General features: G+C 37.4%; 2 pseudogenes; one reads left to right on the forward strand and one right to left on the reverse strand.

The window, feature by feature from the left end:
- Positions 1–24,771: 24,771 nt before the first annotated feature.
- Positions 24,772–25,388, reverse strand: LOC110291692 (NADH dehydrogenase [ubiquinone] 1 beta subcomplex subunit 8, mitochondrial pseudogene; annotated as a pseudogene).
- A 17,476-nt stretch (positions 25,389–42,864) lies between these two features.
- Positions 42,865–42,949, forward strand: LOC115030795 (small nucleolar RNA SNORA17; annotated as a pseudogene).
- Positions 42,950–72,089: the final 29,140 nt, after the last annotated feature.

Raw genomic sequence — 72,089 nt, forward strand, 5'->3', positions numbered from 1 at the left:
TTGTTCAGTTTTCATGAAGACATGGGTTTTCTGTTGTTTCTGCTGTTAGAGTCCAGGTTTAATCATTGTGATCTAATAAGATGCATGGTTTTTGGGGTTTTTTTGTTTGTTTGTTTGTTTGTTTTTGTTTTTTTTAAAGTTTTTTTATCTGCTGAGGCTTGCTCTGTGACCAACTTATATAGTCAGTTTAGGACAAGATTCCATGAGGTGCTGTGAAGAAGGTACATTATTTTGTGTTTGGGTTAAATATTCAATAGATATCTGTTAAGTCCATTTGAATCATAATTTGTTAGTTTCATTATTTTTTCCTTTATTTTCTGTCTCCATGATGTGTCCATTGAAGTGAGAGTGGGGTATTGAGGTCTCCCACTATTAATGTATGGGGTTTGATGTATGATTTCAGTTTTAATAATGTTTATTTTATGAATGTGGGTACTCTTGCATTTGAGGAATAATTGTTTAGAATTGAGATGTCCTCTTGGTTGAAATTTCCTTTGATGAGTATTAACTGCCCTGTCTCTTTTGATTACTTTCTTTGAAAGTCTATTTTGTTAGATATTAGAATGGCAACTGTAGCATATTCCTCGTGTCCATTTACTTGAAAAACTTTTTCCCAGCCCTGTATACTGAGATAATGACTATCTTTGTTGCTGAGATGTATTTCTTGTATACAGCATGATGTTGGGTTCTGTTTATGAAACCATTTTGTTAGCCTGTATCTTTTTACTGGGGAATTGAGTTTACTGATATTGAGAGATATTAATGACAGATGACTGTTACTTCCTGTTATATTGATGTTGGTGGTGGTTGAGTTTGTGTGTCCATTTCTCTTGTATTTGTTATAATGGTGTGAAATTATGTATTTTGTGTGTTTTCTTGAGTATAATTAGCCTTGCTGGTTTGAGATTTCCTTCTTTAGTTAGTGGAAAGGTATTATTTGAATTTAATTTTGTCACAGCATATATTGGTTTATCTCACTATGGTGATTGAAAGTTTTGCTAGGTATAGTGGTATGGGCTAACATCTGTGATCTCTTAGGGTCTTCAAGACTTCTGCCCAGGCCCTTCTTGCTTTTAGAGTCTCAGATGAGAAATTGGGTGTAATAAGTCTGTTTTATATGTTAATTGACATTTATCTCTTGATTTATTAAAAATTACCTTTAATTATTTTTTCAATCTTGTCATGACATTATCCCCCTGCTGGTCTGTGGTCTGTCCTTCCACAGTTCCTCATTCCATTTGTCCTCCCCCATCTCCACCCACCAGGCTTCCCCACTACATGGGGCCTCAAGTCTCTTAAGGGTTAGGTGCATTCTCTCTCACTGAGGCGATACCAGGAAGTCCTCTGTTGTATATGTGTCAGGGACCTCTTATCAAAAAGTGTATGCTGCCTGGTGGGTGGCTCAGTTTCTGAGAGATCATAGGATACAGGTTAGTTGAGACCTCTGGTCTTCCTATGGGGTCAGTCTCCTCCTCAGTTTCTTCCAGCCTTTTCCTAATTCAATCACAGGGGTGCCTGGTTTCTGTCCATTGGTTGGGTGTAAGTTTCTAACACAGACTCTTTTAGCTGCTTGTTAGGCCTCTAAGAGAGCAGCCATGCCAGTCTCCTGTCTATAAGCACACGATAGCATGAGTAATAGTCTCAGGCCTTGGAACCTTCCCTTGAGATGGATCTCAATATGGGATGGTCACTGGACCTCCTTTCCTTCAGTCTCTTCTCCATTTTTGTCCCTGCAGTTCTTTTAGATGGGAACAATTATGGCTCAGAGTTTATGACTGTGCAATGGCAACCCTAGCCCTCCACTTGATAACCTGTTTGTTTTTCTACTGGAGATTGACTCTATAAGTTCCCTCTCCCCAATGTTGGGCATTTCACCTAAGATTCCATGGTTGAGTCATAATTGTCTCTCACCTCCAAGGTCTCTGGCAGATCATAGAGGGTACCCCCATCTCCTACCTCTGGAGGTTGCCTGATTCTATTCTTTCTGCAGGCCCTCAGGGCTTCTCTACTGCCCTCCTCTCCATGGATGTCTTAGATTCTTCATTTTGACTGATATATTGATTTTTCTACCCAATCCTCTATACTTGACATGCTCCCTTCCATATTCTGTATTCTGTTAGTGATCCTTAGGTTTGTAGTTCCTATTTTCTTTTCTTGGTTTTCCATTTCCAGGATTTCTTCAGTTTGTGTTCTCTTTATTGCTTACATTTCCCTTTTCAAGTCTTGGACAGTTTTGTATACATTTTTCACCGGATTGATTGTGTTTTGATGTATTTCTGTATATTGGTTTGCTTCCTCTTTTAATGTCTTTACCTGTTTTAATGTATTTTCCTCTATTTCCTTAAGTTATTTACCCATGACCTCTTTAAAGGCTTCTATCACCTTTATAAATTAGGTTTAAAATCTTCTTGTGCTTCAATTTCTTTAGGAAGTCTAAGACCTGTTGTAGCAGGATAGCTGGACTCTAGGGTTCTATATTGGTCGGGTTTTATTGTGTTCTTATGTTGTATTTTAGGGACATAGTTTTCACTGATGTTGGCTGCATACTCCTGATAGCAGCAGGGCTTCTGAAAATGGTGGGTTGAGCTGTGAACCAGATGATGAAGATTAGGTTACCCTACTCTTTTGGCCATGCCTTAGACAGACCCTACTATGCAGGTTGTGTCCAGGGCAGACCCTTCTCTGAATGTTGGGTCTCAATCAGAACCAGCTGGGATGGTGGGCCAGTCCAACTAGAATAGGTGGTTTGAAGATTCCCAATCTGGCTAGATTTGTTTAGTTTTGGAGCCTCTGAAGGTTTCATGGGTAAGCAGGATATTCTTCATGTCCTGTGAGGTTCATCTAGACTCAGGAGTCAGGCCAGATGTAGACAATTGGGTTCCATGGATCTTGCATATGTTTCTCACCACCACAGGCTGTTCAAGGCAGGCCAGCTTGGGTGCCAGGCAGATCAAACTCTGCTGGCTGTTCCAAGCAGGCTTGAATTTATATTTTCTCATCACATACATTACTAATGTTGTTTGATACTCATTTCGTTAAAGTCCTTCAGATTTAAATGTGGTTCTATTTCCTTTCTACTAAGAATTTCATTCAGATTTCCACTCATACTTTGAATTTAAAATACATACAATTGAAACTCATAGCACTTGCAGCCTTTAAATATAATTGAGATTTGTTTGCTATGAGTTTCATCTAAGGTAAACTACTTGAATTCTTTCATTGAGAAACCTTACACCTCCTTATCTCTTTCATATTTCTCCTAATTTGTTTAGGCCCATGGAAAGATTTCCATTTATCTTTCTAGTAATAAATTAACTGGAAGGCTTCAATTTCACTGCAGACACTGAGAAAATATTTTCCTTTCATGGAGTCTATATCATCAAGAAGTATGCTTTACTGCTAATCACCCAGCTCCTTCTCACTGGCATGTTTTGCCGTGTTGGGATGACAAAAGCCTTGGAGAAGCTCTGGTGTTCTAGGTCTTTCTCACATAAATTTTCATACCATTCTTTAACATTGAGTACCATCATCTACCATTTAACAACTCTCTGAGCACCTTTATGTCCTGCAATCCAAATTAATTTTCTTTCAGGGTTTCTCATTGCTAGTTTAAGATATATAACTTAAAACCTTGCCATTGGCCTTTGCCTTAGTATGCATTGTTTAGTGGTATCATGTTTTAATTGTGATTGTTTGCTTGCTTGCTTTATTGCCGCATAATGCTGAGAGGAGACACAGAACAGAGCCATGTGCATGCAAGGTAAACATTCTCTTCTAAGCTGGGCCCCTGGTACTTCCCATCTATACCCAACTTGCAGAGTTTTCCCTGTTTTGAAAAAACAGATCTACAGTTATCTCTTTGGTGTTCAAGGAAACACAGGTACATGGATATTTCCAGTTTGCTATTGTTTACTAGACATGCATCTTTTATTAGCAATATTATGAAAAGTCAAACTGTACATGTCTTTAGTATTTTTAAACTTGGTTGTGCTCAGTGCCTTTATTTTATGAATTTTGTCTGCTTTAAAGTTAATGAATAGAAACTAGCAACAGTGAACATCTTTTACAGAAATGTTTTCTCATGGTATATACTATTTGAAGAAAAAGCAAAATGAGAGTTTAAGACATTTCTTCTGAGACATCATTCACTTACTTTCCACATTATAGTATCTAAGACTTACTACTAGCTGTTTTTCTAATACTAGAGAAATCTTAATGTTGCAGACTTATTCAGGTTAAATGAAGCAGCATTTTCTAAGATTAGGAGAAATGTTGGTATGAGAAGTCTGTGTAAAAGTGATGAATAGTAGATATTGACCAGTGGATAAACTATTATTTATTGTAAGATCAAGGAGTGTGTCAAAATTTAGTGATAAGAAACATCTGGAAAATGCTTTAAAAATCATTTGACACCATTCTAAGTAACAAAATTCAATTGATCCGGAAAGTTTATGAAGTAAGTACAAAAGATGATGATTCTACTGGATAAAATTATGTTGCTGTTTTTTTCTTTTATTTAGAATGCAGCAACATAAATTTAGTAATTGATGCCTGCATACATTAATTTTGGGATCTATAATCTCATTTGTATGTGTTCTGAGATTACAGAAAGAAATAAAGAAATTTCTCAGAAAGATAGCAAATTAGAATATCTTCGATGTGATTATGTGACAGAAAATAGTCAGAACAGCACACAATTATTTATATTCCTGTAGAAGATAACAAGTAGTAAATGAATTTATTCAGTCATATGAGATCTCCCATTGGAAGCAGACATGTATGGGTATGTATCAGAACCTAATTGTACCAAACAGCTTAGCTGAGATTAGTAGCAACTTAAGGGAATCACTTCCCTTACATAGTGTCCTGACATTTAACGGAGAATTTAGGACTAGATGTATGACTGTGAGTATATTTCCAGAACTGAAGAGGTTGAAGCAGATTTCAGGGCTGTCACTAGTAGGAACCACAAACAGCAGTCGATGTCCCAATATCTTGCACTTCTCACATTTCAGGACCACCAGCCATCAGCCTCATGGAAGACTTATCCAAAGCAGCATCTGGGCAGAAATAGGAAACAGAACATACATGGTAGTCCAAGAGCCACTGGGCTTAAATATAATACAATGAAGCTAGAGCAGGTTGCCTCTCAGGGCTGTTATGAAGGTCAACAAGAACAATCAGCAATGGTTCCTCACTTGCCCTGTATCACACATGTTCTCAACCATTTACTTTTAATTTTTAATTTAGTTTTACTTGTTAGTAATTTTGGTTGACATGTGATAATCATACATTCTCCTCATGATGTGATATATTGTAACTAAAGGACCACTTTTCTAACAGATGTTCTGATACAATGTTAATAAAATAGAATATGTCCATAAACATAATTGAATTATTATATTAAAACTAAGAGTACCCCAACTTCTAATAAAAGCAATTATTTAGTTTATTTTAATAATATTTTAATTTTTATTTATTTTTCAAATCTTTACTCTTGCATAAAAACATGCTTTGGTTTATACATGGCTGGACATATAGGTTGTAATTATTTTATCTGCTTCTCTGCCCATTCCACAATTGTGTAAATCTACTATTATTTCTACACAAGTATATGCTTTCCCTTAAAAATTCCACTACTTTTACTCTTTCTCTATCTCAATCCATTCCTTTTATTTCCTTCTTAAACTTCCAAATCTTTAATAATTCTTAAAGTCTAAGGAATATAATGATTGCTCCCTTGCTACATATATCCTTACCTCAAGTTTTGTTCAGTTTCCCCAGTTCTAAGCCCTGTTCTCATAGAGTTTTCAATCTGTTCTGCTTTTAATTTTAGTAATATCCTAGTATATTTCATGTTATATTTGTTTGTCCAAGAGACCACTATTTTTGATAGACTAATAAGACATTAGAATGTTGGGTTTATCCAGAAACTGTGGCTGTCCTTCAGCTAATGTTCTACATCGATGCTTATACAGGGATCATACAGAGTGACTTGAGTGCATAAATTGAAGGTACAATTCTTAGAAGTGAACTTTCACCTAGCAAAACTCCCACACACTCAATATTGCAAATAATCCCACTGACCAAGTTAATTAAAAACTAATAGTAAGACATAAGATAACTACAGATGGTGCACAATACTTAGGTATCTCTGAGCTATTTGCTGCAGAAGATAAATGTTGCGGGTGCTTGAGTTATTATTTTGTTGTAATTTACAAGTTTTATGTAAGTCTGAAATAATGAAAAAAAAGTCCCAAAATTAAGATATTTCATATGAATATTTTATCTTTTCAGGTAAGTTGAACTGATATGAGAAGAGTGATGGAATTTTCTTAATCATACATATAATCACACACACACACAATTCCCAGACATCATGAAAAACATGTTATTTGTCTGCATATTGAATTTCATGTCTGTTTGCTTTTGTTAGCTCAAAATTGTGGCATCAGGGAAGCAATTTTGTATATTGATTCTGATAACTGAACCAAAGACAAGCTAACTGCCAAATCTTGTATACATGTGAACAGACATAGTCTCACCACATAAGTCAATTGGGTAAGTGCCTTTTTCATGTCTACTCATTTCTTAAGAATTTTGCTGCATTCTATTCAGTGATGAACAAACTCTCATAAAAACTATTTAATGAGCTCAGAACTGCATATTGTAATAAGAAAATTCAACTCCATTGTTTTATCATAATTGACATCTATTTTAGACAATTATTTTCCCATCTTTAAATAAAATATAATTCGTTTGATTTTGCTGCTGATATTTTGACAGCAAATACTAATGTATTGATTCAAGCTACCCAGTTTGAGAAGAGGATTTTTTAAAAGAAACTCAAGATAAAGTTAATTTACAACCAAGGACACAATGGGAATGATCAATATCAAATTCTCACTAAGAATATTAGTTACCAAATCTCTTTCTTTAAGAAAAGAAATGAGGTGAGATCATTTTTACCTCTCTACTTTCCTTTCTTCTCAACCCAATTTAACATTTTCATTGACAGAGTAACAAAAACTAGAATAGAAGAGAATAATAATAAATAATAATAATAAATAATAATAAATAACAATAAAGACATGAATCAACATTTTCACTTTACAGAGGAGGAAACTGAGTTGACAGTCTTTTTTAAATTTTATTTTCTTTTTAATTCATTTTTTACACTCCATGTTCCATTCCCTGTCCCCCCATCCACCCTCTGACTGTTCCATATCCCATACCTCCTCCCCACCCCACCCTGACTTCACATGCATGCCACCACCCTCCATCCCACCTGACCTCTAAACTCCCTGGGGCCTCCATGCTTTCAGATCCTTTGCCAAGTCCAACTAGCTTCAAGAGTTTTGAACTACGTTGAAAGACTAGCAATTTCCCTACAAGAACACAGCTCCTGGGCTATTTTATTCAGCTATAAATTTTCATGAAAATAGGTCTCTATCCAGAAGTCATTTACTGAAGAAAACGGGAATCAACGCAAAACAAACAGAATAGTGTGTAAATATATATATTTCTCAAATTTTAAAGACAACATGTTTTTATTCTGATAAATTTTGTCAGATATTACTTATTTTTCTGATAAACATAAAATTGAGTGGCATATGAATCTTGTCTTCAAGATTCCATTATATAGAAGAAACAGGTATAAAATGTATAGGACAAGTAAAATAACATGAATGCCCATGCAAATGAATCCACTGGCTATAACTAGGGTCTTCTCATAGTCTGATAGTCTGATATGCTATGACTAGGGTCTTCCCGGAACTATAAAATTAGTTCCTTTTTTATTAGAAAATAAAAGGTGGTGATAAATTCTTGATGGTGTGACAATTGCAATTTTAAAAGCAGATACCAAATTACAGAGAATTGACAAGGAAGTGTTATAAATATGTAGACAGAGTATAATTTTACATGTTTGGAAATAAACACTTATTTTCAACCAAAAAAAAAAATGAATGAAAGAAAGAAAGAAAGAAAGAAAGAAAGAAAGAAAGAAAGAAAGAAAGAAAAGCAATACGGTGGCAGTCATAAGCTATTCTGCGATACTTAATTAAAAACAAAATCAAAAGAATTTTGTGCTAACCACTTTCTTCTATTATATAGATCAGTAGACATATGAAAGCTTTAGAAACAGTGGAGAAATTTTATTGTGCAAATATTAACATAAATAGTCTCAATTATTTCAGTAATATAGACTTCTAACATAAAAGAAATGTTCATTTCTTAGACTGTCAAATTTTTAGTTAATTCCATTAAATAGAAAGAGTCTGGATGTATTTATGTGCTTGTTTAGCATGCACTAGGTCCTATCTTCATTTCATATATTAGCAAACCATATTCTGGGCTTGAAGCCTCTGCTCTTGCAGAGAACTCAACACTCACATGGAATCCTACACTCTCTATAACTCTAGCTCCAGGGCATCTTTTGCCTTCTTCTGGTATCTGCAAGCACAATGCATGTACAAGCACACCTTCATACATTCAGGTAAATATGTATATATATATATATATATATATATATATATATATATATATATTTATATAATGAAAATAAACAAGTCTTTATTCAGAAAAGAAGTTGGGCCAGTGTACAGGTAAGCTAGTGTTTTGAGTCATAAAATATTAAATAGGATAAATAATGTAGTTAGTAAAGAAATATTTAAGTATGTTGATTGCTTTGTGCTCTAGAAAATTACTCCTTTCTATAATTAGTGTTAACTATTCAATAAAATTGTAAGATCCAGAATAGTTCACTGTGAGATTCTCTCCTAGTAATAGCAGAGAAACCAAGAAACCTTAACAAGGCTTCCTAGACCAGAACAAAACAAAAGCAATGAGCATGCTAAAAGGAAGGAGAAAGAATGAAGGTCCTTACTCCAGACAAAGAACTATGGACATCTATGAACTGATACAGGCATGATAAATCATCTTCTCAGGGGAAGAATCTCAGGCCATAGGATAACTAATAAAAATATAAATTGTTTCAGCAACAACAGTTGAGAAGAAAGTCTATTTATTACTGATTCTAGTCTTCAGAAATGTGAATTCAACTGATATAATGTTCTATGTTTATAATGTCCTAGATGGCTGACCATCTAGGAGGTTGAGGCAAGAGATTTATAAGTTATGAACCAGCCTGGACCATGAAATGATATCCTCTTTCAAAACAGACACTACCTTATAGGATTTCCAGTATGCTGGACTGTGCTTGCCTATCTTCCTATCCACCAAGATCTTTCTACCAGCCCTCAAAGAGAAATAACTCTGGACACTTATCTTGAAAGGGGGAGATGAGGAACAGCCTACATGGTGACTGTATGGATCTCTGCCATCCAAGCTTTGATCATTTACTTGCGGAGATGGGCGAGCACAATCATATTTTTGAGAGTCATCAGCAGTTGGAGGGTCACCTTATTTATTAAGCACTGCCTGGAAACATGCTACATGCTATACAAGGCACTTAAATAAAATAATTATTAGTATAATAATTCCTTCCATTCATGAGGGACCATACATTCTCTTAATATAGCCCCAGAACCCCGGGGGAGCACAAATATCCTCTTGTATTGAGGTTGGCTCTACTCTTCCTTTACAGCATGGAATAGTTGAGGAATTTGTCTGTGCAGTTACCTTCAAGATACTGAGCCAACTGTTCTCAGGCTTCAGTAGTGTTATGTGGATGGTAAGGAATTTAGCAAATTGAGTGAAACCTGGGGTCACAGATAAATAGAGACATGTCCCTAGCGAGGGCAGATTCTCTGCCAGTAGGTCAATATGTTGTTATAAAATGTGGATTGCTTGATAAAGATGTTGATTTAGTACCTCCTGTGACTGTAGTACCTCAGATGACTTAGACTATCTCACTGACAGTCTCGGCTGTTGTGTCTCTTTGGTGAAGGCAACAGCAGTTCTTGTTCTCCCAGCAATGCCTGCAGTGATGGCCAAAGTGATGACAGCCATAATACCCAAATCTTCTTTTCCCCAGGGAAAGGGTTATAAGTGATTCTCAACCATCACAGTGGTAATTACCACAGGTGCCCAAATGGTGGCTGGTTTCCTCATCACCTTTTAGGATAATAGTACAACTAGAGGAGCTGTATAGATTCCCAACTGCTCATAATGGGGTCATATAGGAATAGAAAAGAATCCTTACTAACATAGGAAATAATATAACTTTGGAAGCATCCTGTGAGGTAAACCTTCATATGCCAAATATGAGGCTAGATGATAATATCAGTCCCTGGCAAAATTTACACCTAGTGCAGGCTGGCAGTGCTCCCAGGGGATAGGAAGTCCCATGAAAATGGACATTTGAGGGACCCTTGGGCAATGAGGCTGGGTTGGGCACATGATGAGTTGAGGGAGCCTATGGGGATTTGTAATCAGTAAAGGGAATTTGAAGTCCCATGCCTAACATAGTGCCATAGGTTAAAGTACTGTGAAAGTTCCCCATGGTCATATTGTGTAGCTATATATAAGGGTTTTTGGAAGAGATATTGGTGGTAAAGCAAAGAATTTCATTTGAAGAGAAAAAATAAAAGTGTAGGCCAGGGAGGTAACTGCAACAGGCAAAAGAATGAGGGTTAGGGGCACCAAAGCAGAGAGTTCATCGGCCCTCTCACATAGTTCATTGGCCCTCTCAAGCCAAAGAAAAATTAATAATCACAATATGTGCTTTTGATATCCTGGTACTGGACGTCTTCTGATTCCTCCATTGTCTCCTAGTCCATGGCAAGGCAAACATCTCTCAAGGGCACCCTTATTGTTGCTGTTGCATACTGGAGTAAAGCACAAGCATAACTTTGCCCTCCTTGTCAGAAGCAGATCAAGTGGTTGCCATTGAGGAGCTATTGGATCCCTCTACCTAACCAATGGTAGGGGAGTGTCCCTGCTCAAAAAATGCCCAGTGTTTCTAAGGAGGGCTCAGCCTTTTCTCATCTAAGGAGAGAAATTTCACATGAAATGGGACCTCAATCAATGCTAGGTATGGATGTCTTTTGGGTTTCAGGAAGGTGACCAGAGCATGTGCTTCCCTCAAGAATCAATCTGCTCTTTGTACGATTGTTTGGCCTTGAAGATTATAGGATATTCCAAAGAAGTGACTGATATTACATGAGTATAATAAGGTGCTGAACTGCTGAGATTTGTAAGCAGTACCATTGTCAGTCTTGAGTGCCCAAGGTACTCCCTTTAGCAGCATTGCTTGTGGCCTTAATATCATGAGAGGTCTTTTCACCAGCCATGGCTACCTCATATACAAAGGCCAAACAAATATCTACCACAACATACATACCTAAGATTACCAAAGTCTGAGTAATGGGTGACACACATTTGCCAGATTGCATTGGGGACTAGACGTCTAGAATTAACTCCTAATCTACCAAGGGGCCCCAGTGATGAAAGAGATACCAGCATTGCTCAGGACTTTGCAAATTGTTTACATTGTGGCATAGGAATTCAGACAGAAGGTTATATAAATTCTGAGGGGTAAGGTGGAATTGCCAATATATCATTTTGGCTTGTTCTAGTGATTCCATGTTTGCAGCCATAATCAGGGCATCAGTTATCTCATTTTCTTCTACTACTATGCTAGGCAATTTAGAATGTGATGTTATGTGTGAGATGAACCAGGGAGATGAACCAGAGATGTTCCATATTTTAGAGAGCCTTCTGGATAGATCTCTTATAGACATGTATAGAGCTGTTTTGCTCTTTAATATAGAAGAACAGGGTACAGACAGTATGTACTCCATATTAGCTGTGTGACAAAATACTTACTCCTCCTGTTGTCAATATTTAAAATTTTTTTCAGGAGTGCAAATGATTCATCTAGTTGCACTCAGTCTGGATTAGGGAGAATGTGAGTTGTGTTCTTTCCCCAAGACCTCCCTGTCCTTTGGATAAGAACTCCATATCTTCCTTTATTTAATACATTTGTCAATTCTGCACAGGCCCCAGACATCTGGCCACTTTTCCGGCCAGAGCAAAGGGGTCTGCCCGGCCCATGAGCTCTTTGCCTGAGCATCTGCAGCAGGCATCTTGGTTGCGGGACCCGGCCTAGTGTATTCTGCACAGCTCCAGAGATTAACAGATGGCAAAAGGCAAACATAAGAATCCTAGTAACAGAAATCAAGAACACTCACCATCATCAGAACGCAGCACTCCCACCCCAACTAGTCCTGAGCACCCTAACACAACCGAAAAGCTAGACTCAGATTTAAAAGCGTATCTCATGATGATGGTAGAGGACATCAAGAAGGACTTTAATAACTCACTTAAAGAAATACAGGAGAACACTGCTAAAGAGTTACAAATCCTTAAAAAAAAAAAAAACAGGAAAACACAAACAAACAGGTAGAAGTCCTTAAAGAAAAACAGGAAAACAAATCCAAACAGGTGATGGAAATGAACAAAACCATACTAGACCTAAAAAGGGAAGTAGACAAAATAAAGAAAACCCAAAGTGAGGCAATGCTGGAGATAGAAACCCTAGGAAAGAAATCTGGAACCATAGATGCGAGCATCAGCAAAAGAATACAAGAGATGGAAGAGAGAATCTCAGGTGCAGAAGATTCCATAGAGAACATCAGCACCACAATCAAAGAAAATACAAAACGCAAAAGGATCAAAACTCAAAACATCCAGGAAATACAGGACACAATGAGAAGACCAAACCTACGGAAAATAGGAGTTGATGAGAATGAAGATTTTCAACTTAAAGGTCCAGCAAACATCTTCAACAAAATTATACAAGAAAACTTCCCAAACCTAAAAAAGAGATGCCCATGAACATACAAGAAGCCTACAGAACTCCAAATAGACTGGACCAGAAAAGAAATATCTCCTGACACATAATAATCAGAACAACAAATGCACTAAATAAAGATAGAATATTAAAATCAGTAACGGAGAAAGGTCAAGTAACATATAAAAGCAGGCCTATCAGAATTACACCAGACTATTCACCAGAGACTATGAAAGCCAGAAGAGCCTGGACAGATGTTATACAGACACTAAGAGAACACAAATGTCAGCCCAGGCTACCATACCCAGCCAAACTCTCAATTACCATAGATGGAGAAATCAAAGTATTCCACTACAAAACCAAATTCACACATTATCTTTCCACGAATCCAGCACTTCAAAGGATAATAACAGAAAAAAACCAATACAAGAATGGAAATCACACCCTAGAAAAAGCAAGAAAGTAATCCCTCAATGAACCAAAAAAAAAAAAAAAAAAAAAAAAAAAAACAGCCACAAGAACAGAATGCCAACTCTAACAACAAAAAAAAAAGGAAGCAACAATTACTTTTCCTTATTATCTCTTAATATCAATGGACTCAATTCCCCAATAAAAAGACATAGACTAATAGACTGGCTACACAAACAGGACCAAACATTCTGCTGCTTACAGGAAACCCATCTCAGGGAAAAAGACAGACACTACCTCAGAGTGAAAGACTGGAAAACAATTTTCCAAGCAAATGGTCTGAAGAAACAAGCTGGAGTAGCCATTATAATATCGAAAAAATCGACTTCCAACCCAAAGTTATCAAAAAAGACAAGGAGGGACACTTCATACTCATCAAAGGTAAAATTCTCCAAGAGGAACTCTCAATTCTGAATGTCTATGCTCCAAATGCAAGTGCAGCCACATTCATTAAAGACACTTTAGTAAAGTTCAAAGCACACATTGCACCTCACACAATAATAGTCTGAGACTTCAACACCCCACTTTCATCACTGGACAGATCATGGAAACAGAAACTAAACAGGGACACTGAAACTAACAGAAGTTATGAAACAAATGGGCATAACAGATATCTACTGAACATTTTATCCTAAAACAAAAGAATCAGCACCTCATGGGACCTTCTCCAAAATTGACCATATAATTGGTCACAAAACAGGCCTCAACAGATACAAAAATATTACAATTGTCCCATGCATCCTATCAGACCACCATGGACTAAGTCTGATCTTCAATAACAACATAAATAATGGAAAGCAAATATTCACGTGGAAACTGAACAACACTCTTCTCAATGATACCTTGGTCAAGGAAAGAATAAAGAATGAAATTAAAGACTTTTTAGAGTTTAATGAAAATGAAGCCACAACATACCCAAACCTATGGGACACAATGAAAGCATTTCTAAGAGGGAAACTCATAGCTCTGAGGGCCTACAAAAAGAAACTGGAGAAAGCACACACTAGCAGCTTGACAACACATCTAAAAGCTCTAGAAAAAAAGGAAGAAAATTCACCCAAGAGGAGTAGACGGCAGGAAATAATCAAACTCATGGGTGAAATCAACCAAGTGGAAACAAAAAGAACTATACAAAGAATCAACCAAACTCAGAGTTGGTTCTTTGAGAAAATCAACAAGATAGATAAACCCTTAGGGAAACTCTCTAGAGGGCACAGGGAAAGCATCCTAATTAACAAAATTAGAAATGAAAAGGGAAACATAACAACAGATCCTGAAGAAATCCAAAACACCATCAGATCCTTCTACAAAAGGCTATACTCAACATAAATGGAAAACCTGGACGAAATGGACAAATTTTTAGACAGATACCAGGTACCAAAGTTAAATCACGATCAAGTTAACTATCAAAACAGTCCCATATCCCCTAAAATAATAGAAGTAGTCATTAATAGTCTCCCAGCCATAAAAAGCCCAGGACCAGATGGGTTTAGTGCAGAGTTCTACCAGACCATCAAAGAAGATCTAATTCCAGTTTTGCACAAATTATTTCACAAAATACAAGTAGAAGGAACTCTACTCAACTCATTCTGTGAAGCCACAATTACTCTGATACCTAAAGCAGAGAAAGATCCAACAAAGATAGACAACTTCAGACCAATTTCCAGTATGAATATCGATGCAAAAATTCTCATAGCTGTCTCTTGTGAGAAAATGCCGGGGCCTAGCAAATACAGAAGTGGATGCTCACAGTCAGCTATTGGATGGATCACAGGGCCCCCAATGGAGGAGCTAGAGAAAGTACCCAAGGAGCTAAAGGGAACTGCAACCCCATAGGTGGATCTTTATTATGAACTAACCAGTACCCCAGAGCTCTTGACTCTACCTGCATTTGTATCAAAAAATGGCCTAGTAGGCCATCACTGGAAAGAGAGGCCCATTGGACTTGCTAACTTTATATGCCCCAGTACAGGGGAATGCCAGGGCCAAAGGGTGGGGGTGGGTGGGTGGGAGACTGGGGGGGGGGAGTATATTGGGTACTTTTTGGATAGCATTGGAAATGTAATTGAGGAAATTACCTAATTATAAAAAAAAAAGAAAAAAATAATTCGCTCTTCAAGGAGGATGTAGTGGAAAATTACTTCAAAATCTTTTCAATAAATGGGGTGGTGCTTGTTTAAAAAAATTCTCTCTAATTGAATACAAAAACACATTAAAGCAATCATCCAAACTGAGCAAGTAGGTTTTACTCCAAGTATGCAGGGATGGTTTAATATATGAAATCCACCAACGTAATCAATTATATAAACAAACTCAAAGACAAAAACGACATGATCATCTCGTTAGATGCAGAAAAAGCATTCAACAAGATCCAACACCCATTCATGATAAAACTCTTCGAAAGATCAGGAATTCAAGGCCCATACCTAAACATGATAAAAGCAATCTACAGCAAACCAGTAGCCAACATCAAAGTAAATGGTGAGAAGCTGGAATTAATCCCACTAAAATCATGGACTAGAAAAGGCTGTCCACTCTCTCCATACCTATTCAACATTGTACTTGAAGTCCTAGCCAGAGCAATTCGCCAACAAAAGATCAAGGGGATACAAATTACAAAAGATGAAGTCAAAATATCACTTTTTGCAGATGATATGATAGTATATATAAGTGACCCTAAAAATTCCACCAGAGAACTCCTAAACCTGATAAACAGCTTCAGTGAAGTAGCTGGATATAAAAGTAATTTGAACATGTCAATGTCCTTTCTGTACACAAAGAATAAACAGGCTGAGAAAGAAATAAGTGAAAAGACACCCTTCTCTATAGTCACAAATAATATAAAATATCTTGGTTTGACTCTAACTAAGGAAGTGAAAGATCTGTATGATAAAAACTTCAAGACTCTGAAGAAAGAAATTAAAGAAGATCTCAAAGATGCAAAGAACTCCCATGCTCATGGATTGGCAGGATCAACATTGTAAAAATGGCTATCTTGCCAAAAGCAATCTACAGTTTCAATGCAATCCCCATCAAAATTCCAACTCAATTCTTCAACGAATTAGAAAGAGTAATCTGCAAATTCATCTGGAATAACAAAAAACCTAAGATAGTAAAAACTCTTCTCAAGGATAAAAGTACCTCTGGTGGAATCACCATGGCTGACCTAAAGCTTTACTACAGAGCATTTGTGATAAAAACTGCATGGTACTGGTACAGTGACAGACAAGTAGATCAATGTAATAGAATTGAGACCCAGAAATGAAACCACATACCTATGTACACTTGATCTTCGACAAGGGAGCTAAAATCATCCAGTGGAAGAAAGACAGCATTTTCAACAAATGGTGCTGGCACAACTGGTTGTTATCATGTTGAAGAATGCAAATCGATCTATTCCTATCTCCTTGTACTAAGGTCAAATCTAAGTGGATCAAGGAACTAAACATAAAACCAGAGACACTAAAACTTATAGAGGAGAAAGTGGGGAAAAACCTTGAAGATATGGGCACATGGAAAAATTCCTGAATAGAACAGCAATGGCTTGTGCTGTAAGATCAAGAATTGACAAACGGGACCTCATGAAACTAAAAAGCTTCTGCAAGGCAAAAGACAAAGTCAATAAGACAAAAAGACCACCAACACATTGGGGAAGGATCTTTACCTATCCTTAATCAGATAGGGAACCAATATCCAATATATATAAAGAACTCAAGAAAGTGGACTCCAGAAAATCAAATAACCCCATCAAAAAATGGGGTTCAGAGCTAAACAAAGAATTCTCACCTGAGCAATACCGAATGGCTAAGAAGCACCTGAAAAAATGTTCAACATCCTTAATCATCACAGAAATGCAAATCAAAACAACCCTGTGATTCCATCTCACACCAGTCAGAATGGCTAAGATCAAAAATTCAGGTGACAGGGGATGCTGGCAAGGATGTGGAGAAAGAGGAACACTCCTCCATTGTTGGTGGGATTGCAAGCTTGTACAACCACTCTGGAAATCAGTCTGGCAGTTCCTCAGAAAATTGGAAGTAGTACTACTGGAGGATCCCACAATACCTCTCCTGGGGCATATATCCAGAAGATGTCCCATCCGGTAAGAAGGACACATGCTCCACTATGTTCATAGCAGCCTTATTCATAATAGCCAGAAGCTGGAAAGAACCCAGGTGCCCCTCAACAGAGGAATGGATACAGAAAATGTGGTACATTTACACAATGGAGTACTACTCAGCTATTAAAAAAATAAATTTATGAAATTCCTAGGCAAATCGATGGACCTGGAGCGCATCATCCTGAGTGAGGTAACACAATCACAAAGGAACTCACACCATATGTACTCACTGATTAGTGGATATTATCCCAGAAACTTAGGATACCCAAGATATAAGATACAATTTGCTAAACGCATGAAACTCAAGAAGAATGAAGACCAAAGTGTGGACACTGTGCCCCTTCTTAGAATTGGGAACAAAACACCCATGGAAGGAGTTACAGAGACAAAGTTTGGAGCTGTGACAAAAGGATAGATCATCTAGAGACTGTCATATCCAGGGATCCATCCCATAATCAGCTTCCAAAAGCTGACAGCATTGCATACACTAGCAAGATTTTGGTGAAAGGACCCAGGTATAGCTGTCTCTTGTGAGACTATGCCGGGGCCTAGCAAACACAGAAGTGGATGCTCACAGTCAGCTATTGGATGGATCACAGGGCTCCCAATGGAGGAGCTAGAGAAATTACCCAAGGAGCTAAAGGGATCTGCAACCCTATAGGTGGAACAACATTATGAACTAACCAGTTCCCAGGAGCTCTTGACTCTAGGTGCATATGTATCAAAAGATGGCCTAGTCGGCCATCACTGGAAAGAGAGGCCCATTGGATACAAAAACTTTATATGCCCCAGTACAGGGGAACATCCGTCCCCCAAAAAATGGGGATGGGTGTGTAGGGAATTGGGGGGGGAGTGTATGGGGAACTTTTTTGATAGCATTGGAAATGTAATTGAGGTAAATACGTAATAAAAAATTTAAAAAAAAAAGACATTTGTCAGGCCTTAGGTGATTATCCAACAAGCCTGGGAATCCCATGACCATTTCCTGAAAGCTGATGGAATCTGCCTATAATATTTTAAATTATTGAAGGGAGAATGGTAGAATTATTTTGTCTGGTTCTCTGCTATAAATTATCCTTGCTAAACCTCTCTTCTTAAGGGCAAGGCAGGAGACAATCTCAAACTTGGAGGTAACCTTAAGTAGATCAAAGTGAGCCTCATACAAGCACATGAGGGGGCCATTCTGCCACAACACTCCTAGGACCCTTTCAAGGGACTGCAGAATTATGGCTAGTAGGGTTTTTTTTTTTTTTTTCTGAATGATTGCTTTTCAGAGTTGATACAGAAAGGAATAACATAACTTTCTGTCTTAGGTTGTTAGCCTCAGATGATAGTTTAACTTTGACTAAGAAGGTGTTAGGCCCCCTCCAAGAGAGAAAACAGGTGCCTCATCTCTTGTTTGGGAATAGGCAGGACAGGTTTGAACCAGTTAACTGAGCCACACAATTGTAGTTCTACAAGGGAGTAGGATTCCTTGCCATGAAGGAGAAGGCCAGAGGCTTAATAATTCTGTCAGAAATAGAAAAGCCCAGGGAGACATACAGGGGAACTCTGAGGCTTTTCAAGAGCAACTTTTAAATTGAATTTTTCTAAGTTAAGTAACATTTGAGAGGACACCCATTCAAGATTGGGAATGTTAGTGTGTGCAAACATAATATCATCCTTGTAATGGACTATGTGGACATTCCTGGGCACTACCTGCATGGCTCCAGCCAAATATAGCTGACAAATGGTCAGGCTATTCTTCATGCCCTGAGGCAGGACTGTCCACAGATCTTTTGGCTGGTTTATTCATATTAGTCTCCTGTACTGTAAAGGCAGAATAGCATCTATTCTGGGAATCCAGAGGTGTCTGGAAAAAGCAATCCTTAATATCTAGGATCATTACCTGGTGTGGGGGTGGGAAAGCACTAGGATGAGGCAGTCCCATTTGAGTGTTCCCCATTTTTTCCATATGTTCCTTAATTGCTCTCATATCCTGAAGAGGCCTCTGTTTCCCTAACTTCTTTTCAATGACAAAAATTGGAATATTATGTCTGCTGTTTGAGGGTTCCAAATGATCCAATGCTAATAGTTCCAAAACCAGTTCCTTGAGAGTACATAGCTTAAGTTTCAAAATAGGCCACTGATCCACCCAGCTATTAGCTTCAGACAACTAGTCTAAGGTTATAGGATCTGGTACCTTGATGTTAATTGGCACTGGGTGACCAGTGGCCACTAGAATTGGGGGTGATACCCAACTTTGTGAGCTGTGAGGTCAACTAGTTGATGTTATATAATGTCATGACAAAGGCACAATTTTCCTTAGTGAGGACAGCACCAGGGGAAGAGGCAATTCAGCATGAGGGTCTGGTATTATAGGAGCTTCCACAGGTAGGCTAAGTCCCCTTAGATAACATCAGAGGTAAGGAGGGTTACCTCCAATGGGGAAGGAGGGTAAGGACTTGTGAGTAAAGGGCCTAGAACAGCAGGGCTAGAGGACTTCTTGGCTCCTGACAACAAGAGGACTGAAGCAGATGCTAACTGGTCCTCATCCCTGAGATCATCTTGTTTGTCCAGAAAAAGTGGGACAGAAAGTAACTGAAAGGGGAATGTTAGCCTCATCCTGTCATTGTTTGTTATGGGCAGCCACTATTTCTTCTGGGGAGGAATTTTATTTATTTATTTATTTATTTATTTATTTATTTATTTATTTAGATATTTTCCTCATTTACATTTCAAATGCTCTCCCTAAAGTCCCCTATAACCTCCCCCCAGCCTACTCCCCAACCCACCCACTCCCACTTCCTGGCCCTGGCATTCCCCTGTACTGGGGCATATGATCTTCACAAGACCAAAGGCCTCTCCTCCCATTGATGGCCAACTAGGCCATCCTCTGCTACATATGCAACTAGAGACACAGCCCTAGGAGGTACTGATTCTATCCAATAGATGACTGTGAGCATCCACTTTTGTATTTGCAAGGCACTGACATAGCCTCACAAGAGATAGATATATCAGGGTCCTGTCAGCAAAACCTTTCAGGCATAAGCGAAAGTGTCTGGGTTTGGTGGTTATATTGGGCATGGGTAATGCCAGACTGTACCTTGCATTTGTAGACAATGAAGAGAATATTCATCAAGAAGCCACGTTCTCCAGCTTCAGTGCAGTAGCTGGATATAAAATTAAGTTAAACAAATCAATGGCCTTTCTCTACACAAAGGATAAACAGGATGAGAAATAAATTAAGGAAACAACACCCTTCACAATAGTTACAAACAATATAAAATACCGTGGTGTGACTCTAATTAAGGAAATGAAAGATCTGTATGATAAGAACTTCAAGTCTCTGAAGATAGAAATTTAAGAAGGTATCAGGTGATGGAAAGATAGCCCATGCTTATGGATTGGCAGGATTAATATAGTAAAAATGGCTATCCTGACAAAAGCAATCTACAGATTCAATGCAATCCCCATCAAAATTCCAACTCAATTCTTCACTGAGTTAGAAGGTGGGAAGGGAAGCAGGGCAGGGGTAGGGTATAGGGGACTTTCAGGATAGCATTTAAAATATAAATAAAGAAAATATCTAATAAGAAATTGAAAAAATAAAGAATATACCAACTTAAAAAAAACAGGGCAATTTGCAAATTCATCTGGAATAACAAAAAACCTAGGATAGCAAAAACTATTCTCAACAATAAAAGAACCTCTGAGAGAATCACCATGCCTGACCTCAAGCTGTACTACAGAGCAATTGTGATAAAAAACAAACGAAAAAAAATTTAAAAATTAAAATCAACAACAACAACAAAACTGCATGGTACTGGTATAGTGACAGGCAATTAAACCAATGGGATAGAATTGAAGACCCAGAAATGAACCCACGAACCTCTGGTCATTTGATCTTTGACAAGGGAGCTAAAGCTAAAACCATCCATTGGAAAAAAGACAGCATTTTCAACAAGTGGTGCTGGTAGTACAACTGGCAGTTATCATGTAGAAGAATGAGAACTGATCCATTCTTATCTCCTTGTACAAAGCTCAAGTCTAAGTGGATCAAAGACCTCCACATAAAACCAGAGACACTGAAATGTATAGAGGAGAAAGCGGGGGAAAAGCCTCGAAGATATGGGCACAGGGGAAAATTTCCTAAACAGAACAGCAATGGCTTGTGCTGTAAGAACAAGAATCCACAAATAGGATCTCATAAAATTGCAAAGCTTCAGTAAGGTAAAAGATACTGTCCATAAGACAAGAAGGCCACCAACAGATTGGGAAAGGATTTTTACCAATCCTAAATCTGGTATATGAGTATTATCCAATATATACAAAAAGTTCAAGTAGCTGGACTCCAGAAATTCAAATAACCTCATTACAATATGGGGTACAGAGCTAAACCAAGAATTCTCAACTGAGGAATACCGAAAGCCTGAGAAGCACCTGAAAAAATATTCAACATCCCATGGAAGGAGTTACAGAGTGACCTGTCCAGCAGGTCCAGTTATTCGAGGGTCTCGAGGGGACCTTCTCCTAAGAACTAAATGGGGGGTAGAGAGAGACAAGAACCTTGTGAAATGAATGACACACAAAAGCAGTCTGAGTAGCATCAAGGTCTCACTGTATTAGCAAGGCTCAAGGTTTAAAAGCACAAGCAAAAACAGTACTTCTCAGCAGGAGGAATGGGGCAGCAGAACTGCACCTCAGCAGGAGGGATGGGGCAGGGGAAATTTTTCTTTTGGCGACTACATGGGGAAGCAAGAACTTGGCGGTATCAGGGTACATCTTGAGGTCAGGACATCCAGCACTGACTTAGGGCTGGTACAATCTGTGGTTGTTCTCGGAGCAGTGTGTTGGTGGCCCACTTTTGACCCCCTTTTCTTCTCGGGGGAGGGGAGAGAGGCCTAATTCAGAGATCAGGACAATAGTTTTATCTTAATGGCTCCCAACAACAGAGACAACATTTAGAGCTGAGACGAAAGGATGGACCATCCAGAGACTGCCCCTTCTGGGGATTCATCCAATAATCAGCCACCAAACGCAGATACTATTGCATGTGCCAGCAAAATTTTGCTGAAAGAACCCTGATATAGCTGTCTCCTGTGAGGCTATGCCAGTGCCTGGGAAATACAGAAGTGGGTGCTCACAGTCAGCTATTGGATGGAACACTGGGTCCCCAATGGAGGAGCTAGAGAAAGTACCCAAGGAGCTAAAGGGATCTGCAATCCTATAGGTGGAACAACAATATGCACTAACCAGTACCCCCCAGAGCTCTTGTCTCTAGCTGCATATGTAGCAGAAGATGGCCTAGTTGGCCATCATTGGAGAAAGAGACCCCTTGGTCTTCCAAACTTTATATGCCCTAGTACAGGGAAATTCTAGGGCTAAGAATTGGGAGTGGGTGGATAAGGCAACAGGACGGGTGGGCGGGTAGAGTATAGGGGACTTTTGGTGTAGCATTTGAAATGTAAATGAAGAAAATATCTAAAAAAAAGAAGAAGAAATAATAGACAAAGAAGAAGAAGAAGAAGAAGAAGAAGAAGAAGAAGAAGAAGAAGAAGAAGAAGAAGAAGAAGAAGAAGAAGAAGAAAAAGAAGAAGAAGAAGAAGAAGAAGAAGAAGAAGAAGAAGAAGAAGAAGAAGAAGAAGAAGAAGAAGAAGAAGAAGAAGAGGAAGAAAAAGAAAAAGCAGCAGCAGCAGCAGCAGCCAGGTTCTCACATGTTCACTGGGTAAATCTAGGGGGTAAAAATAGCATACTCCTCTCAAAATTTTTCTAGGTCATGAGTTTTAACCTTGAGACTGTGTGTTACATGAAGGTGTTTTAGAGCCCTAATCTAGGGTTCATTGAAACTGGAGGGGAGGGAACTCATAACAATGATGAGCGAATATTTAACAAAGAACAGACATATGACAGACTAGGAGTGGAAAGTCCCATACCAAGCAGAGTACTCCCTGGTCCAAGGTCCAAGGTCCAAGGACTTATGTATGCCTGCATCATGTTCCAGGAAGGGCAAGGCATTTGAGAGCTGCTCCCCTGTATCTGTCCCTAAGTGAAGTCCAAACCAAAAGTGAAAGCAAGTAGTTGTAGAGCCAAAGGGACAAAGACAAAGAAGAAACTAAAAAGTACTCTGTGGCTGAGCAGTGGTGGCACATGCCTTTGATCCCAGCACTTGGGAGGCAGAGGCAGTCAGATTTCTGAGTTCAAGGCCAGCCTGGTTTACAGAGTGAGTTCCAGGACAGCCAGGGCTATAAAGAGAAACCCTGTCTCAGAAAAAAAACAAAACAAAACAAAACAAAACAAAAAACAGTGTGGATCAAGGGTTCTATGCCCTAGTGTAGGGAAATGCCAGGGCCAGAAAGCAGGAGTGGGTGGGTTGGTGAGCAGGTGGAGCAGGGAGGGGATAGGGAGTTTTTGGAGGGGAAACCAGGAAAAGGGATAGCATTTGAAATATAAATTGAGAAAATATCTAATTAAAAATGAAAAAAGAAAAGAAAAAAGGAAACAATGTTATCTAAAAAAAAAAATGTTCGGTGTGCTCACTAAACTGAAACTGAAAGTGAAATTGTGTTAACATGGGAAGCTGACCAACAAACTAGGGGAAAAAAAAAGATATTCACCCACTCACCCTCAAACCAAAACTGAAATTGAAATTACAAAGGCCATTTGGATTAAGGGACAAAAAAGACAAACAAAGAAGACAGAAAAGGGGTCCAAGCACTCACCTTTATGGGAGGCACAACTGGAAACACTAAGTGGCCAATGGAACAAGCAACTGAAGGGGCCACACAGCAGTTTTGTAAGAAGAGCAGATCAGATTGTCACGGTCCTTGTGGCAAAAGGCAAAAATGACCCCCCGCCACCGAAGAAGAGGTTCTCAAGTAACCTCAAAAGGAGGATAATGTAGTAGTCCACATACCATGTTGGGTGCTAGATGTTGCTTTGAATCCTGGGTCTGGACTGCCTGCTGTCTGACTGTACTCTTGGTGGTTGGATATGAGGTGGCAAGGAATCAGTGGCTCAGACTCTGGGAGAAGGTGAGATAATTGCAGCAAGCTCATTATTAATCTTCAGAGGCACCCTTTATACCATCCACTCATGTCCCATTGGTCCCAAGTAAACATGTCTTTCAAGAGGCATTTACTTATTGACCGATATTGTCTGCGTAACCAATCTTCAGGCTCTCAGGCAGTATTCAGTTAGTTCTTCATGCAGAAGTTGCCTCCACTGCTGTGCAGCCCCGAACATTTATGTGGAGGTAGCCACCACTTCATCAGTGAGGCCTTCCATCTTCTTACATGGTGCTTAAAGAGATAATAAATGTGTGTGTGTGTGTGTGTGTGTGTGTGTGTGTGTGTGTGTGTGTACAAACTTTAGCACTTGCCTAAAGAAAAATGAGTCTTTGTTTTCTTTTTTTTTTTTTTTTTTCAGAGCACTGAGCTTTATTTCATTACGGGTAAGCCTCTAGGAACGAGGGCACAAAGCCCATCAAGCCTCCTCAGATATCATAGTGAACCACGGGCTCAGGCTCTTTGGTAGGGTCACCGCCTCGCTCCAGGTACAGATTATTGTAAGGGTACTGCTTCGGACCCACAGGCTGGTAGGAAGGGAGCATGTGCCCTACCCAGAACATAAAAACCATGAAAGCCACGAAGCCAAAGAGATGTTTACACATGACATCCCAGGACACAGGGGTAGGCGATGTGTCCACACGATTCCTGATGTACATGTCTAGGTCCCAGTGTATCGGTTCACCCCAGTTCATCCTGAGTTCTGAGTGGTCCCACTGATATCACGGATCCCTCTCATGCTGTGATCGGTTGGGGAGCATTGGGTAGTCGCCATACTCCATGCCATCATCAGGGTATGGCTCGTAGTCTTCCACACTCATGTTATACTTCTTGGCGGCCGCAGCGCATTCCTCTGGGGTCCTAGGATATGACCCCGGCAACATGTCCTTGGTCATATGGAAGGCTCTCCATGCCTCCAGTGGCACCACACCCCGGGTTGTCCTTTGCAGCCATCGGACTCCCAGGGCCGCAGCCCGGGCGGCAGCCATCTTCACCTTCTCCGTTGTTTTCAGTTGGTCGAACTATCTAATGGAATGCTATTATGGAGAATAGTATGGCAGTTTCTCAAAAAACATAGATGAGTGCCAATCAACCTGCCTTCCAGCTGCATATGCCTGACACCTTTAAACAAGTAAAGGGAAATGATAACCAACAACGGACTGACTGTCAAGTTTTTGTAAGAAATAAACAAGCAAAAAATAAATTAAAAATACTCTCTCAACAAATACAAGTTTTATCTGAAACAACTTATGGAATAATCTTGTTATATTTCTTTTCCAATAACACTCTTTAGTTCTAGCTTTTAATACAGAAGAGCCCATGATTCATAATAAAGCACATTACAGCTCAGTTCCTTAGACTTACACGTTGATCAGCATTTGTGTTTCCTCTATTTCTGGATTTTCATTTAGAGACTAGATTCTAAATAATGTTTACAATCAAATGTGTTTCCTTTCTTCACTCTGTTCTTTTTTGTGTTCTTATAAATTTTAGAAATAGACCATGTATCAACTCATATTTATTTTGTAGCTTGTCATAAACATAACATCTTTACTTTAAAGCAGTGCTTCCTACAACAGACTATTTTCTTAAATGGTCGTGTGTGTGTGTGTGTGTGTGTGTGTGTGTGTGTAACAGGCATCTTAGTATAAATACCCAGAGGCCAAAAAGGACAGGCAGGACACACATTCCTGACATGGTTGCTGGAAACTAGTTTGGATTCTGTGGAAGATCAGAAATTGTTGCTAGCATCAGAGCCATCTATCCTGCCCGCTGTAGAGGAGTCTGTAGTAATTTTCTTTTACTTATTTGGTCTCTGTACACATATGAGACGTATATGCCTGTCTGCATGTATGTTAGAGAGTTATGTACAAAATGTCTACACACATCAAATATTAATTGAATATATGTCAAATAATCTATTGGTATGCATATAATTAGGCCATCTATTAATGACAAAAATCAATTTGTATGGCAATAAGATAAATATATTAATTTATTTTTCATGAAGAATTAAATATTATCTGAATATTTAATATTGAAAGATACAGAACATTCTTAATATTTACAGAGTTGGGTATATTTTTGAAATCTGAGTTGTCAATCTGATAGCAAAATTTCATAAATTCATAAATTCATACAACAAAAATCAGGAAGTATGTTTATAACATTTCAGAAATTGTTGGAAATTCTCTCATAATAACAAACTCAAGTCAGCAATTCAAACATATTCTGACATTCTAAAACCACCATAAGTGTGTGTGTGTATGTATATGTGTATATGTGTGTGTGTGTTATTCATTGTGTTTCTATCATAGCAGAAATTACTGAATGCTGTTGACTTAGTCATTTTCATGATCCTATGCCCTGGAGTCTGGCCAGGCATCCCAGCAGCTTTTGTTACCTTGTTTTATGGGATGACATGCAACTCTGAGCAAAATACATATGCTGTCTGTTCAAGTCATGCTGCAGTGAAGGTGAGCAGGGCAATCAGGTGTGATTTACCAGAGACACTTTAGATTCTTTGTACACTTGAATATTAATTAACTATAGGTCCTTGTGAGTTAGGCTATATGTCTCTCTAGCTACATTCTCTCATGAAGTTCACAAAGAATTTTAAGAACACAGATGGGTTGTAAACACAGTGGAAGAAGCCATGAAAGGTTTGGGGAGATGGTCAGCCTCTAAAATGCTTGCTGTTTATGTACAAAGCCTTAACTTTGGATCCTTAGCACACACATCTAAAGAGTTTGTTGCCAAATAGTGCACATCTGTTGTTGGGTCTCTGGACATTAGTGATGTATCTAGTTAGCTGACCAGTCAACTTCATCTGTCTTAGACTCTGAATTCAAGGATTCTGTTTCAAAAGGGAAGACAGGGATACATAGTAGTAGACACTCACTCCTTAGCACTGGATTCCACAAGCACACAAATGTACAAACAAAAGCATCAACCCATATAGGTACAAACACACAGCAGTGCTCTATAGCACAAAACAACGCAACAATAACAAAATGAGGTCATTTGTCTAACTCAGAATGTCATGATATCCAGATAAAGAGTCGTACTAGAATTGTACATGCTTGTTTATGTGTCTCTGTGCCCATACAGTAATGTTTCACACATTTCCATTTTTAAAATATGTTTAATGAGTATTGAACATTTATTATTTAGTGCAGCTTGCTTACAATTCTGAACTTATGAAAAAGATGATATTTGAGCTTTATAACCTCTCAATCCAGAAACTTTCATTTCTCTGCCTATCTTTTTTAAGGTCCTGTTTTGAGGGGGTTGGAGGCAGAATCTGTCACATTAGGGGTGGTAACCTGCTGCTTATCTTGTAAAATGGTAGGAGATATGGCAGAAAAGAATTACTTTAGGCTGCAATGCTTGTCATTGACAGCAGGTAAGAATGATAATCCTGGAGAGAAAGAGACATGGCTAAAATAGACATCAAAGCCAGACAGAACCCAAGACTAGACCCTGACAGAGAGACATCTAGTGTACACTTTACATCTAAGGGCAGGTTAATATCTTAAACTCTAAATGTGCTATTTATGAATAGATTTCTGTAAATAGACTTGCATCTTTCATTACCAAGTAACAGGAAATTCCAGCAGAGGCTATGAAAATAAGCTGCATTACAACACTTAAACACACTGGTAGCATAACAGCCACTTAAAGTAGTAAAACAAAACAGTATTATCCTTAATTGTTTCTGTCTAAGTTTCATAAAGATCTTCAAAGGATCAATATCTAAAACTTTTTTAATGAGATGAATTTAATGAAATGAAAAAAGTAAGAAATTATAAAACTAACGTTTATTCAATGTAGGACTGTTATGATTAGCTTTAATTATCAACTTGACACTTCCTAGAATACCTGATTGGCTCAAAGAGGGATTTATTGTTGTTATTTTTGTTGCATCAGCCATCCAGTGGCTGCTTACATGGTTGATGTCTGAACTAATACACAAAGAAGCATTTCTCTTGAATTCATGCTTCTGTATGCAGTAGGTCATCACTATATAAGAGTAGAGAAATAGCCATGCAGAAGCAAGCAAGGGTGTGAACATCTATCCATTTTGTGTTGCCCTTGACTACAAACTGAGTTCCTGGCACTGAGATTCCCACACATCCATGGATCCTAACAAGGAATTGTAAAGGAAAATAAACCTTTTCCTCATTAATTTTCTTTTTTTCTTTCAGAACAATTTAACATAGAAGAAAGAAAAAAATAGACAAGAAGAGGCATATGCTAAAAACAGAACAAATATGCACTTCAGGCTGAACAAGATACAACACTGATAGCATGTGTATACAGAACAATATATTCTGTATAGGTTTCTTCAGTTACTATCTATGCTCTGTTATGTTGTCATGAAAACTAAAATATTAATAACATAGTAATAATAATATTCAAACAGTAATAAGATAAAATCAGGGACTTATTTTTATCACAAGCAGATATAAGCAACTTCTTATGGGTGTGACACTTTGCTCTAATATTAAGAAATTAAAAATCCCATAGGTCATGGGTTCTGGGATTCAATATTCTGTGGGTGGAAGCACTGTTCATGTTGCTGCTACATAACTTTCCTATGACTGTTTGGTGTTGATGATGACTCTAAATACCCCTGAAAACTTTAATAGCAGCACCAGTGAGGAAGAGGATGGTTTCCATGTCTGCCACAACACCACAAATCTTCTTAGCATCAGCAGAGCTAGATTTATAAGCTTCTGTGGAATATCTCATTATCAGAGTAGAAACTGAGTGATGTATCTTGTTTCACATAAGAAGTTTTAGATGTTTCACCAAGAAGAGTAAATCCCAAAATATGGAATGAGTTTGCCCAGCTTTATTGAGAAGCACTGGTTTGGGTTAAAATGAAAATATCTGGATTGTATCACTGATGGTAACACTGAGGTGACAACTTTCCTAACAAGATACCAAAGCTCATTTCATTAACCATGGAAGGTAGCCTCCTGTTGTCCTAAAACAATCAATGCCCTCCCTGGGCACAGGACAAACAGATATCCCAGGGAACAGTAGCATTTGCTGTTCAATCATGAGACCATAGTTCAGATTTATCGCATTTAGATGAACTGGTGTGACTGAAGCCCTGAACCCCTCTTGTGTAGGGAGCTTAGAGAGACATGTGAAGTCCTGAGACTTGGAGAGCACGTTAAGCTTGAAAAATCAAGTTCCAGGATCAGTGAGAAAAATCGCTACAGGGATTTTGATGAAAATGACAGTAAATGGTACTAAAGTTCCCCCTTAGGGCTCTGTATGCATATATTGGTAAAAGAACATATGGCATGTATACACACACACACACACAGAATCCCATCAACACACTACACACCAAGCACACATGTAGACAAAACACAATAAAATAAATGATTAAAGGTAGTGTTTTGTTTTTATTTCTGCTTCTGTGATAAAATATGCCCCCCCCCAAAAAAAAAACAACATAGAAGATAAAGGGTTTATTTTAGCTCATAACTGCTGGTTTCATCAATCACTATGGGGAAGCCATGCAATCATCTGGTCCTATCAAATAAATATGAAATGAGCATAGTGTATGGATGTACATGTGCTTAATTGCATACATAATTGCATTTTTTCACAACTTCTTCACATATTTTAAAAATTGTGATTCTGAAAACTTGAATTTTTTTTGGTTTTATTGAAATTCCTTTCTCATAAAATCTACACTCATTACAGTTCTCTCTCCCTCTACTTCCCCCAGTTTCTTCCAATCTCTCCTCCCCTCTAGATACATTCTCTTTCTGTCTCTCATTAGAAAACAACAGACTTCTAAGAGACAACAACAAAACATAACAAAATAAATTATAAGATAAAACAAAAAAATCACATGGATGTTGGACAAGCCAAATCAACTGAAGGATACCTAGTGCTGACCTGTGACATATCTACACTTGCTGAATCATTCTGAGCTCATACAGATTTGCTCATGTTCATGTTCATAGGACATGTTCTGGTGTCTTTCATTCCCTTGGACTCTTACACTATTCGCATTTTCTTCTGCACAGGGTTTCCTAATATCTGAGGATTCTTACACTCTTTCCATGATCTTTTCCACAGGGTTCTCTGTGGTGATGGGAGAAGTTTGGGGAGGCATTCCCATTTAGAGCTTGTGTTTGAAATATTGTTTTTGTGTGTGTGATGTCTGGCTGTGGGTTTCTACATCTGCTCCCATCTGTTACAGGAGGAAGTGTCTCTGATGATGACTGAGTAAGGCAGTGATCTGTGAGTGTAGGAGAATATCAACAGTAATAATTTTATTGATTGTTTTAGACCAAGTGTGTTTAGATTTACCCTAGGTCTCTGGGCTATGAGATATGGGTTTCTTCCCAAGGAGGGTAACTCAAGTCAGTGGTGAAGGTTCTAAATAAGAACCAGCTTGACTTGGTTTTATTCCATGTTGTGTAGGTACTGTTCTCAGCAATGGGTCTCTGTTGTCAGTTGGCAGAGAGCAACCTATTTTATTGGCAAGAGCCTATTTGGGGATTTCCATGGGACCCCTTTACCAACAATTCAATTGATTGCAACTCAGTCCGAATATTGAGAGCCTCATTTGGTAACAAGAAATGGCCGAAGGGAATCTGAATCCCCTATTATTAAGAGAACTCATTATTACATACATACACACACACACACACACACACACACGCACACACATATATAATATAATGAATTTCTCCTGTACCATCCCTCCATACCATCTCCATACCATCCCTCAAATGCCTCTCAGTTCTAGTGTCCTTCCCAGCATTTCCTCATTTAAAGGGTTAAGAGAGGGATTTTTTCCTCCCCTTTCCAATCTGATTCTCCTTTCTCTGCCACCCCCACTACCAGTCCACCCATGAAATCTATTGTACTTAGCCCTCCCTGTGAGGGCCATATGTTCTTCTTTGTGCCTTCCTCTCTACCCATTCTTTCTGGATCTATGGCTTATAAGTTATCATTTTTAATATCACAAATAAATTAATACATTCAATATTTACCTTTGTGAGTCTGAGTTATCTCATTCAAGATGATTTTTCATAGTTGCATCTATTTGCCTATAAATTGATGATGTCATTTTTAAACAGCTAAGTAATGCACCATTATGCTAATGTATCACATTTTCTTTATTCATTCTTCTGTTTAAGGACATCTAGGATGTTTCAGTTTCTGTTTCTTATGAAGAGAACAGCATGAACATGATTGAGCAAGCATTCTTATAGGATGAATGGTTTTTGGATGTATTCCCAACATCTTGCTGACAGCTGTATCTTGAGGAAGATAGATTCCACATTTTGGGATGCCCTGCCTACAGAATGTTGCAGTCACCAGTGGGCTGGTACTTCCTACATCAGTGAACTTGTTAAAACAAACTACTAATGACATTCTAACAGTCCAACTTTTGTGGAAAATTATTTTTGTGACTTTTCCCAGGTGATTCTATGATAGCTGAAAGAAACAATTGAAGTAGCCAGGAAAAATAATATTAATTATTATAAGGTAGATGTAAAACATATTATTGAACATATTTTTCTTAATATATTTGAATTTCAAAATATATATTTTGAAAATATTTGCTTTGTATATAAGTCAGTCCATAACTTTCTTAAATTCTTTGATTTTATTTGTTTTTAATTAATTTATTTCTTTAGAAAATTGGTCACATGAAAAATTGATGCTTTTAGGTCTTTGCCTACTATGTACAAATCATCTTAAAAATCAGGATAATTCACCTAAATGTTTGTGAACATTTGTTTAAGTTCATAGGTAAATGCCGTATGTTTGTAATTTTTAGTTCTTTCTGCAAAGTTGTTTGTCAAAAAGATAATCATAATTATTATATATGTTGAAGATTATCAAATTTTAATGTGTATTAGTAACTGTTTCAAGATTTGAACTTAAACTTCTCAGTTGACCTAAAGTTCCCATATGCCTGTCCCAATGTCCAAGGTTCTAGGTCCTTACACTAGAGTAGATTTATGTTTCAATTTTGTCTCTATTTTGGATTTTTAGGTCTTTTTCTGAAGCTCTCTTAAGCCTAGAGTGTCTTGGGTTATAACTGAGAAAGCCAGTCCTTTATTTTATTTTTTTTTATTGTTGTTGTTCAATACAAGTTTAGTTTATTTGGCTTAATTTCATGTTTTTCTTTCTTTTTTAATATTTTTTTATTACATATTTTCCTCAATTACATTTCCAATGCTATCCCAAAAGTCCCCCATACCCTCCCCCCCACTTCCCTACCCACCCATTCCCATTTTTTGGCCCTGGCGTTCCCCTGTACTGGGGCATATAAAGTTTGCAAGTCCAATGGGCCTCTCTTTACAGTGATGGCCGACTAGGCCATCTTTTGATACATATGCAGATAGAGTCAAGAGCTCCGGGGTACTGGATAGTTCATAATGTTTCACCTACAGGGTTGCAGGTCTCTTTAGCTCCTTGGATACTTTCTCTAGCTCCTCCATTGGGAAGCCAGTCCTTTAAATGTTATCACTTGATGTATATTGGTTCTGACCTGTTTTCAAACCAATAGTAAATTCTCCAAGTTCAGTGAGAGATGCTCAAAGCTCCTGGACAAAGGTATGTGGTTCATACGTTTGATGCTAAACTTCATTACTGAAAAAAATTACTCTAGAGATTTATGCTGCCACTTTTTCTCCCCTGATTGCTGATCTCTGCTGTGCTTGCTGAGTTCAGGGGCATTGTCATTTTATTTAAATTAGTACCTGCCATGGCTTTATAATTTTGAGTACAAGGGCAGAAATGAATGATTAGAGGTCATATCTCAAGTTTCTTTCTGTCTGTAATTGAGGTTTTAGATAACCTGCCCAAATATTGGAAACATTTACCTCATAAATATTGACTCACTTATATATATAAATGAATACACATTTACAAAATAAAGAATATTTTGATATCAATTAATCTTTCTTTATTATATGAGATGTGCATTTCAACTTATTTTTTTATACTGAGCTTTGAGACAAGATCTTACTACATAAACAAAATTATTCTCAAATTCATAAGGTTCCTACTCTTGTCTCTCAAATTCTGGAAATACAAATGTGTACTATTCTTCAATTAAATCCATTTTAGTTGTATATTTCAAACGAATATAGGTTAAACGATATGATTAGTTTGGGAAAGTGACGGGAAATGTGCCTTTCATTTCTTACAAATGGACTATGAATTATGATGTATTTTATAATAAAATTAAATTACATTGAAAAACCATCTTTAATAATTGTATTCTTGAACTATATAGTAAAATATGTGGACCAGACAAAATTCTTATTTATTATGTACTAAATGGTAAGTTTGGAACTTCCCCTACACTAGTTCCTAACATTCGAAGAAAATCTGAATGCTTCCTATCTAGCAAAATATTTCTGAAAAATAAAATAATAGAGGAAGATGAATTATTGCTTATAGATATTAAATGAAGCGATTACATTCAGCTTTCCTTTTTAAAGGAGAGTTTCAACACCATTGATATACACTACAGAAGTTGAAAAGCATCTATGGTTTAGGGATTTGAAATAAATTTGGAGGTTATATTAATGTGTGATCAAAAACTAAACACATCTTAGAATCTTACTATTGTTCCGCACAGTCCATCCAGCTTTGGAGTCTGGCCTTCATTCATCTTTCTTGTCTTGCATATGCAATTTTTATCACTAAGGTCATGTTCTAGAATTTTCTGCACATACTCAAATGTGTGTGTACATGCACAAACATACACACACACACACACACACAAATCAGCTTTCTAATATTTGCTAAAAATGTTAGAAGATTGTCAACTAACTGTTTTGAACAAATGCCTCCTATTGCTACCATGGAGCAACTAGACCTGGAGAAGAAAGTTATTTTATGGATTAAAACGTATTTCCAACTTTCTTAGAAATATGTTAACTTACAGTGATGACCTGTGATCCCATACTAATTTTTCTTTCTATAAGTAAGAGCCTGGCTAAAATATATGAACTTAATGTTAACATTTTTGATTAAACCATCAAGAATTTGTGCCGTTTTCTTTGGGGAGTGGTGATATAAATAATAGCTCTTAAATCTCTTTCATTACATTTTTAAGCCAAACAATATTAATCATGTGTGTTTTTAATAATGTAAATACATTTATAATAGTTATTTGTTGATAAAATAATTTTAAAGCAGGCTAATATCACAAGAATTGTAGCAACAAACATTTAATAAGAACTGTGAATTATTTGGCCTGGTAGAGCTGCTTAAGTCTACAGCGTTTCTCAAGCATGTACAAGGCCAGTGGCTTAGCCCAAGTACTTCAATGATAATAGAACTGTTAATTCCAAATTAGTAGGTTATTTTCAACAACCAAAGGACCAAAAGGGTAGAGAAAACATAATTATAGAGAATTTGTTGCTAATAGCTGTTCTCAATTCTAGAACAGAACCAAAAATCATTGTTTTTTTGAGTTTCGCTGTAGTAATATTTAAGTACTGTGGTGCTCTCATTATTGTTTTCCTCGATATTCTGTTTTTAAGCATATAGATGTAAAGGTAGTAAGAAGTAACTCTGCAATTCTATAAGGGATATGGCAATAAACTCTCTGTGAGTAATTGAAATGGTTGGGGTTGAATACAAAAGAGTTCTAGAATTATACTCCGAATTTATCAGTTCTCAGAACTACATACTTCAGTGTGGCCTCCCTTCCCCCAGCCTGGAACCTGCTTGCTCCTAGGGTGGAGCTACCTGCTCATTTGTCCTGCCACGCCCACTGCTGGAACCTGCCTTTGCTGCCTGGAGGCACACACGTGTTCGTCCTGCTACTGGACCCTGAGTTACTTGGCGGGATATTGGTTTCCCTCCCCCTTCCTTTATAACTGAGTGTCTGGAAATAGTAAAATTGAGCCTTGATCAGAACTTGTTGTCTTGGCTCCATTGTTTCTTCCGCCCCGTCTAGATTCCTCTCTTTTCAGCGAACTGCCATTCTCAGTTGAACCGTTCGTGTTGTGGACTGCGGGCAGGCCGCAACACTTCAGGTACATGGCATGTATATTTCTCTATCATCTATTTCTTCATCTCTATGACGTTCCTCTTCTCTTAATTCCTCTTGCTTTACTTCCTTTACTTCAAAACTCTCATTATATTCCTTCCTGTCCATACATAGAACTAAAGCCTCTTGTAATAATCAGGATGAAAAACACTAGAAAGAAATCCTACACCTTCTTAACACTCATAATATATATATTATATCAGAGAGCTTTCTCAAATCATGATGTGATTTGATTCCTGAGTCTTGTTCATCTCTTGTGGATTAAAATTTGAAAGCTGGAATTGTAGCTATAGACACCCTTTCACTTAGATATTATTTTGGGAATGTATGTCACTAAAGCTAGGTAAATTAATACTTATTTGTCTCTAATTACACTACATTTGATTTAGGATTATCATGTAGTGATTTCAAGTCCTTGATAGAAAAATTACACCTTTCTCCATTGTAAAAAAAAAAATAATTTCATGTTACTATTACTAAATACCCAAAATAGTTAAATTATAAAAAGAAAAGGTTTATTTAGAGATATGGTTCTAGAGATTCTAGCTGAAAATTACATAGTCTCTCCAAAAGACGTCTCATTGTGCCAGATGCCTGTGAAAGAACAAACTAGTCACCTATGAACCAAGAATCAAAAGGGAAAGTGAATAAAATAAGATCGATCTTTCCCACAGTGCACACCTTTAATGATCTAAAAACAATTAAAGACAATTCATTGCCTAAGACTGACTACATCTCATAATATTTGCCTTTTGGGGGGTAGGGAGGTACATGGGGTATTGTGTTGCAAACTTCTGATGTTAATGTTGGCTAATTCAGATGACTATTGCTAAGTCAAGTTACATTAATTTGCATTATTTGTATTCAAAATAAATATGTTGACTATTGAGTCATAAGATGAGATATAGCTCTGAAATAAATTAAACAATATGATTAGAGATAATCATATTTAGAACAGAATAAAAATTTTCAAATATAGAACAACCTTAGGTTAGTTGCTACAGATATGATATGCAGAATAATACCACGAAGAAGGTGTATTTCCTGAAAAAATAACTTCTATTAAGAATGAAAATGAGATTCAAGTACATTTGAAAAACAATCATGATTTCATTTTAGAGTTTGTATCATCCTTTATATGCAATAACTTATATTGTATTACATAGAAATATAAGACAACTACACAGCCAATATTCCTTTTATTTAAATATGATACAGCTACATGAAAATGAGTTAATAATGTATTCAAAATTCTGTAAACCTGCTCAGTTTCCAAGGCAACTAATCTTTATATTTTTCATTCAAAGTACAAAAGCTTTTTGAAAATTAAAGATATTGTAACAGTACTTTCATAAAAAAAGATTAAATTGTAATTTTTCCACCCACCCTGCTAGATGCCAGAACACAGATAGAGTCACCCCACACAAACTTTAATATGTTATAAGAAAGTATAACATTTCTTTTCTTTACAAGATCATATTTACATGAACATTGAGAGCTTAATGTATGCAGAACTATAGAAAAACAACAACCTCAAGCTACTGGTCAAAAGAAATATAAAACCAATAAAGAATGCCAATAATCCAATGCCAATAATGACCGTTGTTTATAACTGGCAATTTATACTAAAGATCTCTGAAATTATAAAAAGAAATCAAAACTTATTGTGAATTTTAACCCATGGAAGTGCTGTCCTTATGCAATGTCAGGGACACTGAAGATGTCCATTACTTGTGCGACTTGTAAAATTACTTGTAAGTTGGTTTTTCAGGTAAGCAGGCCTATCATCAGCTTTCTAGTCCACTGACTTTCTTCTTATAATCTATTACAAATATGTTCTATTTTCCTTTTATATACCAAATAATTATAGGGTTCCCTTGGTACAATATAGGTTAGTTTTTTGTTTTCTTGTTTGTTTGTTTGTTTGATCTGTTTATGTAAGGAAAATATGCCAGAGTCAAAATTTTCTTGAAGAATTATTAGTACAAATTCACAATACCAAACAGTGGTGTAATTAATTTGGGATATGAATGGTGGTGGCACTAATTGCAAGATGTTAACCTACATAACAGAAAAAAAAAAAAAGAAGCTGAAGTAGAGGCCTGTTTTCACAATACAAAATTATCTTGAAGTTATGAACACTCTTAATTGTGGCTTGAAGCAAGAATACATTGTCATATTAAATGTATGTATATTAAATATATGCATATTAAATGTATGTAGACTTCACAAAAGACTCCAAATTGAATAAATATCATCTCCATATTACTAGTAAAAATCAGTAAATTATTAACATACATGTTATAATGTATCTATAATATAAAATTGTACTATAATGATTGTGATTTTCTTAAAATATGCTATTTATAAATTATATTATAAACAACTAATATTTGTTCCTGTCCCTTCATGAAACTCAAGTTTTGATATGATTACTTATATATCATGGTCAGTTGTGAATTTAATTAGTGTATCAATGCATAATTATATCTAAAAATATCTACAACTATTCTTTAAATTATACAGAAATAGTAATTTTACTAGAAACAGTTATGGCCTTTTATATTTCTGATGCCAGTAGACTTATAGAAGCACTAACATAGTTTAATTTGCAAAAAAAAAAATCTAAATTCAAGACACTAAAATATGTGTGATTTTATTTTTTTAGCATAGCTTTTGAGGAGTAACATATTGTCCATTTTTTAATTATCATATATTTTAATGGCATGTTACTCCCCTTCTTTGCTTCAATATAGGTTAAAATGATAAAAGTGTCTTAGAAAAGAAAGAGAAAGTATTGACATCTTTTTTGTTTTGTTTTGTTTTGTTTTTTGTTTTGTTTTTGTTTTTTGGAAGCAGCCATTCCTTTTTTATTTCTTAATATATATTTTTGTCCATGTATATACCACATGTGTCAGGGAGGGCATTAGACCTCCTGGAGCTTGAGCTATAGGTGTCTGATAGACACAGTATATAGAGCTGAGCTCTCATCCTGCTGCTGGGAACTGAACTCTGGTCCTCTCTCTCAGTCTCTAAGCCAGCTTTCCATCTGCTACAGCCCATTTTTTAATTGGGCGGTTTGTTTTCTTGGTATTTAGCTTTTAGAGTTCATTGTATATTCTAGACACCAATACTTGGCCGAGAGATTCTTCCATTTTGTGGGCTGTCTCTTCATTTGATTGACAGTCTCCTTGGCCATACAGAAGCTTCTTTCCTTAGTGAGATTCCATGTGTGGATTGTTGGTCGTCCTGCAATCCAGGAATCCTATTCAGACTCCTGTACAGTCCATCTGTGCCTATAAGCTGAGGGACACTCTCTACTAGAACCTCTAGCAGTTGCAAAGTTTCAGGTCTTAAGTCGAGGTCCTCCTTGGACTATTAGGAGTTGAATTTTATGTATGCAGAGTGAGAGATAAGAGTCCAGTTTTATTTTACTGTGTGTTGAAATCCATATTTCCCAGCACCGTTTGTTGGAGATCCTGTCTTCTCTTCAATGTAGATATTGGTACCAAGTAGGAACCAGGTAGCTGTGTATGTGTGGACGAGTAGCAGAGTCATCTCTTGCTTCCTCTGATCCCACATCTGCTTTTGTACCAGCACCATGGTGTTCTTAGTACAGTGACTCTGAAATCTGGTGAGGTGACTCCTCCATAGCATTCTTTTGTTGTTGTTGTTGATCTGATTTAACTTCTCAAAGCAAGCATCAGACTTATAATACAGAAGAAAACAAAGAAATTAGGTGACACATCAGCCAAGGTACATTGAGGTTACTGGATACTTAATGACTCTTTACACAAAACAGAGGAATGCATACATAAGGGCTAACAGGAACTAGGCAATATAACAACTTTGGCTAGCTGTGACTTTTTGTGTTCCATGTAAAATTTGAGATTGTTTTTTCCTATGTCTTCAAAGAATGACTTTGAAATTGATTCTGATGTTGCACTGAATCTGTAGATTGTTTTCGGTAGGATGGTAGGGTACTTTCACAATCTTAGTTCTTCCAATCCATAAGCATGGAAGGTCTGTCCATCTTCTGGAGTTTTCTGATACTTATGTAATACCATTTCTCCCTTCCTCCCTTCCTCCCTTCCTTCCTTCCTTCCTTCCTTCCTTCCTTCCTTCCTTCCTTTTCTTTTTGTATTTATATTTTTAGAGATTTGAAATTCTAATTGAAGCCTGCTCATATATTTTTTTTTTTTTGGTGTAAATTTCTTTTTTTTTTTAATTTATTTTTTATTAGGTATTTTCCTCGTTTACATTTTCAATGATATCCCAAAAGTCCCCCATACCCACCCACCCCAATCCCCTACCCACCCACTCCCCCTTTTTGGCCCTGGGGTTCCCCTGTACTGGGGCATATAAAGTTTGCAAGTCCAATGGGCCACTCTTTGCAGTGATGGCCGACTAGGCCATCTTTTGATACATATGTAGCTAGAGACAAGAGTTCCAGGATACTGGTTAGTTCATATTGTTGTTCCACCTATAGGGTTGCAGTTCCTTTTAGCTCCTTGGGTAATTTCTCTAGCTCCTCCATTGGGGGCCCTGTGATCCATCCAAGAGCTGACTGTGAGCATCTACTTCTGTGTTTGCTAGGCCCTGGCATAGTCTCACAAGAGACAGCTATATCTGGGTCCTTTCAGCAAAATCTTGCTAGTGTATGCAATGGTGTCAGCGTTTGGAAGCTGATTATGGGATGGATGCCTGCATATGGCAATTACTAGATGGTCCATCCTTTCATCACAGCTCCAAATTTTGTCTCTGTAGCTCTTTCCATGGGTTTTTTGTTCCCCTTTCTAAGAAGGGGCAAAGTGTCCACACTTTGTTCTTCGTTCTTCTTTAATTTCATGCATTTAGCAAATTGTATCTTATATCTTGGGTATCCTAAGTTTCTGGGCTAATATTCACTTATCAGTGAGCACATATTGTGCGAGTTCCTTTGTTATTGGGTTACCTCACTCAGGATGATGCCCTCCAGGTCCATCCATTTGCCTAGGAATTTCATAAATTCATTTTTTTAATAGCTGAGTAGTACTCCATTGTGTAAATGTACCACATTTTCTGTATCCATTCCTCTGTTGAGGGGCATCTGGGTTCTTTCCAGCTTCTGGCTATTATAAATAAGGCTGCTATGAACATAATGGAGTATGTGTCCTTCTTACCGGTTGGGACATCTTCTGGATATATGCCCAGGAGGGGTATTGAGGGATCCTCCTGTAGTACTATGTCCAATTTTTCTGAGGAACTGCCAGACTGATTTCCAGAGTGGTTGTACAAGCTTGCAATCCCACCAACAATGGAGGAGTGTTCCTCTTTCTCCACATCCTCCCCAGCACCTGCTGTCACCTGAATTTTTGATCTTAGCCATTCTGACTGGAGTGAAGTGGAATCTCAGTGTTGTTTTGATTTGCATTTCCCTGATGATTAAGGATGTTGAACATTTTTTCAGGTGCTTCTCAGCCATTCAGTATTCCTTAGGTGAGAATTCTTTGTTCAGCTCTGAGCCCCATTTTTTAATGGGGTTATTTGATTTTCTGGAGTAAAATATCACTTTTTGCAGATGATATGATAGTATATAAGTATTGACATCTTTAGCATTATTTTATCATGAAGCTTCCAGGCTTTGTCCATTTTAGTACAAGTTGTTGATATCTAAAACTAAAAAGTTTTGAGAATTTTCATAACTAAAGATGAATGCTTAGTCAGCCACATTAAGCAAGCAAACAAGCAAACCAAACAAAATGCATGTTTATTTTCGCAATATGTCATGTATACAAATTAAGGAACTGAAGTATGGTCTTAGACACATCATGATTATAATTTTAATGAGAGTCATAGGTATAAACAACCATCATTCAAGGCACATATTTATTGTCATTTAAAGATGATACTACGTGGTGTTGGGATTTCCCTGCCATAATCAAGAAAATTCTAGGTGTCATGAATACCTTAAATAAATACATGTTCTCTAAATTGAAAAGTAAATATTACTTTAATGAAATTTCATTCACATTAAGAAGTATTATAAATAAATAAATAAATAAATAAATAAATAAATAATCTAATCAAAGAAAGAAAGTGAGAGAGAGAAAGAAAGAAAGAAAGAAAGAAAGAAAGAAAGAAAGAAAGAAAGGAAGGAAGGAAGGAAGGAAGGAAGGAAGGAAGGAAGGAAGGAAGGAAGGAAGAAAAAGAAAGTATTAAACTTGCTAGTTGGTTGTGGCACACACCTTTAATCCTAGCACTTGGGAGGCAGAGGCAGGCAGATTTCCGAGTTCGAGGCCAGCCTGGTATACAAAGTGAGTTCCAGTACAGCAGGGCTATACAGAGAAACCCTGTCTCAAAAACAAACAAACAAACAAACAAACAAAAAAACAAGAACAAGAAACAAGAAAAAAGAAAAGAAGTATTAAACTTGAAAACTGACACAGGGACATTTGAAAGGTTCTTGCAAACTAGGCACACTATTCTTATGAAGATGCTCCCCTGTGCTTTTCCTGTTACTCATCACTGGCATCTTGGGTAACCTGGCTTATACTACTGGTTTGCTCTAAATATTCATCTTTTTAAAATGTGGCCAGAATTTGGAAAATTTAGAAAACAAAACACGATTTTCTTATGGATAATTATGTCTCCCTACATGTTTACAACTTTGTTATATTACTTGAAGATTCATTTAGTTCATCTGTTTTTTTGTAATGACAATACATACAAAGAATTAGGTGAACAACATTTTAGCAAGAATGAAAGCAAGAAATATAAAACAATATTAACACTGAGATGTTTAAGAACTCTGAACTTATATTGTAATAACAATAAATATTTTATTTTATTAAATTATTGGCATCTTGTTTCTTAACAATAAATCATTTTTATTATATTCATGAGAAAACTAGACATTGCAAAAATGAATTGATATTTAAAATTACGAATTATTGTTTTTTTAAGTTTTTGAAAATCTGGGTACTCTACCTACTTTTTATACCCACGTTAGACTAATACTCCCTTGAATCTTCCAGATTGCACTATATATACACATGTGTATATGATTTATTTATTTATTATTTATTTATTTATTTTACTTTTCTCTACCATGTGCTTTGATCTTATTCACTGCCCACAAACTCTTTCCCTAACCACTCATCTTTATGTCCTTTTAGAAGCAGGGAGAAAATATTCTAGAAAATACAGTCTTCCACTGGAACTTCCTACACATAACAGGGACCGCACTCATATAGAAAACTGCGTCTGTCTTTCTCCCAGTAACTAAAAATTGGCAAAAGCTGCAAGGCAACCTTTCGTCTCCCATGCAGAACCATATAGATGATCCTAGATGAAGCTGTGCTAAACGAAATAGGCCATGTGAAGTGAAGCAAACAATATAGATTTTCATACAAATGATGTATCTATGTCACCTGAGCATCAGTCCGGGAGGTGAGGCTATATCTATCCTCAGTTTGCTGATCTATGAACATCTGAATTATTAGTAACCTAATACTCCCTGATAAAAGTGATCCTGAGACAATTACAGGTCCAGCCATTGCCACAGGCCTGGAAGGACTCCTAGAGAAAAGAGCTAGCTAGAGATGAAATGAAATGTTGGCATTATCAGAGCTGGAGAACTGGCCCTGTACCTCACTGACTGCACCACTCCTGAGAGCAGAACCTGCTCCACCCCTGAGCAACCAGGTAGATCTAGCCCTATTTATGGGCTTGTGGGTAAGCCAGCCTGAGGTTGAGACTGAGAGAATTGGTAGCTGCCTCTGTACATTGCTGGCCATATCATAGAATGGGCCAACTGGGGCAAAGATGGAGAGCTAGTCCCAGTGATGCGGGTGTGGGAGAGCTGATGGGCTGTCTAACTCAGGTATATTTCAAGGCCAGAACCAGAGCGAGCTTTGAATTGACCCAAACAATATCTACCTCATTGGTGAACTCCTGAAGTAAATGAACCGGTCAGTCTCACAGATCGAAAACTACAGCATCTCCCTGACACCGGGAAACAATAGGATATCCAAGAGAAGTCCCAGTAGAAACCAGAGACCTTGTACCAGACCAAAGACTCTTTGCAATGAATATTTCAAAGCAAAGGAATATGAACAAAAGGGTATATATACTGTGTGTCATATTCTGACACATTTTACAGCGTTCACATGTTTTTTGTTGTTGTTGTTTGTCTTTCTTATTGTTGTTGGTTTTTTTCTTTTGTTGAGGGAAGGTTGCCAAGGTGGAAGCCAGGTATGTTGTGGATTGCCTTTGATGCTGTTTGTATTTTGATGCTAACCCTGCACCCGATGAGGATCCAATTCTGTACTCAGGTGAACCTGTTAACCTGTGAACCTGCTCCCCAATTTAACTGGTTAAATAAAGGCTAGCACCTTTGATTGGACAGTGGAAGGGAAAGGCAGGCTGGAAGTTTTAAAGAAGGAAAGAAGGAAGGAAGAAAAGAGAACAAGATGGCGGGAGCTGAGAGAGAAGATGGAGCAAGAAGAGCTGGATGATGGAGTAGACCCATGTGGCCTGGAAGAGCTGCAAGTAGCTAGGGATCGTGCAGCTGATAAATAGTATAACTTAGTTGTGTGTTCTTTGCATGGGCATATTGGGGTTGGAGATTTACAGATAAAAATCTGGATGATATGAATATTTTAAGTCTCTAGGGTTTTCCTTTCATGAGGCTAAAGAGAATTGAGTGAGACTAGAGCAATTGTTGGCATTCTACCGACTAGCCTCAGACAATAGAGTGGTAGCTCCAGTCGTTTTTTTCAGGAAAAGCAGGTTTGGTTAGCTTAGCAAGCCAGCCTCAGGAACCAGGGCCATATGGCTTTTTATAGCACCAGGCAAGCAGCAAGCAGAGAAAGGGGGAGAGCTAGCTGGGAATTGAGTGAGACTGGGGTAGCTACTGATCCCAGAACCCAGCAGGAGTTAGTGTGAGCATTTAAATTTACACAGGCACCAGCAGAGAGGTGAGGGATCCCAGATGAGTGGAACTAGTATATTCGATGTTAAATTCATAAAGAACCAATAAGACTGTTTTAAAGATGAAGTATCTAAAATAGTCAAACAAAAATACCATTCAGCATAAAATGTTAGTTTCTAAGGCCTTAGAGAAGAGTTGAAGGGGAACCTGCATTTTATTCCTTTCAAAATTTGAGTGACACAAGATAAATATGTTCTAAAGATAAGCTGTATAATGTAGGGCCTATACCTGGAAATGCTGCACTGTGTACTTAAATATATGATAACAGCATAGAAGTTGTAGATGTAATACTGTAACTTAGAAGTGAAGTCATTTCAACAAGGTCCTATTCAAAACAACTGTCACTTAAATATCCAAGAGCCACACTGCTTAAGGGCAAATAACTCTGTTGCCATTAAAATGAATTATTCATTAAGTTTGGCATTTTCTTCTAAGTCAGAAATAATGCAAGAGGAAAGTGCATGTTGATATCCTAATGTTAAAATGAGAAAATTCAACAGCCCAAAGTGGTACTCTCATTGCTATTACTTTTCTTTTCTTATTCACCCTTATTTGTCTTCTCTGAGTTTCACTCTCACATACCCCTTCTCTCATTAAACCCTCACATTTTGTCATTAAAGGGGATCACCTTATGGGTACAACCCACCCTGACACATCAATTTGGAGCAGAACTGTTCCTGTCCCTAGTTGGCTTCAAGTCTCCAGAGATTGTCCTTTTCTACTGAGGCCAGTCAAGGGAGCCAGCTAGGAAAAGGGGATCCAAAAGGGCTCCAAAGGCAGGCAAGAGAGTCACAGACAGCCCCTGCTCCAATTGTTAGAAGACCCACTTGAAGACCAACTGCACATGAGCTACAAATGTTTACGGGTCCAGCCCATGCATACTTATTGTATGGTGATTTAGTCTCTGTGAGCACCCATTGGCTCAGATTAATTGACTCTGTAGGTCTTCTTTTGGGTCCTTGACCTCTCTAGCTTCCTCACTCTTTCCCCTCATTCTTCCACAAGACTCCTGATCTCCACTAATTTTTGGCTGTTGGTCTCTGCATCTGTTTCCATCTTGAATGAAGGACAAAGAAGTCTGGCTGAAGATTTTGTGTGTTCTCCTTGGCCTGCTTGCCTAGAGAGGTGGCCACTTCAGTCTCCATGTCCCCAGCTGCTAAGAGTTCTAGCTACCATTACCCTTGCAGATTCCTAGGATCCTCCTTCAACCCAGGGTTTCAGCTCGTCCCAGAGATGACCCAGACAGAATTTTGCTGTGTCTCCCAGCAATCTTTCACCCCTCAACATCATCCCCCTCTCCCTACACCTTAATACCAACCCAGAATCTCTGCATACATCATCTCCAATTCATTATCCTCCCTCCCTCAAACTCCAGTATCTATTTGATTTCTCTTTTTAAGTCAGAGCCAAGAATCTTCTCTTGGGTTCTCCTTTTTATATAGATTCGTTGGGCCTGTGAATTGTAACATGGTTATCTGTACTTTATGGATAATATACACATATTAGTGAGGACATACCATGCATGTCATTCTTGATTTGGGGTACCTCACTCAGGATGATAATTTTTAATTCCATCTATCTCGAAATCTCAAAATGTCTTTTTCCCATTTTGAAGGCTGCCATTTTTGTATTGTATCCTTTGTCTTAGAGAAGAATTTTCAGTTTCATGAGGTCCCATTTATTAATTGTCCATCTTATTAGCTGAGCAATTGGTGTTCTCTTCAAAAAATTATTTCTGGCACCAATGATTTCAAGGCTATTTCACACTTTCTCTTAGCTTTAGTATGTACAGTGATAAATACGGATCTATGTACATTCTTCTCCATACAAACATCTAGTTAAACCTGAACCATTTGTTGAAGATGCTTTCTTTATCCCATTGTGTGGTTTTGGCCTCTTTGTCAAAAATCAATTATCCTTAGGTATCAGGCTTCACATCTGGGTCTTTTAGTTGATTCCATTGATCAACCTATCTTTTTTTATGCCGATATTATGTGGTGTTTATTATTATTGCTCTGTATTGCATCTTGAAATTGCATATGTTGATAACTATAGAAGTTCTTTTATTCTACAGGATTATTTTAGATACTCTGGTTTTTTGTTTGTTAAGTTGGATCTTTTGTTTGTTTTATTTTCCTTATGAAGTTGAGAATTGCTCTTCCAAGGTCTGTAAATAATTCAGTTGGAATTTTTTTTAAACATTTATTTATTATATTTTATTTTTAAAATTATTTTTTAGGTTTTTTTATTACATATTTTCCTCAATTACATTTCCAATCCTATCCCAAAAGTCCCCCATACCGCCCCCCACTTCCCTACCCTCCCATTCCCATTCTTTTGACCCTGGCATTCCCCTATATTGGGGCATATAAAGTTTGCAAGTCCAATGGGCCTCTCTTTCCAGTGATGGCCGACTAGGCCATCTTTCGATACATATGCAGCTAGAGACAAGAGCTCCGGGGTACTGGTTAGTTCATCACGTTGTTCCAACTATAGGGTTGCAGAACCCTTTAGCTCCTTGGGTACTTTCTCTAGCTTCTCCATTGGGAGCCCTGTGATACATCCAATAGCTGACTGTGAGCATCCACTCCTGTGTTTGCTTGGCCCCTGCATAGTCTCACAAGAGACAGCTATCTTTGGGTCCTTTCAGCAAAACCTTGCTAGTGTATGCAATGGTGTCAGCGTTTAGAAGCTGATTATGGGATGGATCCCTGGATACAACAGTCTCTAGATGGTCCATCCTTTCATCACAGCTCCAAACTTTGTCTCTGTAACTCCTTCCATGGGTGTTTTGTTCCCAATTCTAAGAAGGGGCACAGTGTCCACATTTTGGTCTTCATTCTTATTGAGATTCATGCGTTTAGCAAATTGTATCTTATATCTTGGGTATCCTAAGTTTTGGGCTCATATCCACTTATCAGTGAATACATATTGTGTGAGTTCCTTTGTGATTATGTTACCTCACTCAAGATGATGCCCTCCAGATCCATCCATTTGGCTAGGAATTTCATAAATTCATTCTTTTTAATAGCTGAGTAGTACTCCATTGTGTAAATGTACCATAATTTCTGTATCCATTCCTCTGTTGAGGGACATCTGGGTTCTTTCCAGCTTCTGGCTATTATAAATAGGGCTGCTATGAACATAGTGGAGCATGTGTCCTTCTTACCGGTTGGGACATCTTCTGGATATATGCCCAGAAGAGGTATTGCTGGATCCTCCGGTAGTACTATGTCCAATTTTCTGAGGAACCGCCAGACTGATTTCCAGAGTGGTTGTACAAGCTTGCAATCCCACCAACAATGGAGGAGTGTTCCTCTTTCTCCACATCCCCGCCAGCATCTGCTGTCACCTGAATTTTTGATCTTATCCATTCTGACTGGTGTGAGGTGGAATCTCAGCGTTGTTTTGATTTGCATTTCCCTGATGAGTAAGGATGTTGAACATTTTTTCAGGTGCTTCTCTGCCATTTTGTATTCTTCAGGTGAGAATTCTTTGTTCAATTCTGAGCCCCATTTTTTCATGGGGTTATTTGACTTTCTGGAGTCCACCTTCTTGGGTTCCTTATATATATTGGATATTAGACCCTTATCTGATTTAGGATAGGTAAAGATCCTTTCCCAATCTGTTGGCGGTTTTTTTTGTCTTATTGATGGTGTCTTTTGCCTTGCTGAAGCTTTGCAGTTTCATGAGGTCCCACTTGTCAATTCTCGATCTTACAGCACAAGCCATTGCTGTTCTATTCAAGAATTTTTCCCCTGTGCCCATATCTTCAAGGCTTTTCCCCACTTTCTCCTCTATAAGTTTCAGTGTCTCTGGTTTTATGTGAAGTTCCTTGATCCACTTAGACTTGACCTTAGTACAAGGAGATAGGAATGGATCAATTCACATACTTCTACATGATAACAACCAGTTGTGCCAGCACCATTTGTTGAAAATGCTGTCTTTCTTCCACTGGATGCTTTTAGCTCCCTTGTCAAAGATCAAGTGACCAGAGGTGTGTGGGTTCATTTCTGGGTCTTCAATTCTATTCCATTGGTCTATTTGTCTGTCACTATACCAGTACTACGCAGTTTTTTTCACAATTGCTCTGTAGTAAATCTTTAGGTCTGGCATGGTGATTCCACCAGAGGTTCTTTTATCCTTGAGAAGAGATTTTGCTATCCTAGGTTTTTTGTTATTCCAGATGAATTTGCACATTGCACTTTCTAATTCGTTGAAGAATTGAGTTGGAATTTTGATGGGGATTGCATTGAATCTGTAGATTGCTTTTGGCAAGATAGCCATTTTTTAAATGTTGATCCTGCCAATCCATGAGCATGGAAGATCTTTCCATCTTCTGAGATCTTCTAGAATTTCTTTCTTTAGAGACTTGAAGTTCTTATTATACAGATCTTTCACTTCCTTAGTTAGAGTCACGCCAAGATATTTTATATTATTTGTGACTATTGAGAAGGGTGTTGTTTCCCTAATTTCTTTCTCAGCCTGTTTGTTCTTTGTGTAGAGAAAGGCCATTGATTTGTTTGAGTTAATTTTATATCCAGCTACTTCACCGAAGCTGTTTATCAGGTTTAGGAGTTCTCTGGTAGAATTTTTAGGGTCACTTATATATACTATCATATCATCTGCAAAAAGTGATATTTTGACTTCATCTTTTCCAATTTGTATCCCTTTGATCTCCTTTTGTTGTCGAATTGTTCTGGCTAGGACTTCAAGTACTATGTTGAATAGGTATGGAGAAAGTGGACAGCCTTGTCTAGTCCCTGATTTTAGAGGGATTGCTTTAAGCTTCTTACCATTTAATTTGATGTTGGCTACTGGTTTGCTGTAGATTGCTTTTATCATGTTTAGGTATGGGCCTTGAATTCCTGATCTTTCCAAGACTTTTATCATGAATGGGTGTTGGATTTTGTCAAATGCTTTTTCCGCATCTAACGAGATGACCATGTGGTTTTTGTCTTTGAGTTTGTTTATATACTGGATTAAGTTGATGGATTTCCGTATATTAAACCATCCCTGCATCCCTGGGATGAAACCTACATGGTCAGGATGGATGATTGTTTTAATGTGTTCTTGGATTCGGTTAGCAAGAACTTTATTGAGTATTTTTGCATCAATATTCATAAGGGATATTGGTCTGAAGTTTTCTATCTTTGTTGGGTCTTTTTGTGGTTTAGGTATCAGAGTAATTGTGGCTTCATAGAATGAGTTGGGTAGAGTACCTTCTGTTTCTATTTTGTGGAATAGTTTGTGAAGAACTGGGATTAGATCTTCTTTGAAGGTCTGATAGAACTCTGCACTAAACCCATCTGGTCCTGGGCTTTTTTTGGTTGGGAGACTATTAATGACTGCTTCTATTTCTTTGGGGGATATAGAGCTGTTTAGATCATTAACCTAATCTTGGTTCAACTTTGGTACCTGGTATCTGTCTAGAAACTTGTCCATTTCATCCAGGTTCTCCAGTTTTGTTGAGTATAGCCTTTGGTAGAAGGATCTGATGGTGTTTTGGATGTCTTCAGGATCTGTTGTTATGTCTCCTTTTTCATTTCTGATTTTGTTAATTAGAATGCTTTCCCTGTGCCCTCTAGTGAGTCTGGCTAAGGGTTTATCTATCTTGTTGATTTTCTCAAAGAACCAGCTCCTTGATTGGTTGATTCTTTGAATAGTTCTTTTTGTTTCCACTTGATTGATTTCGCCCCTGAGTTTGATTATTTCCTGCCGTCTACTCCTCTTGGGTGAATTTGCTTCCTTTTGTTCTAGTGCTTTTAGGTGTGTTGTCAAGCTGCTAATGTGTGCTCTTTCTAGTTTTCTTTTGGAGGCACTCAGAGCTATGAGTTTTCCTCTTAGAAATGCTTTCATTGCATCCCATAAGTTTGGGTATGTTGTGGCTTCATTTTCATTGAACTCTAAAAAGTCCTTGATTTCTTTCTTTATTCCTTCCTTGACCAAGGTATCATTTAGAAGAGTGTTGTTCAGTTTCCACGTGAATGTTGGCTTCCTATTATTTATTTTGTTATTGAAGATCAGCCTTAGTCCATGGTGATCTGATAGAATGCATGGGACAATTTCAATATTTTTGTATCTGTTGAGTCCTGTTTTGTGCCCAATTACGTGGTCAATTTCGGAGAAGGTACCATGAGGTGCTGAGAAGAAGTTTTATCCTTTTGTTTTAGGATAGAATGTTCTGTAGATATCTGCCAGATCCATTTGATCCATAACTTCTGTTAGTTTCACTGTGTCCATGTTTAGTTTCTGTTTCCATGATCTGTCCATTGGTGAAATTGGTGTGTTCTATTCTCCCACTATTATTGTATGAGGTGCAATGTGTGTTTTGAGATTTACTAAAGTTTCTTTAATGAATGAGGCTGCCTTTGTATTTGGAGCATAGTTATTCAGGATTGATAGTTCCTCTTGGAGGATTTTACCTTTGATGAGTATGAAGTGCACCTCCCTGTTTTTTTTGATGACTTTGGGTTGGAAGTCAATCTTATCAGATATTAGAATGGCTACTCCAGCTTGTTTCTTCATACCATTTGCTTGGAAAATTGTTTTCCAGCCTTTCATTCTGAGGTAGTGTCTATCTTTTTCTCTGAGATAAGTTTCCTGCAAGCAGCAAAATATTGAGTCTTGTTTGTGTAGCCAGTTTGTTAGTCTATGTCTTTTTATCGGGGAGTTGAGTCCATTGATATTAAGAGATATTAAGGAAAAGTAATTGTTGTTTCCTGTTATTTTTGTTGTTAAAGTTGGCATTCTGTTCTTGTGGCTGTCTTCTTTTAGGTTTGTTGAGGGATTACTTTCTTGTTGTTTCTAGGGCGTGGTTCCCATCCTTGTATTGGTTTTTTTCTGTTATTATCCTTTGAAGGGCTGGATTCGTGGAGAGAATGTGTGAATTTGGTTTTGTCGTGGAATACTTTGGTTTCTCCATCTATGTTAATTGAGAGTTTGGCTGGGTATAGTAGCCTGGGCTGGAATTTGTGATCTTTTAGTGTCTGTATAACATCTGTCCAGGATCTTCTGGCTTTCATAGACTCTGGTGAAGAATCTGGTGTAATTCTGATAGGCTTGCCTTTATATGTTACTTGGCCTTTTTCTCTTACTGCTTTTAGTATTCTATCTTTATTTAGTGCATTTGTTGTTCTGATTATTATGTGTCGGGAGGTATTTCTTTTCTGGTCCAGCCTATTTGGTGTTCTGTAGGCTTCTTGTATGTTCATGGGCATCTCTTTCTTTAGATTTGGGAAGTTTTCTTCTATGATTTTGTTGAAGATGTTTGCTGGTCCTTTGAGTTGAAAATCTTCATTCTCATCCACTCCTATTATCCGTAGGTTTGGTCTTCTCATTGTGTCCTGTATTTCCTGGATGTCGTGAGTTAGGATCTTTTTGCATTTTCCATTTTCCTTGATTGTTGTGCTGATGTTCTCTATGGAATCTTCTGCACCTGAGATTCTCTCTTCCATCTCTTGTATTCTGTTGCTGATGCTTGCATCTATGGTTTCAGATTTCTTTCCTAGGGTTTCTATCTCCAGTGTTGCCTCATTTTGGGTTTTCTTTATTGTGTCTACTTCCCTTTTTAGGTCTAGTATGGTTTTGTTCATTTCCATCATCTGATTGGATGTGTTTTCCTGCTTCTCTTTAAGGACTTCTACCAGTTTGGTTGTGTTTTCCTGTTTTTCTTTAAGTACTTGTAACTCTTTAGCCATGTTCTCCTGTAGTTCTTTAAAGTCCTTCTTGATGTCCTCTACCATCATCATGAGATATGCTTTTAAATCCAGGTCTAGCTTTTCAGGTGTGTTGGGGTGCCCTGGACTGGGGGAAGTGGGAGTGCTGGGTCCTGATGATGGTGAGTGGTCTTGGTTTCTGTTAGTAGGATTCTTATGTTTACCTCTCGCCATCTGGTAATCTCTGGAGTTGTTATAGTTGTCTCTGTTCAGAGGTTGTTCTTCTGGTGATTCTGAGTATTGTCTGTCAGCAGACCTGGGACCTGAGTTTCAGTGGTTAGAGCACTCCCTGCTGACAAGCTTTCCTCTTAAAGGGAAGGTGTACAGATATCTGGCATTTGGACCTCCTCCTGGCCGAAGAAGAAGGCGGAAAACAGGACCTTTCCCAGATGCTGTGTTGCTTTGGCAGGTCACAGAAGCTGTAGGCTTCTGTGGTGCACTCTCTCAGCTGTGCAGACTAACTTCCTAAGTTCAGTGGAGTCCTGGATCCAAAATGTGCTCCCTGATCCTGAGGCAGAGGGCTCCTGTGCAAGGCAGACCACTGTCTTCCAGCTGGGAGGGTGCCGGATGTCAGTGGCCCCAAAAGGGTGCTGCCTCAGCGGCTCTGTGGCTCCCGCCTGTCCCAGAAGCTGTCTGTCTCTGTGGTCCTCACTCTAACCTGTACAGACTAAGTTCGGTGGAGTCCCGGAGTCAAGATCGCGCTCCCTGCAGGGCAGATCACTCCAGTTGGAATTTTTATGAGAATTTCATTGAATCCTGATATTGCTTTTGGTAAGATGATCATTTTGACTTTGTTAATCCAACCAATCCATGTTCATAGGAGATCTTTCCATCTTCAATATCTTCCTCAATTTCTTCTGAGGCTTGAAGTTCTTGTCACACAGATCATTCATTTGGCTGGTTAGTGTTACACCAAGATATCTTATTTTATTTATGACTACTGTAAAGCATGTGGCCTTAGTTAGGATTTCTATTACTTCACAAACATCATGAACAAAGAGCAAGTTGGGGAGGAAAAGGGTTATTGGGCTTATACTTCCACGTTGCTGTTCATCACCAAAGGAAGTTAGGACTGGAACTCAAACAGGTCAGAAAGCAGGAGCTGATGAAGAGGCCATGGAGGGATGTTTCTTACTGGCTTGCTTCCCCTGGCTTGCTCAGCTTGCTTTCTTATAGAACCCAAGACTACCAGTCCAGAGATGTCATCACCCTAAAGGGGCCCACTCCCTTGATCACTAATTGAGAAAATGCCCTACAGCTGGATCTCATGGAGGCACTTCCCCAACTGAAGCTTCTTTCTCTGTGATAACTTTAGCCTGTGTCAAGTTGACACACAAAACCAGCCAGCATACATGTTTTTTCTGTAATTTATTTTTTAGCCCATTTATTAGTTGTATTAAAGGAGGGCTAATATTTCTTTCTTGAGTTGATTTTGTATCCATCCAATATGTGGAAGGTATTTATGAGCTGTGGGAGTTCTCCAGTAGAATTTTGGGGTCATTTATGTATACCATCATACTGTCTTAAAATAGCAGAACTTTGGCTTTCCCCTTTACAACTTGTATCACCTTAATCTCCTTTAGCTGTCTTATTGGTCTAACTAGATCTTCAAGTACTTGTTGAATAAATACAGAGAAAGGGAACAGTCTTGTTTTCACACTGATTTTAGTGGAATGTCTTTGAGTTTCTCTATATTGAATTTGATGTTGACTATTTGCTTGGTGTTTATTTCTATCATTGTGTTTAGGTGTGCACTCTGTATCCCTGTTCTCTCCAGGACTTTTATCATGAATGTTTGTTGGATTTTGCCTCCAGCATCTAATGAGACAATTGTATGTACATATTTCTTGTATGTAGCCAAATGATGGATCCTATTTTCACATCCATTCTGTTACCATGTGTATTTTTATTGTGAAATTGAGTCCACTGATGTTGAAAGATATTAATGACCATTGATTGTTAGTCCATTATTTTCATTTTAGTGGTGGGTTTTTTTTTGTTGTTGTTGATTTTGTGTGTGTGTTTGTGTGTGTGTGTGTGTGTGTATACTTCCCTTCCTTTGGCTTGCAGCTGTGGCTTTATTTATTTCCTGTGTTTTCCTAGAGGTTGTTAGCCTTCTTGGGCTTGAGTTTTCTTTCCAGTATCTTTCTATAGAGTTGAATATGTTGATAACTATTGTTTATTTTTTCTTGGTTTTTATTTTATTTTATTTACCATCTATGGTATTTGAACGTGTTTCTGGGTATAGTAGTGTGGCTAGTATCTGTGGTTTCTTCGAGTCTATAAGACATCTGTTCAGGAAAATCTATCTTTTAGAAACTCTGTTGAAAATTCATGTGTAATTTTGAAAGGTCTGCCTTTGTATGTTACTTGGCCCTTTCCTCTTGCTGCTTGTAATTTTCTTTTCTTTTCTTTTCTTTTCTTTTCTTTTCTTTTCTTTTCTTTTCTTTTCTTTTCTTTGTAGGCTTGCTGTTTTAATTATTATGTGTTGGGAAGACTATTTTTTGGTGTGATGTAATTGATGTTCTATAAGCTTCTTTTATGTTTATAAATATCTCTTTCTTTAGGTTGGTGAAATTTTCTTCTATGATTTTGTTGAAAATATGTTCTGAGCCTTGTATCTATGAATCTTCTCATTTTCTATTCCTATTATTCTTAGATTTGTTCTTTCATGTTATCTCATATTTCTTCGATGTGTTGTGTCTGGAACTTTTTAGATTTAAGATGTCTTTTACTGATGTTTTGATTTCTTCTTCCATATCTTCTAACCAGACATTCTCTCTTCCATCTCTTGTATTGTGTTGATGATACTTGCATCTATACTTCCTGTTATCTTCCCTAGGTTTCCATCTCCAGGATTCCCTCCCTAGTTTGTGTTTCTCTATTGCCTCTATTTTCATTATCAGACCTTAAGCAGTCTTATTCATCTCCTTCACCTGTTTGTATTTTTCAGTATTTCTTTAAGTGTTTATTGATTTCCTTTTTTAAAGCTCTCTATCATCTTGATAAGAAAGTATTTAAGGTCATCTCCTACTGTTTTTGCTGTGATAGGATATGCAGAGCTTGTAGTAGGATACCTAGGCTCTGGTGGTACTATATGGCACTGACTCTTGTAGATTGCTTTCTTATGCTGGCCTTTTGCCATCTGGTTGTCACTGCTCTGGTTCATATGTTCCTGATGGCAACAAGACTTTTTGGAAGGCAAGCAGAGCCATGGACCTTACAAATGAGGTCAAGGAACCAAATTTTGGTCACCTCTGCTGGTTATGTCCTAGGTGGACCTTAATCTTCCTGAGGCGGGCCAGTAGATGGAGATCAGAGGAGAGCACACAGATCACTTCTGGCTGTGCCTTGCCGTGGACAAGCTTGTTAGTTTTCTTTAAGTTTGAGGCAGTTAAATTCATAGGGTATAAAGGGAAATAGAAGGGCAGGTGAGTACATGTGTTTAATTCTGGGCAATTCGGGAAGAAAGAGGGCATAGTCATGTACTTATCTCCAAGAGAAATGTAGACATTTACCACAGCAATGTAATTTATGCATGGTATTATATTCAAATTAATTTGGCTAATATACTCTTAATTATTTCATTAGGAAGATATTTTACCTAACAATTTCTATGAGTTTCCATACTCCAATTCTAAAGTTCAAAAAGACAATCACTTCAGGGTTTATAAACATTGTTATTTGTTATACACATGAGATTTTTTTCTTGGTTTCCAGAGTATATACAGCACATATAACCAATTTGTGTTTTGAGTTTGATAGCATTTAATTTGCCATATAAGAACTGAATATCAAAAATATTTTGTTTTGTAAGTTCTCAGAACTCTAATATTTTTATAAGTATCTCTGTAACTCTTCTTATTTCAAGATTGTGAACTAATTTAAATTTTTCCTGGACCAAAGTGCAGGTGTTTTCTTCTATGCATTCAAAATTTTAAGTAATGATACAACTTAGGCCTAAGTTCAGGAATTATATTCTTTTTCTTTCTCCTCTATTTCTAATGCTGTAGAAATCTCCAGGATATGTGGTTCGAGAGAAATCAGTCAGTAAAACATATATTCTTTATATACTTTCTTATTCTAAGAAGTGTTGCTGACAAAGTAGGCTGGGAATCAACTCCCCTGAATGTTACTCTGCCTCTGTAAAGCAGCTTATATGCAGATATTTGCTTTTTAATTCACCTATACATTTATTTTTACATTTGTTCCTAATTTTGAGAACAAGGCAGAGAATTGTGAGTCTGGAAGTGGCATGAGATCAAGATTTATTCAAGATTTTTATCAGAGAATCCCATTAAGTAGAAGAGAATCTAAGAACTTAGGTATAATTTTATGAATCACATTCTCAGCAGCAACAATTATCTGTCTCATCCTATATTTATAAGAGTTCATCAAAGAAAGGCATAAAATTTCTATGGGTTCAGCACTTCATTGATGAGGAGAATATTTCTCTAAGAAAAATAAGTTCAAATCAAAGGTCAGAGTTAAAAAATCACATGATAGTATAACTGAATGATAATAAGGTAGGAACAAACTAGAAAATAGTCTCATAAAAGAGAAAGAAAAAACAAGTTTGATTTTTGATTTTGATAACTGGTCAGATAGCTAAAACTCAATATACAAGATAGACATTAAAGTGAACAAATCTTATAGATGACATGATGAATGATAGCTATATTTTTATTTTATTGGTCTTACTAATTTCCTCCATCTTACATCACTGAATTTGTGAGTAACTGTATTTTGGCAAAAGTTAAGAAATACCAGTTTGATATTGACAGCTTCTATTAAGTCTATAAAGCTTCTATTAGAATTCTGTCACTCTAGTTTCTATCACTCAGTAGAACTGGCAAATACAGTTTTAATTAAGAGTGTAGAAATAGAAGTACAAGAGATTAGTGAATTTATTATTATGATAATCATTGTTACAGTATAACTATTGCTATTTGGCCTTAATCACAGGGATAATTTTTAACTTTTGCTGTGATAATTTGTTACAGGAAAAAAGAAGGAACAGCAAGCCCAAACAAATACAATTCAGTGGTAGGCAAAGAGTACCCAGCAGTTAAGCTATAGACGATATTTGGAGACTACATTGAAACCAAGAAAAGGAATGTGGACAATGGGAAGTTACAAAACTCTTGTTGGATGGCAGAGGATTGTACAGACATAGGTATCATATATATCCTAGGTCAGATATAGCTAAAAGAGCCACAATTAAGAGCAGATATCCACAATTTATAATGGTGAAGATGTCAACCCTTCAAGTAAGTCCATCTATTCCTGTATGTTCTTCACAGGTGTAAGAGATTTCACAATTCACAAATTCCATGGAATGCTGCAGACCAAGGAAGGAGACATAAGCTGAGAAATATGGTATTCATAACACTCAAAGCAAGATTGTGAGTAGAAATTTTGGCCTTAAATATGAATCTAACAATAGAAGAATACATATCAATCCAACTAAAGAGGAGCAGGTGTGTGTGTGTGTGTGTGTGTGTGTGTGTGTGTGTGTGTGTGTGTGTGTGTATGTATGTGTAAGGGAGAGAGGATCATCCATACCATCGTAACAAAATTACAAGCATCAAAAAACACTGCTCATTGATAGCTCTGCACATCAATTGCCTCAGTCTTCCAATGAAAAGATATAGTCTATAACAAACTGGATTTGAAAATAGAATCTTTCATTTGTGTAAAAGAAATATACCTGAATATCAAGGTTACAAAGAAACCACAGAAAATAACAATATAAAAATAAATTTCAGTCAAATTGAACACCAACATGAGTCATTTTAACTATTTTAATAACTGAAAAAAATAAAATTAAAATTAAAATTAATACAAACTAAAATTAATACAAATAGGGAAAAATACTATATCCTGATCAAAGAAAAAAAATCTCTTAAGATTTGAAAATTTGAAGCAGGTCTGTGGTGGCACACACCTTTAATCCCAGCACTCAGGAGGCAGAAGCAGGCAGAATATCTGAGTTTGAGGCTAGCCTGGTCTACAAAGTGAGTTCCAGGGCAGCCAGGGCTATACAGAGAAACCCTGTCTCAAAAAACAAAAACAAAAACAAAAACAAAAACAAAAACAAAAACAAAACAAAGAAAAAAAACAAACCAAAAAACAAAAACAAAAACAAAAACAAACAAACAATGATGTGAAAATTTGAAATTTTACATATCTATGTATCAAAATCAATGGTAACAAAGTATGTATTCATAGTTTTTGGCTACTTTTGGGGGTTCTCATATCTACCACTTTCCTACACCACAATCACTTTCAAATTGCAAACACTAGGTAGGTAAGAAAAAAGATTAGGCCTTCCGGTCCACTCTAGTGGGGTGCCTTGCCAGAGGAGTGTCCGGACACCCGAAAGGACCCGCACAGGATTCCCCACAGGATCCTAAGACCTCTGGTGGGTGGAACACAGTGTCTGCTCCAATCCAATCTCGCGGAACCTGAGACTGCATTACCTAGGGAAGCAGGCAACGCGGCCTGAGCTGGGGCACAAGTCACTTCCGGTCCACTCGAGCACTGGGGTGCCTTGCCATTGGAGTCTCCAGACACTCGCAAGGACCCACACAGGATTCCCCATGGGATCCTAAGACTTCTGGTGTGTGGAACACAACTTCTGCCAGGAGGCAGGTTCGAACGCCAGATATCTGGGCAACTTCCCAGCAAGAATAGAGCTTGCCTTCAGAGAATACTCTGACCACTGAAACTAAGGAGAGAGCCAGCCTCCCAGGTCTACTGATAGAGGCTAACTAACAGAGTCACCTGAGGAACAAGCTCTAACCAGAGACAACTATAACAGCTAGCTTTAGAGATTACCAGATGATGAAAGGCAAATGTAAGAATCCTACTAACAGAAATGAAGACCACTCACCATCATCAGAACATAGCACTCCCACCCCACCTAGTCCTGGGCACCCCAATACAACCGAAAATCTAGACCCAGATTTAAAAGCATATCTAATGAGGATGGTAGAGGACATCAAGAAGGACTTTCATAACTCAAAGAAATACAGGAGAGCACTGCTAAAGAATTACAGGTCCTTAAAGTAAAACAGGAAAACACAACCAAACAGGTAGAAGTCCTTAAAGAAAAACAGGAAAACACATTCAAATAGGTGATGGAAATGAACAAAACCATACTAGACCTAAAAAGGGAAGTAGACACAATAAAGAAAACCGAAAGTGAGGCAACACTGGAGATAGAAAACGTAGAAAAGAAATCTGAAACCATAGATGCGAGCATCAGCAACAGAATACAAGAGACAGAAGAGAGAATCTCAGGTGCAGAAGATTCCATAGAGAACATCACCACAACAATCAAAGAAAATACAAAATGCAAAAGGATCTGAACTCAAAACTTCCAGGAAATACAGGACACAATGAGAAGACCAAACCTACGGAAAATAGGACTTGATGAGAATGAAGATTTTCAAATTAAAGGGCCAGCAAATATCTTCAACAAAATAATACAAGAAAACTTCCCAATCCTAGAGAAAGAGATGCCCATGATCATACAAGAAGCCTACAGAAATCCAAATAGACTGGACCAGAAAACAAATTCCTCCCGACAAATAATAATCAGAACAACAAATGCACTAAATAAAGATAGAATATTAAAAGCAGTAAGGGAGAAAGATCAAGTAACATATAAAGGCAGGCCTATCAGAATTACACCAGACTTTTCCCCAGAGACTATGTAAGACAAAAGAGCCTGGACAGATGTTATACAGACCCTAAAAGAACACAAATGCCAGCCCAGGCTACTATACCCGGCCAAACTCTCAATTACCATAGATGGAGAAACCAAAGTATTCCACGACAAAACCAAATTCACACATTAACTTTCCACAAATCCAGCCCTTCAAAGGATAATAACAGAAAAAAACAAAACAAAACAAAACAAAACAAAACAAAACAAAACAAAACAAACAAACAAAAAAACATATGAGAACGGAAATCAGGCCCTAGACAAAGCAAGAAAGTAATCCCTCTACGAACGAAAAAGAAGACTGCGAGAAGAACAGAATGCCAACTCTAACAACAAAAATAAAAGGAAGTAACAATTACTTTTCCTTAATATCTCTTAATATCAATGGACGCAATTCCCCAATAAAAAGACATAGACTAACAGACTAGCTATACAAACAGGACCCAACATTCTGCTGCTTATAGGAAACCCATCTCAGAGAAAAAGACAGACAGTACCTCAGAGTGAAAGGCTGGAAAACAATTTTCCAAGCAAATGGTCTGAAGAAACAAGCTGGAATAGCCATTCTGATATCGAATAAAATCTACTTCCAACCCAAAGTTATCAACAAGACAAGGAGGGACACTTCATACTAATCAAAGGTAAAATCCTCCAAGAGGAACTCTCAATTCTGAATATCTATGCCCCAAATGCAAGGACAGTCACATTCATTAAAGACACTTTAGTAAAGCTCAAAGCACACATTGCACCTCACACAATAATAGTGGGAGACTTCAACACACCACTTTCATCAATGGACAGATCGTGGAAACAGACACTAAACAGGGACACAGTGAAACTAACAGAAGTTATGAAACAAATGGACATAACAGATATCTACAGAACATTTTATCCTAAAACAAAAGGATATACCTGCTTCTCAGCACCTCATGGGACCTTCTCCAAAATTGACCATATAATTGGACACAAAACAGGCCTCAACAGATACAAAAATATTGAAATTGTCCCATGCAAACGATCAGAACACCATGGACGAAGGCTGATCTTCAAAAACAACATAAATAATGGAAAGCCAACATTCACATGGAAACTGAATAAGACTCTTCTCAATGATACCTTGGTCAAGGATGGAATAAAGAAAGAAATTAAAATTAAAGACTTTTTACAGTTTAATGAAAATGAAGCCACAACATACCCAAACCTATGGGACACAATGAAAGCATTTCTAAGAGGGAAACTCATAGCTCTGAGTGCCTCCAAAAAGAAACTAGAAAGAGCACACACTAGCTGCTTGACAATACATCTAAAAGCTCTAGAAAAAAAGGAAGAAAATTCACTCAAGAGGAGTAGAAGGCAAGAAATAATCAAACTCAGGGGTGAAATCAACCAAGTGTAAACAAGAAGAACTATTCAAAGAATTAACCAAACGAGGAGTTTGTTCTTTGAGAAAATCAACAAGATAGATAAACCCTTATCTAGACTCACTAGAGGGCCCAGGGACAACATCCTAATTAACAAAATCAGAAATGAAAAGGGAGACATAACAACAGATCCTAAAGAAATCCAAAACACCATCAGATCCTTCTACAAAAGGCTATACTCAACAAAACTGGAAAACCTGGACGAAATGGACAAATTTCTGGACAGATACCAGGTACCAAAGTTCAATCATGATCAAGTTAATGAGCTAAACAGTCCCATGTCCCCTCAAGAAATAGAAGCAGTCATTAATAGTCTCCCAGCCAAAAAACAGCCCTGGACCAGATGGGTTTAGTGCAGACTTCTACCAGAACTTCAAAGAAGATTTAATTCAAGTTCTGCACAAACTATTCCACAAAATAGAAGTAGAAGGAACTCTACCAAACTCATTCTATGAAGCCACAATTACTCTGATACCTAAACCACAGAAAGATCCAACAAAGATAGAAAACTTCAGACCAATTTCCCTTTAAGAATATTGATGCAAAAATACTCAATGAAATTATCACTAACCGAATCCAAGAACACATTAAAGCAATCATCCATCCTGACCTAGTAGGTTTTATTCCAGGGATACAGGGATGGTTTAATATACGGAAATTCATCAATGTAATCCATTATATAAACAAACTCAAAGACAAAAACCACATGATCATGTCGTTAGATGCAGAAAAAGCATTCCGCAAGATCCACCACCCATTTAAAATTCAGAGTACAGCAGATGCTGGCGAGTTTGTGGAGAAAGAGGAACACTCCTCCATTGTTGGTGGGATTCCAAGCTTGTACAACCACTCTGGAAATCAGTCTGGCGGTTCCTTAGAAAATTGGACATAGTACTACCAGAGCATCCAGCAATACATCTCCTGGGCATATATCCAGAAGATGTCCCAACCGGTAAGAAGGACACATGCTTCACTATGTTCATAGCAGTCTTATTTATATACCCAGAAACTGGAAAGAACCCAGATGCCCCTCAACAGAGGAATGGATGCAGAAAATGTGGTACATTTACATAATGGAGTACTACTCAGCTATTAAAAAGAATGAATTTATGAAATTCCTTTCCAAATGGATGGACCTGGAGGGCTTCATCCTGAGTGAGGTAACACAATCACAAAGGAATTCACACAATATGTACTCACTGATAAGTGGATATTAGCCCAAAACTTAGGATACCCAAGATATAAGATACAGTTTGCTAAACACATGAAACTCAAGAAGAATGAAGTCTGAAGTGTGGACACTATGCCCCTCCTTAGAATTGGGAACAGAACACCCATGGAAGGAGTTACAGAGATAAAGTTTGGAGCTCTGACAAAAGGATGGACTATCTAGAGACTGCCATATCCAGGGATCCTCCCAATCATCAGCTTCCAAACGCTGATACCATTGCATACACTAGCAAGTTTTGCTGAAAGGACCCAGATATAGCTTTCTCTTGTGAGACTATGCAGGGGCCTAGCAAACACAGAAGTGGATGCTCACAGTAAGCTATTGGATGGATCACAGGGCCCCCAATGGAGGAGCTAGAGAAAGTACCCAAGGAGCTAAAGGGATCTGCAACCCTATAGGTGGAACAACATTATGAACTAACCAGTACCCTGGAGCTCTTGACTCTAGCTGCATATGTATCAAATGATGGCCTAGTCGGCCATCACTGGAAAGAGAGACCCATTGGACATGCAAACTTTATATGCCCTAGTACAGGTGAACGCCAGGGCCAAAAAACTGGGATTGGGTGTGTAGGGAAGTAGAGGGGGGAGGGTATGGGGGTCTTTTGGGATAGGATTGGAAATGTAATTGAGGAAAAGATGTAATAAAAATATATAAAAAAGAAAAAGAAAAAAAGATTAGATGGAAAATGTGTTTAGGTATTTTTGTAGATTACTTCTTCCTAATTAGGGGCATCAAGTTCCTAGGTGTCAGAATATATCCAACCAGCAACCAGCAACCAGCAACCAGCAACCAGCAACCAGCAACCAGCAACCCAGCAACCCAGCAATCCAGCAATCCTGCAATCCAGCAATCCAGCAATTCAACAGTTCAGCAATTGCAAATGCAGCAAAAGAACAAATGCTAAATCAGAACAACCAACTACAGCAGGGACCAGAACAATAAGGGACAGCAACAAGGGGAACAGCAACTGCTACAGGTTCTCGTGGGGCTCTCATATCTATATACTCTCAAGAGGCCCCAGAATTTCTAATGTAAACTGGAAAAATCATTGACCCCTAAAGAACAACACAAACCAAAATAAGTGACTGTGGACACTCTGAAGCACTCCATATCCCACTCTTGGTATTAAAGCAAAAACATAATCATATAACATAACTGTGTTTTAAAACAAAATTCTCACTACATTTCCCCCCTTTAGTACCATATGTCACTTTTTATCTACATGCAACAACTAAATACAATAAGAATAATTATGAAAATATTGGGTAAGACTGTATTTATATTTTCCAGTCCATTTTCATTTGGTGAACTTGGAGAAAGTACTTAATGACCTAAAATTTTCTCTTTGTGAGATGAAAATTCGGTACCTAAATTAATTTCTTTGCATAACTTGCATTTATCATATTAAAAATAACTTTTTAGACTCTAAAACTCTAGAAACATTTCTAGATCCTAAACAACTTAAGATTTTATATCTTTAATATTTAATAAAGAAAACTGTAAAACTATAACTATCTAATCTTCAATCCCATTAGAGACTGGACATTATTACCCAAATAGAAAGGACATGGATGGAGCGCAAGCTTCTTCCTAGCCTGAAGAAATGATAGAGACTGCCAGCTGCCTGGTCAGTCACAAAGGCTTCCTTGTATTTCTGGGACATGCAATATTTTGCTGATAGGCCAAAAACATCTGGCCAACTCGACTGTGAAGCACGAAATTCGAAGGCCTTGCATTGGCAAGGGGGCCAATTGACTTCCCAGTGTCTTGCCTGTCCACAGTTTGGACTGCTTGTTGCAAACAATAGAGATCAAAGAGTATCCTAAAGAGTTTACACTACTAGCTTTCAAAGACTCAAATATTCCATTAAAATTTTCAATGAGTTGCATATATATGATACCTTAAGCCAGAATTAAAACATATGTAAAATATGTCATAGCAAATACAAATTTCTATCAAGATAACATATTTGAGCCATGTTGCTTTCTTTAGTCTAAAGGGAGATATAATAATTCAGTCTCTTATCCTTCTAGCCATACATCCCTTCATTTCCCCCCTTCATTCCCTTTACCCCACCTTCTTCCTAACACTAGATAGGAGAGAGAGAGCGTAGTGAGGTAAGAGACAAAGCAAAAGAGAGATCCTTGATTCTAATATTTCCTCCCATAATGTGACAATTAACAACTTAAAGCCAGCCCTGCTAAATGGCAGCAAACACTCATAACTCATCAAACTAGCAAAAGGTACACATCTCACCTCTTGGGAATGGGGGCTATGTCACTTCTTTAAAATTGTTTTCTGCTTTCTGGAAGTAAAGATACATTTTAGGGAGCCTTAGAAGAATGAGATATTGCAGAAGTCTCAGGAGAGCTAGGTATATATCATTTGCTGCTGTCCAGTCTATATGGGATAGTAAAATATAGGGCTTATTTGAAGTCCTGGCTAAAATAGTCTCTGCACAATTTCATTAATAATTATTCTCTGCTCTATGTTTGAGCATATAAAAGGCATCTATCAGGACTAGAGAGATGGCTTAGCTGTTAAGGGCACTGACTGCTCTTGCAGAGGTCCCTAGTTCAATTCCCAACAACCACATGGTGGCTCCCAACCATCTGTAATGGGATCTGATGCCCTTTTCTGGTGTGTCTTAAGACAGTGACAGTGTACACATATACATTAAATAAATAAATAAATAAATAAATAAATAAATAAATAAATAAATAAAAGAAATTATGTTTTGAAAGGCATCTATCAAATGTATAAGTCATTTGGAATGTGTAACCAAATGGTAATATAAATCTCTATCCATGCTATATGAAAGAATGACATGTAATGATAAGTCATGAAGAACAGGTAGCCAAAAATATTCATTGGCATGTAGAGACATTCATGTCTCAGCTAGCAGGAGGACTTCCCTGGTCAAATCTAATCTTTATAAGTTTTGATGGTGACCATATATTTTCATTCTCTGTAAAAACATAAATAAAACCTTGTCCCCAATTCAAAACTATTGCAGGTTTTCATTCTGCTGCTAGTACATCTATAGATTATATAGACTGCTTAAATTCCAAAGTGTTTTTCTATAACTCAGTATTCCTTGGCTGCTGTGTTCCTTTCTCATTAAGAAAACAAGGCCCTGTTTATTCTATCTCTTTGAATCATTAGTGTTCCCTTTGTTTTTTAAATGTATCTTTTAAACTGTGATCAGATCTTTCTACAACTGCTTCTCCGATATTATTGTATGATATACATATAATATGCTGTATAGTATAAAATGCAAAGAATTACTTCATCTTACTGGAGACCAGCCAGGGCATTACCAGACTTAATTTCTGTAGATATCACCATAATTGCCATTATCTCCAAAAAATGTTTAATTATAGAATCACCTTTATCTGAAGTCAAAGCAGATGTCCATTGAAATCCTGAATATACATGAATACTATTCTGTACAAACCTTACAAAATGAAACATATCAGTCTTCCAGATTTCAGATTTCAGTTTTCCTTTTTTTTTTTTTTTTAACTTTTCGGGTTAATTCTGAAGGTAATGGAATTTAGTTACAAGTAGGGTATATTTTTATAATTTTGTTGGTTTGTTAACAAGTAATAGAATTTTTTTCTTTAAATTTTTACAATAAGTTTAGGTTAAAAAAAAAACTACTTAATTTAGGATTCTTCAATTCTTCAACATCTCTTCTAACACACCAACCAGAGATAGGGGAAAACCAAGGTTAATAGGAAAGGGTGTTGTAGATCTGAATAGAAGTAATTCCTTGGTTCAGTTTTCCTCTTTGTTTTCAGGATACTAGTAATTAAGTTCAATAGAAAACACCAAACATGAATCCATCACAGCAACAAAATCCAGCAGAAACAGCAAGGCTTTGACAAATGTGCCTGAGTCATTGGAAAGATTGATTATGCATAATGACATTATCTCAGCATTAGTAAGAGGCACTAAACTTTCAACCCGGTCTATTCCTGACAGTAGATGTATTCTTACCCCACCTCTTATGACTACTTCAGAAACTATCTCTATATAGGTCTTTAAATTTTAACTTTGTTTGTGTGCTAATAAAATCCATCCCATAACATTAAATTGCCTTTGCATAATCAGCACAGTAGGAAAATGAGTTGAAGACAAAATAACCAAAATAAAAGTTTAGGATTAATTCGATCTAAATATGCATCTTATTTCTTATATACATCTTATTTCTTATATCTTCTCCCAGAGATAACTCTTTCTATCTGCTTCAGTTGTTAACCATATTGGATTGTTTTTAGATCAAAATTTCCTTGTAGTGATTGTTATATATTAATTAACTTATGAGTAGTTAGTCAAATTGTAGGCTGTAGCTAATTAATATCTCTCATTAAAATTTAAAAGTCATACATTTGCAACTGATCTCTTCACATCTGAACCCTTGTGATCAAAATTTTGTTCAGTTATTTTTACAACCCGAAAAACAAAATCTCCTCTCTGTATTTTTTCAGGAGCAATCTGTAACTTACAGAATAGCAGAAGTTTTGTTCCCTTAAACATTTTCTCTAAAGGAGCTGTGTCTGAATCAGCCAACAAAATACCATCAATTTAATAATAAATAATAGTGTGAAGAAATTGCCTACAAATTGTTTCTAGAAGTTGTTACACTGGACTATTTAATATTCCCCATGGGAGAAGTTTGCAATGATAACACTTTACTCGACCACTATTAATATAGGTAGGTACTGAGAAAACAACCTTTCCCTATGATGCTCATGAGAAGGGTCTGTGAAAAAATTATCTTTAAACCTATTACTATCATAAGCCTTTATTTATGGTATAAAGAGGGTAAAGGAATTCCTGGCTTTAAATGGACATTGGTTCAGTGACTTACTCACTGATCTTAAATTTGTTAACATCCTCCATTTTCCCGATTTCTTTTTATAACACACGAATTTCTTTTTTTCTTTCAAATTAAATTCTTTTATTTTTTATTTTTTTCTTTATTTTATTTTTTGATTTTCTTCTTTTTTTTTCAAATCATATTTTTAATTAGGTATTTTCCTCATTTACATTTCCAATGTATCCCAAAAGACCCCCATACCATCCCCCCGAATCCCCTACCCACCCACTCCCACTTTTTGGCCCTGGAGTTCCCCTGTACTGGGGCATAAAAAGTTTGCAAGTCCAATGGGACTCTCTTTCCAGTGATGGCCAATTAGGCCATCTATTGATACATATGCAGCTAGAGTCAAGAGCTCCAGGGTACTGGTTAGTTCATAATGTTGTTTCATCTATAGGGTTGCAGATCCCTTTAGCTCCTTGGGTATGTTCTCTAGCTCCTCCATTGGGGGCCCTGTGATCCAACCAATAGCTGACTGTCAGCATCCACTTATGTGTTTGCTAGGCCCCGGCATAGTCTCACAAGGGACAGCTATATCAGGGTCCTATCAGCACAATCTTACTAGTGTATGCAATGGTGTCAGCATTTTGAGACTGATTATGGGATGGATTCCTGGATATGGCAGTCTCTAGATGGTCCATCCTTTTGTCTCAGCTCCAAACCTTGTCTCTGCAACTCCTATCATGGGTGTTTTGTTACCAATTCTAAGAAGGGGCAAAGTGTCCACACTTTTGTCTTTGTTCTTCTTGAGTTTCATGTGTGTTTGCAAATTGTAACCTATATCTTGGGTATTCTAAATTTCTGGGCTAATATCCACTTATCAGGGAGTACATAATATTTGAGTTCTTTCATGATTTGGTTACCTCATTCAGGACAATGCCTTCCAGGCCCAACCATTTGCCTAGGAATTTCATAAATTCATTCTTTTTAATAGCTGAGTAGTACTCCATTCTGTAAATGTACCACATTTTTTGTTCTGCACAAACTATTCCACAAAATAGATGTAGAAAGTACTCTACCCAACTCATTCTATGAAGCCACAATTACTCTGATACATAAACCACAGAAAGATCCAACAAAGATAGAGAACTTCAGAACAATTTCCCTTATGATTATTGATGCAAAAATACTCAATAAAATTCTCACTAACCAAATCCAAGAACACATTAAAACAATCATCCATCCTGACCAAGAAGGTTTTATTCCAGGGATGCAGGGATAGTTTAATATAGGGAAATCCATCAACGTAATCCATTATATAAACAAACTCAAAGACAAAAACCACATGATCATCTCCTTAGATGCAGAGAAAGCATTTGACAAAATCCAACACCCATTCATGATAAAAGTCTTGGAAAGATCAGGAATTCAAGGCCCATACCTAAACATGATAAAAGCAATCTACAGCAAACCAGTAGCCAACATCAACTTTTATGGTGAGAAGCTTGAAGCAATCCCACTAAAATCAGGGACTAGACAAGGCTGCTCACTTTCTACCTACCTATTCAACATTGTTCTTGAAGTCCTAGCCAGAGCAATTCACCAACAAAAGGAGATCAAGGGAATACAAATTAGAAAAGAAGAAGTCAAAATATCACTTTTTGCAGATGATATAATAGTATATATATATGACCCGAAAAATTCCACCAGAGAACTCCTAAACCTGAAAAACAGCTTCAGTGAAGTAGCTGGATATAAAATTAACTCAAACAAGTCAATGGCCTTTCTCTACACAAAGAATAAACAGGCTGAGAAAGAAATTAGGGAAACAACACCCTTCTCTATAGTCACAAATAATATAAAATACCTTGGCATGACACTAAATAAGGAAGGGAAAGATCTGTATGATAAGAACTTCAATTCTCTGAAGAAAGAAATCAAAGAAGATCTCAGAAGATGGAAAGATCTCCCATGCCCATGGATTGGCAGGATCAACATTGTAAAAATGGTTATCTTGCCAAAAGCAATCTACAGATTCATTGCAATCCCCATCAAAATTCCAACTCAATTCTTCAATGAATTAGAAAGGGCAATCTGCAAATTTATCTGGAATAACAAAAAACCTAGGATAGCAAAAACTCTTCTCAAGGATAAAAGAACCTCTGGTAGAATCACCATGCCTGACCTAAAGCTTTACTACAGAGCAATTGTGATAAAAACTGCATGGTACTGGTATAAAGACAGACAGGTAGACCAATGGAATAGAATTGAAGACTCAGAAAAGAACCCACACACCTCTGGTCACTTGATCTTCGACAAGGGAGCTAAAACCATCCAGTGGAAGAAAGACACCATTTTCAACAAGTGGTGCTGGCACAACTGGTGGTTATCATGTAGAAGAATGCGAATTGATCCATTCCTATCTCCTTGTACTAAGGTCAAATCTAAGTGGATCAAGGATCTCCACATAAAACCAGAGACAGTGAAACATATAGAGGAGAAAGTGGGAAAAAGCCTCGAAGATATTGGCACAGGGGAAAAATTCTTGAATAGAACAGCAATGGCATGTGCTGTAAGATCAAGAATTGACAATTTGGACCTCATGAAACTGCAAAGCTTCTGTAAGACAAAAGATTCCTTCAATAAAACAAAAAGGCCACCAACAGATTGGGAAAGCCTCTTTACCTATCTTAAATCAGATAGAGGGCTAATATCCAATATATATAAAGAACTCAAGATATCCAATATATATAAAGAACTCAATATATATAAAGAACTCAAGAAGGTGGACTACAGAAAATCAAATAACCCCATGAAAAATGGGGCTCAGAGCAAAACAAAGAATTCTCACTTGAGGAATACTGAATGGCTGAGAAACACCGGAAAAAAAATGTTCAACATACTTAATCATCAGGGAAATGTAAATCAAAACAACCTCACACCAGTCAGAATGGCTAAGATCAAAAATTCATGGGACAGCAGATGCTGGCGAGGATGTGGAGAAAGAGGAACACTCCTCCACTTTTGGTGGGATTGCAAGCTTGTACAACTTCTCTGGAAATCAGTCTGGTGGTTTCTCAGAAAATTGTACATGGTACTACTGGAGGATCCCACAATAACTCTCCTGGGCATATATTCAGAAGTTGTTCCAACTCATAAGAAAGAAACATGCTCCACTATGTTCATAGCAGCCTTATTTATAATAGCCAGAAGCTAGAAAGAACCCAGATGCCCCTCAACAGAGGAATGGGTACAAAAAATGGGAATTTCTTTTAACACAAGAAAATTTCATTGGCTGCTAGGCTCTTCTATATGGAGAGACTCCAGCTGCTCTTGCACTACCTGTTTAAGTACTTGCAATCTATCCTTAGTTAAGGTCCATTGACCTACCCAAACTGGTTTGATTTTAATCCATTTTAAGTGTAGGACCATTGGTTTGTCAGCAGTGGCCTCTCCTAAGCATTTGGAGACTCAATCCATGAGTTTTGACAATTGTCACAGCTTGTGATTGTTTTTGACAACACATATTAATACCTTCCATGAAAGCATCTACCACTCCCCCATATTTCATCATAAGATGTTTTTGGAACTACAGAAATATATATTTGAGTGTTGTGAAAGATCCATTCCCCATAAAATTATGAGTATTTCAGCCACATAAGGTCTCAATGGCTTGTAATTTTTGTTGTGGTGCCTTGAAATCGCAGGCCACACCCTTTCTTTTGCAACAGCAAGAAATTACCTTCTATATCCCTTCTGGGCCTGTAGTCATTAGTCCAATGGTATCCCTTGTCATTATATCTGAAAACCTTGGGAAACCAAGCTTTCTTTCTGTTTTATATCTCAGGAAACTGTCTAGCCCATAAAAATACCATATTTCTCACAGTTAATATACTAATCTTGAGACTTTTAGCACCTTGGTTATAATTTCTTTGTAAGTGACTAAACTAACCACAATTAAAATACAAGGTAATTTGATGTTTGAGACCTCAGATTGTAGCTTGTCCTATGATATTGGTATGAAGCTCATGAGAGCCAATATTATTCATGTCCTTTATTAACATATTTATTTGTGCTGTTTGTGCCTTTAATGGTCTAATAATTCTTTTATATTTGGTATTTGAATTCTAAAATACCATGCTGTATGTCAATACCTGTTTAGCATTGGGGTCTGATATGGATTTGTCAACAGCTGAAACTAGTCTTTGCAAGAAATATGTTTAGGCTTCCCAAGTGATTTGTACAATATCATTGAATGAGGTGAATCTATGCCTGGGCTCCTCAAACTTTTCTCATGTTTTTAAAGTTACCAAGTGACATTTCTATAACAGCATCATCAAATTGAATTTGATTTTGTAGGTCAGAATACTGACCTTCACCAAGCAATTGATCTTTAAAAATTATTCATTCTTCTTGCTCTATTTTAGTGTTCAATATTCACAGCTTCCTCCCTTCATCACATTAACCTTTGTTGTAACTGGCCTCTATCACAGCTGTTAAGAAACCTTTTGAGTCTTGGGGAGTAACTCTCCTTTAAGTAACCCAGTAACTTATTATTTCTTTTTTTTTTTTTTTTTGGTTTTTTGAGACAGCGTTTCTCTATATAGCCCTGGCTGTCCTGGAACTCACTTTGTAGACCAGGCAGGCTTCGAACTCAGAAATCCTCCTGCCTCTGCCTCCCGAGTGCTGGGATTAAAGGTGTGTGCCACCACGCCCGGCAATTTAATATTTC

The sequence above is a fragment of the Mus caroli genome, unplaced genomic scaffold (genome assembly GCF_978045245.1).
Source record: "Mus caroli unplaced genomic scaffold, Mus_caroli_1 scaffold_3, whole genome shotgun sequence".
NCBI lineage: Eukaryota > Metazoa > Chordata > Mammalia > Rodentia > Muridae > Mus > Mus caroli.